This window comes from Chenopodium album, chromosome 23, assembly GCF_948465745.1.
Source record: "Chenopodium album chromosome 23, dcCheAlbu1.1, whole genome shotgun sequence".
Lineage (NCBI taxonomy): Eukaryota > Viridiplantae > Streptophyta > Magnoliopsida > Caryophyllales > Amaranthaceae > Chenopodium > Chenopodium album.
In genome coordinates this window covers 26,326,503-26,378,288 of record NC_137856.1, presented here as the reverse complement: position 1 = coordinate 26,378,288, position 51,786 = coordinate 26,326,503, and the positions used below count along the sequence as shown (strand labels likewise).

Genomic DNA, 51,786 nt, shown 5'->3' with positions numbered 1-51,786 from the left:
AGCTTTTTGCCAAAACATAACAGCCTAGCTTTCCATTTCCTCCCATTCCCCTGTACCTTCCTCCAAAAAAAAAAAATACACAGTTGTTACACTTTCATTAGCACTTCTAGTAGCCGCATCTGAGACTAAAAAGTTTCGAAAAGTTGTGGGGTATGTTCTTATAATAGCCACAAAAATCAGTATAAATAGCCGGGTTGTCATTGGCATTGTACTCTGATTATTTGTTCAGCCATTTTTGTCCATCTTCAAACTCACCCTCTACGTACAAAATAATCACTTATACTTATACTACTACTACGACACATAGTAAAATTCGATAGTATATATACATATTTGCAGGATTCTGATTAATCAGTGTCATCATGAGTCTGTCATACTCATTCTGCAAGCACGCACAAACCCTCTTCCCAGGAGGGCTTAACTCGAGTTCTATGAACTTCCACAATAATAATCACAAGGACAAAGTGGTGGTCGTAATGGGTGCAACAGGCACAGGGAAGTCGAAACTTTCGATTGACTTGGCAATTCAGCTTCAGGCCGAGATTATAAATTCTGATAAAATCCAAGTGTACAAAGGGCTGGATATTGTCACGAACAAAGTGACAGAAGAAGAGTGTAGGGGTGTACCCCATCATCTGTTAGGGATAGTCGATCCTGATGTTGAATATAATGCAAAGGATTTCCGGAATGATGCCTTGCTTGCGATTGAGTCAATCATCGAACAGGACAAGCTCCCGATTATAGCAGGTGGATCAAACTCGTTCATTGAGTCTTTAGTGAATGATCACCCTGACTTCACTTCAAAGTACGAGTGTTGCTTCCTTTGGGTTGATCTTTCTTTACCAATTCTCCAATGCTTTGTATCAGAGCGCGTTGATCAGATGGTAAAAGCAGGATTGGTGGATGAGGTAAGAGGAATATTCGACCCTGAAGCGGACTACACACAGGGAATACGACGAGCCATTGGTGTCCCTGAATTGGACAGTTTTCTTCGCGCAGAAGGGCAAAATGTGGAACCTGAAATGTTGGAGACTCTGCTCCAAGTAGCCATTGATGAAATCAAGGACAACACGTGTAAGCTAGCGTGTCGACAGCTGCAGAAAATCCATCGCTTAAGAGACTTCTGGGGGTGGAACCTGCATCATATTGATGCAACAGAAGTATTTCTAAAGCAAGGAAAAGACGCTCAAGAAGCATGGCAGAGACTCGTTGTTGGTCCGAGTGCTATGATCGTGAGGCAATTCCTGTACAGAAACACCAGTGTTCAAAGTATCGCGAAAACATCAGGAACTACTGTCATTCCGAGTGCAGTACCTATAGCAGCCATGGCGACGGCTTCTCACTAGACAACTCCGTTCGTTATTATAAGTATACAATCATACATTCAATACTACCACTAGTTTGCCGCCTTCACAGATTTGAAAAAACTGCCTCAAACAGAAACAAAAAAAAAAAAAAAAAATAGTTCAATTTTTTTTTTTTTAGGGGGGCAGTGGAAACGTTGCTATCAGGCTGTAAAGAGCCGTACCATGGGTATCAGTATAGAAAAACGGAAAGTCTGTGACGGCTAGAACGGCGCACGCGCACACGCACACGCGCGCACACACAAAAAAAAATCCGTACAGTTAAACTAAGTGGAGGTAGTAGGCCAACTCCATCCAAATAGCATAAGAGGAATCATCAAAATAAGAGGAGCCCATACCAAATGTGAGGCGTTTTGGCTTTTTAATATGCCCATTCCATTGCACTTTTTTGTCGTTTCATTTCTTTGTTTTTTCAAAAACTAGAAAGTTTGTCAGCTTGCCTTTTGTCTTGTTATTTCTTTATACTTAATAGGAATAGTTTGGGTTGAGCCGATGGTGTGCCCCCTTTCATCCATATGATTGAGTTATGATTTGTTTTTTTTTTATGTATGTATGAATGAAATATTGAGATTTGTCCAACATATACATCTTGCTCTCAATTCGATCATAACTATGCATGAGCATAATTTATTGTTCAATTCATTGTTTTAGATGGACACTTGAATAGAATTAGCTTTTCATCAATGAGTTTTGAACCTGGTAAATTAAGAAGGTTACCAAAGCTACTCAAAAAAGAAGCGAAATTTTTACCAAATGTTTCTGAAGTATACAATGATTTACACGAGATTCCCTTGTATTTTTTTAGTAAACCTCGAGTTTACCTACTTTAAAAAGTTTTAAAATATAATTAAACTCAATGAATCCCGACCTCAGAAAAAATATATATATATATACTATCATAGTGCCTGCCTAGTGAAATTACTAATTCCTTTCAACAAATTACACGTTATATAGAAATTAAGGGAACGTATCTTATGTATTCTTTAACTTTAGTTGCACCTGATGGGTAAAACTCTCCCCAAAAAAAATATGCACATTTCGTGAAGATCGACTTGCCTTCCATGCTGGAACATGTTCCACAATCTTACTTTTATTTTAATGCACTTTTTATTTCTTGTCCTTTCTATATATGATTGAAGGCAAGGTTGACATCAAACCAACTGTGTATGACATTCCTAAGATTTAATAATAGTTCCAAGACAGAATCTAAAATAGAAGTGGTCCTTAAGTCTCAACTTTATTTCCCTTTTGCAATGCATAGGACTTTTAAAGATGCAAAGAAATCACCTAGAATTTAATGTCTGTATTCCTTCTAGCCTTTAAAAAAACCAATTTTGACTCATCTTTGTCACTGCTCAATCCTCAATTGCTTATATTTGGTTCTTGATTTTCAGTATTTCATCATAAGTTTATAATTGATTGAATATAACAGCTTGATCAAATAATGGTTCAGACGAAGTCATAATGACATTGCAATAAAGTACTACTTGAACTCGATAGTCCATACTACATTGACATTGCAATAAAGTACGCATTGACTCATAATGACAATCCCAATTGGTCTACAAAAAAATTAAACATAAAATCAATTAGAATAAGAATAACGTACAAAATAATAATAATTGAAAGTTTCCTAGAGATAAGGTCAAAAATGATGTGTCCACCACTCTATTGGCCTACACAATCTCTCATAGATATCACATTCCAAAAATAAAATCTGATGTCAAATAATAGAAATGATGCATTTATTTTGGAAGTTAAGCAAATAAGCCAAGTTATATAATCATTTTTCAAATTAGAAACAGAATACGGAGTAAAGGTCTGTTCACTTCAACTTAATTTCAGTTCAATTCAGTTCAGTTTAGCTCCAATCAATTCAGTTCAGCTTCAATCAGCTCAGTTCAGTTTAGTTCAGTTCAGCTCCTAATTTCCCTCTCTCATAAAATATTCATTTCAGCTCAGTTCGGTTCATTCAGCTCCAATCAGTTCAGTTCAGTTCAATTCAGTTCAGTTTAGCTCCAATCAGTTCAGTTCAGTAATAGTGAACAGGTCCAAAGACATTAGACATCTTACCTTAGTGCTACAATCACACTAGCTTGACTCATAATCTCATATTCTAGGGGTGTCCACCATTCTATTGGCCTACACAATCTCTCAAAGATATCACATTCCAAAAATAAAATCTGATGTCACATAATAGAAATGATGCATTTATTTGGAGTAAAGCGAATAAGTCAAGTGATATGATCATTCTTCGAATTAGAAACAGAATACGGAGTAAGACAATAGACATCTCACCTTAGTGCTACAATCACACTAGCTTGACTCATATTGGGGTGTCTGTTTGATTTTCGGTTTGGATTTAGTCCAAATTCGATCCAATCCGAAATATAATTCGATTTTCAATTTTTCAATCCGATCCGATCCGATCCGAATTTCTCCCACAATCCAATCCGATCCAATAGCGCCTAATACGATTATAAAAATAAAGCTTTAATATTAATACAAGTCTTCAAAATCATGATTAAATTAAATAGTTCAACATCAAGTCATTAATTAATTAATACAAAGTCTCCCTAATTTATTTTATGTAGTAGTAGTGTTTGAGCTAAACTTCAAAAAAAACAAAGAAATTCATATTTATACAAGCTTAATTTTACAATTCGGTTTTCGGTTTGGATTGGATCCATTAGGGTCAATCTGATCCAATCCGAAAATCCGAATTTCCTAAAAATCTCAATCCGATCCGATCCGATTTAAAGTTCGGATCCGATCCGAATTGATGATTCAGTTTAGATTGAATTGAATTTCGATTTTAATCTGAATTATGACACCCCTGCATATTTATGTAGGCCGAAGCTAGTATATTGCAAGTGACAATACTTTTATAGAAACTTCACCCATTATACTTAGTATGACTGTTTAATTGCCATTCATTTCAAATTGTTGTTATCACATACCATTTTTTCATACAATTATTAGTTTTGAGGACAATAAATGAATAATTTACGAAAAACAGGATGATAAATTATTAACAAATATTAATCGATCCTATGAACTATCGAGTAGTTCCATCATGCACAATATTTTCCAACAGAATAAGTAAGACAGAAGAATGAAAATAACAGTTCTTCTAGCATGTAACAGTTTCAGGGTTCTAGAATTTCAGAAGAAGATGTTTAAGAGATTTGGGCGGCTAGAAAAGAAAGAAAAGAAAAATCATCATGCGGTCCGTAAAGCCATATGAATCCAAACTTTAAATGATATGTTCTTCATATCTTGCACCATTTCACTTCGTATCTAGAAGGGATTTTCATGGACCCGCAATATCCTGACATTTCTTTTGTTTTGAACCTTTGTCTAAAATAAAGGAAATACAAGTTCATCACCTTGATAATTAAATGACAAAACTGCAAATAAATCACCAATTTTTTATTAAATATGTGCTCCACACTTGTAGATAAAATTACGAAAACATCATGCTAATGACTAGACAATTTTGATCAACAAGAGTTGGCTCAAGTGGTAAGCAACTTGATGTCGCTTAAGGGAGATCTCGAGTTTGAGCCTCACCGAATGCAAAAAACTTTTGTTGGGAGACTCACCCACCATAAGTCAATGCAACCCATGTCGGATCCAGATGTTCTCGGAGCTAACATCGGTGAACCGGGTGAGGCAAACTCAAAAAAATAATAAAAAAAAATAAAAAAAGACTAGACATTTTTATTGGTTTATTTACAATTTTACCAGCACTTGATAAACGAATTTTGTTCATCATGGTGATAAATTGGGACTCCATCTTTAAACTAGTTAATCATTCTCTTCTTCACAAAAAAATAAAAATAAAAATAAAAATAAATAAATAAATAAAAGACAGAATACAAACCAACCCTAAGGAAGAGCGAAAATTCTACTATGGTCCCCTTTATTTGGACCACCACTATTCTTAATTATCATTGGTTGATTTTAAAAAAAAAAAATTTACCTTGGTCAAACCTTAAATTTGGTACTTTCCTTTTTTAATTCATTTTTTATTTTACAAAATTTAATTACTGAATTTACAAAAATATTTTAATTATAATTTCGAAATTTATTTATTAAAATCAGATTTTAATTAAATCAAAAAATAAGATTAAATCAAAAAAACGATTAAATTAAAAAAATCAAAATCAAAAAATTGTTCATCATGTTCTTCATAGTTCATCAATGTTCTTCAACTTTTTTCATCTACGGTTGAGATTAAAAATGAACACATGAACTATGTCTATTACCATTCACTCGTGCATCGAAAGCGATTTACAATATGGCTCGAATTAAAAAGCAAATGCAAAATTTTCATATTCAAAAAATTTGGGATCGTTGTGATTTTAGACAGCGATTGAAATCCCTAAATAATAGGTTTGGATTGTACAAGTTTGCCAAAACGATGATATTATGTAATCGAACTCACAATTTTTAAGTTTTACGGTAATCGGGGTTTGTCATGAACATCTGAAAAAGAAACCGCATCATTATTTTTTCAAAACCATGTTTAATCCAAAAAACGGAAATCAAAATTGAAATCTTGTTTGTGTAAAATGTTTTACCCAAGTAAAGGATAGGACATTACCTGTTATGAAAATTGTAATTATTAAAACATATGACATTAGGTTTGGACATTATCAATTACTATTTATAATTCATTAATATCTTGTTATCTTTATAATTTGTAGTATATATGAATGTGGTCTTCAGTTCTTCACTGGACAACCACGGTTCATGTTAGCTAGGTTTGGTATGAATGGTAACTAATACGAAGTGTATATTTACTGTATATTGTGGTGTATATTGTGGTTTGATTTATATATGCATATACTTCAATATTAGATTAAATACTTTTAGAGAAACTATTTTTGTATTTTCTTGTTTGATCCCACAAAACTTAGATTGAAATTTAAACCTTATTTATGAACAATGAATTTACCAAACATCCAATATATAGGGATTTGCCTGAGAAAACAAATTAATTAATTATTGGATATGGTCATAAAATGTTGTGGACACTACCAATTTTTAGATTATAATTTTTTAATATCTTGTTATTTTTGTTGTCTAAATAGTTTTGTATTTGGTCAAAAATGAGTGAAAAAAGGGTTGTTCAATCAATGTTTGTCTGTCGTGAATCGGAGGGGGGGGGGGGGCTATACCATTCTTTGTGAATTATTCTAGAGTGCGTCGGAGGTGGACTCGGTTTCATGACAACCCTAATGAATACAAAATCAAGAGGCCAAAGTCGTATTACTTTAGATTTATGACTTTGTGCCGTCTACGTCTAAAAAAATTAATGTACTAAGTAATTATTATGTATTAATAGTTTTTTTATCTTACTAAAAATATTTTTATTAAATGTAGTTGTGCTGAACAATTATTATGTAATGAGTAATGTCATGAATGGTAATTACTAATATTGTGTTTTGTTTTTTTTTTTTTTTGTATGTACCTCGAGTTTTTGTAGCTGTACTTTTGTTACTCCTTATTTTTTACTTTTTTTTTTTCTGAGAAATTTAATTTTTTTTTTGCTTTTTTATTTGTTTTTATTTGTTTGTCACTGACACAAATAAAAGGCAAAAAATTTATTCTTTTGTCAGATTATATAGTTTATTTTCATAAAAAAATATATTCTTTGATATCATGGTACGACATTAAAAAATTGTTAACAAAATAATGTGAACATGTTTCATTATTGATTTATAAATCTCACTTATTATTTTTGTCACACCATTTCATATTATGAAAATAGAAAAAAAAAATAGATACCATGATTTTACAATTTCTTAATAATGAGCTATAATTATGGTAAAAAATTATCCAATAATATCACATACATGGGAGAAGATTTGATTATTTGAATTGTTATCGTTATCTTTTGCAATCAAATAATGTGATTATTTGAATTTATATTGCTCTCTATTGTAACTGCATAATTTATCAATATCAGATTACAATTTCCATATTGGAAACCTAACATATATTATCATATCATTTTTTAAAATTTTAATCAATGATCTATAATTGTTACGTGTATTCATAAATTTCGCTTCATGATAGCTCCATATCCTAAATAATTCACACAAAGTGCCTAGAATTATGGTATAGCTGTAAACACCACTAGCACTTTGTTCATTAGTGGTTATCATTTCCCCTTTTTATTTTACCAAAAAGAAAAGAAATAAAAAAACTTCCTTTTTAAAATCGTGTGAACATGTATGAATATATTTGATTTAATGATTTTCGAATATTATCCATTTAACTCCAAATTATTTTCTTTATATTTTTTTTTTCAGTAAATAGATATAATATATATCTGATTATTATAAAAGGTTTGACTATAAGATATGACGAAATTTATTCTAACCTAAAAAAGATGCTGAAATTGATTTACCTATAACCCCTATCAATATGATTGAATTTAAGTTCATCAATGATGAGAAAGTTAATATGTAGTACAAAATGATAGTTTCGACATGCATGTATTATGCGACTATTAAGGTATTCATTATCATTTAGTTCGTGGCAAGTTTTAAAATTACATTTAATTTACTATAGTTAAGCTAATAGTTATATAAGTTTAGTTTTTTAGTTACTATAATTAAGCTAACAATTATGAGGAATATATATACAAGCTAAGTCAACTTATAGCCTAACTATAGCCTACAATCAAGGCAACGTATAAGGCAAAGATATACATAAAAATATATACTTAACTAATTTAAAGATATGTACAATAAACTTAATATAATATAATCATATCATATATTCTAACATATACTCTACGCTAATGGTAATATATGGCAAGTAAAAACAAATTCTAATATCAGTATCATATAAAATAATACAAGTTTTTGGATATATTTCGAATACTGAAAAGGAAATAATATAAAATCAAAACTCAATTCTATAAGAAATAGTACATATTAACACGATCTTAAAACTAAGTATGATTTATTTAAGTACATGTGTTACTGTTGGACAGACTTTAAAGAATAATTATACGCGTTTATTAGGGATAATTTATATGCTGGTAATTATTTTTTTAAAATTACATAAGTTAACAGAAAATTATATATGTAGGACAACATTGGTTGTAACTAAAGTTAAACATTTGGAAAGAAAATAAATTAGTAGTTAATCCAGCATTATATAATAGGTCAATACCTAGGATATATGTATTGAAAATACTCATAACAATTTTATTGAACATTAAAAAGTCTCAACATTAACAATAAATTGAAATAAAAACAACTTGATTTTATCTCTAATAGCTGACATTCGGATCCCATAATTTTTTTCAAAAAAATTTAATAATTAAATTAGATTCAGTTAAATTTTTGTACATGTTTAGCGAAAACAATTTTGCAATTGTCGTTCACTACTTTTAATTAATTGGTAACGTCCAACATAACGTATGGTCATAATCGTTTAATATTTAAGATGTAAATAATAGGTAATGTCTTATCCGCATGTAGGTAAATTCCTAAAACACATACATGATTAGTAATTTGGTCTCCGTTTTTTTGGATCAAACAACGTATCAAAGAAAATTATATGGATTCTTATCAGGTTTTCTTGAAGAACCTAGATTACCGAAATAATTCAAATTTTTTTGATCGAATACATATATTCGATGTTTTTGCATCTGTTGATTGATATCATACAAGTGAAATCTATTTTTCTATAATTAAAAACCTCCGCTAATATGCGTTACAACCCCCGATTTTGCAAATTTGATATTCAGGACTGTAGATCTTATTTCATTTTCTCCATCCACGCACGAATGTAGATCTTCTCTATCGGTTTCTTCATCGGTGCACGAAATCTTAGAGAAATCATCGATTGTTGAACAAATTTGAAGGACGTTGAAAAATGTCGATGAACAATGATGAAATATGAAGAACGTTGATATTTTTTTTTTGATTTTGTTTTTTTTTTAATATAATCTTATTTTTTTATTTAATCAAAAATTGAATTCAATAAATAAATTTTGAAAATTATAAAATGATTTTTGGAAATACAATAATTAAATTTTGGAAAATAAAAAAAGAATTAAAAAAGAAAAAATACTAAAATTAAGGTTTGACCAAAATAAAAAAAATAAAAAAAAAAACTAAAAATCGACCAATGATAATTAAGTATAGTGGTAATCCTAATAAAGTGGACCACAGTAAAATCATCCAAGGAAGAGACATTGATCTAGTCTCAAATTTGCATCCCTAAAGAAGTAAAGGCAAAAGTACTTGTATTAATTAACATTTTGACTCCTTTCATCAAGAAACATTATTAGTCACAAAAACTTTTGTCAAATCTACCAATTATATGCAGGACTAGGATACTCATTACAAAAGAATTCAATTACTTGAATTACAACATTTATTTGAAAGGCTCGAAATTAATATTGTATATATTCTACAATTTCAAGATGATAAAGTATTCAACTACTCCATAACTAAATGTACCAATTAGGGAATTGTGAGCAAGATAATCAACTAAAATCTGGGTAGTACAGATGACAGAGGTAAATTGCAAAAGGGGGTAAGTTGAACAAGGGGGTAACTTAGGCTAACAATAGGGATAACGTCGATTAACATTAGGTTCACTCCATCAAAAGGTAATTCCAAATTTACCCTCATGAGAAACGCTTCTTGTTTATCAAGAAGAGAAACTTGGAATTACTCGGAAATGAGGTACTAATAGAGTAATAGTTGCATGCTGATAACAAAAAATTAAGGAAATAAACCGAGTTAAGCATACAACAAGTGATCAAGTTTTTGTATTTTTCACCTTTTGGTGATCAAGTTATTTTTTTTCACCCTTTGGTGATTGAATCCAAAATTCAGGCAACTTAACTCACCTGAATTGCCTTTAACTCACCTTTAACCCAAGCAAAAACATAACACCCAACATAAACATAATCACCTTGTCAAAAATTTAATATTTAACTAAAAAAACTTAAACAAACAAATACTGAAATTTAATACTCCACTAGTGTGTAGCCCGGGCGTTGCCCCGAGTTGCTGCTATTGTAGACGTGCAATCGATAAAAATTTTTTAAAGGATTTTTAAAATTATAATTGTCACTGCCAAACTAAAATTGAGTTTTTTTTGTTAGTGTTTTTTTTTTTTTAAGGATTTCAATTTGTTATGAACCCAGAACAAATTTCGATTATAGAAGTTGTTGGTGGTATTGATATGTCTCTTGGAATTAAAATGGGTGTTTAAGGATGAAGAAAGTGGTCAAGGAGGTTAGGATAAAAATTTTGGTAAGGAAGAAGACAGGTGGTCATTCGTCATGTGGAAAGAGAAAAAAGCTGGAGCAGGTATTTTTTTTTTTTTTAGATCTAAATAATTAAAAGAATATTTTTTTTGCTATTTTCCTATTGGTTAACTACAAGTGACTAAGTTTTTAACCCAAGGTGGATTATGTTTATCTAATAAGTGATTAAGTTTTTGCTGTTTTATAATGTTTTTTAGCCGGATTTAACCCCCCCAATCACCAAACGGTGAGAAAAAAAAAACATAATCACCAAACGGTGAAAAACACTAAAACATAGAGAAGGTGAAATGTTTCGTTAGTTCGGAATGACAAATTGCGGATTTTTGATATCCTCAATAATTGGCGGGATGATATCCTTTATTGGCTTGATGATTTCCTCTACTAACTGGATGATATCCTTTATTGGATATATGATATCTTTTATTGGCTAGATGATATCATCCATATGATGAGTGTCATTTATGGCACTCATTTGATCTCTTTTAGGATGATTTTCACTTCGTTTTCTATCTCTTTTTCTCTAGTTTTCTTTAGTTTTATCCTTTATTCCGTTAGTTTGTGCTTTTCGTAGTTAGAATCTTTGTTTTGTGCATTTCTTTGGTTATCTGTTCTTTTTCCCTTTTATTTGTTTGTTTTTGTTTGTTTCTAGGTTATGATCGAGTTTCTAAGAGATTCCCGAGCCTTCCTCTTACATCTCTCATCAAGTTGGATGCCTTGTGTTAGCTTTTGGAGCTTCAAGTTGGAAGGAACTCAAGTAGCAAGTCTAGAGACCGGTGCACGTATGCGGTGGGGGCGTCACCTTTGCCTCAAACCCACCAAAATACTCATTTCAAGACTGCATACTTTGATGTTCATCAACATCACATAGACGAGCGCACGAGGATGAGCATGGACAAAGAAAGGGAAGGTTTCTCCAGCTAGGTGCGGGCACGCCCTGGGCAGGTGCGGCCGCGCACCTAGGTGGTGCGGGCGCATCCACCTGGGTCCCTGCCCCGTACCCTTTTTCCCGCGGCTTTTCTTCTCCCTTGTGCGGCCGCACCTTCGTGGGTCTCTTTTTAATTTGGACGATCTAACTAACTTCTCTCTAGTTAGTTTTACTATATATAGCTTTTCCTTCTATGTTTAGAGGGAGAAGAATTAGAATATATTAGAATTAGTTTTAGATTGAATTTTTGGGTAGAGAGAGAAACACTTGTTCTTAGATTTTTAGAGAGAGAAACTTTGGGTTTGATGATTTATGATTGAAGATTGCTACATTTGGTTTGATTTCTATCAAGTTTATAAGAATTCTTAACTCTTTAATTCAATATTTTGTTTGATTTCAATTGTTTTGTTGATTGATTAAGTTTGTTGATAGTTTGATTGATTTAGTTTGATTTCAATTGATGAATATGAATTTGTTGATCTGATTAGATTAGCTTTGATTTTGATGTTCTTAATATATTGTGAGTAGTTTGATTGTTAGGGTAGTGGTGAAGCATGTATTAGTAATAGATTTAAGTTAATTTGGGAAAATTGATTGAGTTGATGATGTGATTAAATTGGTTGATCAATTTTGTGCATGTGTGTGTTTGATTTAGGCTTGATCACCCTAGTTATTCGTACTAGATTGCATTGCAAGTTTGCATTGATACGGACAATTGATTTGTGCTTTCAATTACACGATTGAGGTGTCTTGTGATGTTTCCTAGCTAGAGTTTATCGTAGTTGACGCTAGTTAGACCTCTAGGAGAATAGCTTGACATGCTCTATTGGTTGCAATTTTGATTTTCCCTCACATTGCTTGACTTAATTGATTAACTTCCCAAATTGATTGATTTCATTATGAATGCATGTGGATCCCAAGCCCTAGCACCTTATACATTCAATTATTTCTTCTAGTTTAATAGTTGAGTTTACCCTAGTTTAGTATCAACAACCCTACCTATAGACTTCGGAATAGCTTGACTTTAGACGATAGACTTTGACTCACCATTCCTTTGAGTTCGACCCTTGACTTACCATATACTTGTATAGGGTTGGTTAAGTGTTATAAATTTTGTTTGACTGTTGGAGAGGGTAGACAACGACCTACCATTTCACCATCGATCACTATATGATATCCTTTATTAGCTGATGATATCCTTTATTAGCTGATGATATCCTCTATTAGCTGGTTAATATCCTCTATTGACTATATGATATCATTTATTGGCTGAATGATATTTTTACTAGCTAGATGATATCCTCTATTGGCTGGATGATATCATATAGCCAATAGAGAATATCATCCAGCCATGATATCATATAACCAATTATCCAGCCAATAAAGGATATCATAGACACAATCATAAATAATATCATATAGCAAATAGAGGATATCATCTAACCATGATATCATATAGCCAATAGAGGATATCATCCATCCAATAAAGGATATGTATAACTTGTTTGAGGATATGTATAATTTGTTTGATAATATGTATAACAATGGTGGAACCTCCATTGAAGATCTCGTACTAAGGTCATGGGTATAGCATAACTTGCTCATTTCTCAACCAAAATACATGCATATGTTATCAAAATGCTCACAATTTAGCATACAATCATATGGGACAATCAATTTTTACAATTATACATCATATAAAAAAGCCCCAATTCGATTTTTTGGGCATTTTTCGAAAAATCTGAAAATTAAACTTTCTTTCTCTTCTATCATGAAAGACCCCGCTTCTCTCCTTCGCCATTGATGTCATCATCGTCACCTATAGGGGGAGAAGGAAATTCAGCATTGTTGTCATCATCGTCATCGTTGTCTTTATCGTCATCGTCATCTTCTCCGCCGCACGAACTATTTGGCAGGCTTGACTGACCCAATAATTTGTGCTAAAACATAATCATATTATAGCTATTACACTTATTCTGGAAAAAAAAAAAAACAAAAAACAAAAAAAAAAGTAAGCATAAGATCACTATATTTAACATCCAAGTTGACGAGAAGACCGAGATAGGAAATTAACCACTTGACACACCCTAGTCTGATAAGAAATGCCGAAATGCATATGGTTGACTTGATTCTACAAAGATAGAACAAGTCAATATAGGTCTTAAATTATTGTCCACAAAACATTTATTTAAATTTTAAAGCTAATACCTTCTCTCAAAAAAAAAAAAAAAAAAAAAAAAAAAAATTTAAAGCTAATACCTCTGTTTCGTAATAATCACAACAGCTTGGTTTTTTCACTATTTATATGCCTACTTTGATTATACTCTTTATTAGTCTTTACTCATACATAACATGATTTTTTTACTCTTTTACAACATACGAAGTATTATTTATTAAGTTCTTACAACATTTTTACCTAGAATTTGTGAAAAATATCTAATAAAAAAAATGTTGTAAGAACTTAATAGGTAAAATATTGTAAAAGAAAAGACTATTTTTGGCCTGATTTCTACCGTTAACCTAATTTTCCGGTGTTGATCCACAACAAAACATCCCAACTAAGGATTAAACATGGGTTAAGGGGAAAAAATGACATTATAATTGGTCTAAAGTGGAGTTGGATAGTAATAACAAATTCTTAAAAAAAATTTAAGGTAATAATTTATAAGTTTTTAATTTACGATAGTAACTTTCAAAGACGCATTGGTACCAAGTGGCAAATTTTTCCTAATATTATCTATCTATTTGGAAAAGTAGTAGTTGTAGTTATACAAACATATCCATGAGACCATGAATCAGCACAGCACGTTACAACAGCATGACAACTTAGCAGTAACATGAATTTTGAGTTTTTCCCAATCATCAAATCTTTGCATTTCTCATTTCTCAAAAAAACCCACCAATTAAAGTTGGGGTTGGCATGAATAACTCTTCGCCATCCACCTCTTCCTCCGCAACAGCCACCACCTCCTCCTCCTCCGGCACCTCATGGTTTTCCGGCATCGTTCGCGGCCGCTCCGACAAAGCTTTGAACTCTAGAACCGCCCCTGCTTCCGTCTCCGTCGTCTCCGGCGCCGCCGACAATCCCTCTTCCTTAGGTCCTGTCATTAAGAAGAACATGTTTCGCGGTGTTCTCTTTCGATATGGTCCCAAGTCTATGCAGGTTAATTGATTACTTAAACTTCCTATTGTTTTGATTTGTTTGGAATTGGATCGGTTTAATTTTGCTATTTTGATTTTGATTTGGGTTTCTTGATTGTTTGACAAAATGTGTGTTACTTTGGTTTAATTGAATGAATTGGGAGAATGATTGGATGTGAAATTTGAATGTGAGGTGTTATTGGGCAAATGGGGGATTATGTTGGGGTATTATGAACTAAGGAGTAAGAAGTCGAAGATTTGAATTTCGTCTTTGTATTCATAGCATTTTAAATGTAATTAGCGTAGTAATTGTTATGTACTAGTAATTGATTTCAAATTTAGTGATTTTACGAAAGTTGGGGGGAAATGATATGTGATCATGTTGGTTTTGAGTAGTTCGGTATGGTTTTCGTCTTTTCGAAGATTGGGAAGGTATTTTGGTGATTTGACGGGGAACGTATAAGTTAAATCACCGAGCATGGCTCTGTTTATCAACCAAATGAATTGGTTTAAGAGGGCATTGATATTTCTAAGATGATTTCAGTTTGAGGTTTGAAGGAATTGGATTTTTTTTTAACCAGCAAGTCGCTGGTGTGTTATGTTATTCCGATTCTTCATGTAATTTAGGGGGCGTTTGGTATAAATTCCGTAAACGGAATGGAAAGGATTTATATAAGTATGGGAAAGGGTAATGATATACGTTACCTTTGATATACGTTTGGTATCTTGATGGAATGGAAACAAATTGAGGAGTTTATGATTGAGGAGGGAAACTCATTTTGTTTCCACTAAGTGGATAAGGGTAACAATTTGGGGGATTTTGTTACCTTTTGGAAACGGTATTTGTTACTTGTAACTCATACCAAACTAATAGAAAGGGAAAAACTTATTTGTTTACGTTTCCTACATTATAAAATTTCATACCAAACACCCCCTTAGTGTTATGGCTTTAGGGAATGCTTGACAGTCTAACATGCATATGAACATTTTATATATTCTTGGAATAAAAACATGTAAAGTTATCATACTGCAGTTGACAGTGGCATTAGCATTTAAGTCATAGTGACGTAGGTTATCAAAATCTATGTATGATGACCCAAAAGATGCGTTTCTTCTTGTTTAAAAGCGTACTTGTCTTGAACTGATTGTATTGGATAGAGAGGTTTATGGAGGAACTCATGTTAAAAACAATTTCATAGAAGAGAAAGGTGAAAAAGAACAAGTAGTCCAAGTAAGTAGTCAAAGTTTCCAACATTCTGCTCTGAATTAACATAGCATAGGCATCAACAATGCAGAAATTAGAGAAGAAAAAAATAAATTTTGATTAATGAACTGGAATCATGGCATAGCATTCATATAGAGGAGGGGAAGAGTTGAAGGGCAATATCTATATTAGAAGCTAGAGAAAGTTTTGAGTTTTCTTTGAGATTTACCTCAATCTAGGATGAGTAAGTCTTCTCCACCATCTTGGACTAAAAATGGGTGTACCACCAATGCACTAACTAATGTAGTATATTAATGTATTATCATACATCTGAAAGAGTCAGATGACAAAAACATTTATTATTATTACATGGAAATTTCAGCTATCAATTTAATTCCCAAATCTTTAAGCTCAATGGGAACTGGATATAGAACACTATTTTTTGCCTAAATATTGCTGGAATCTCCATATAGCTATAATTATTCTCAAATCTTGCAAGTAGCCTGGATACGTGATACTGGTATCTGTGAGAATGCTTGGATTGGAAGTAGTAATGGCATGTTTTTCTAAACCCTTGTCGTAAAATGTTCGGGGGTCAATCATAGCTTCAATCTCAACGGAGGATATTACAACGTTACAAGGTTCATGTATTGATAAGGTTTTCAACTCCTATTTTGTTTGGGGTAATCAAAAAATTGAAAGGGAGTCAAATGACTCCACTCCCTTTGCTTTTATTTTCTTCACTTTCACAACTTGCTTGATGATATTATCCTAAAACCCCTTATTCTTAATTTATGGTTTTCTACCTCCACAACTGTCGCTGTTTCCATCACGTGTTTATCTCCATTTTTTTTTTTAACACTGTCTATATTTCCCTCCATTGTTCCCACTTCCTTCCTACACTAGATTGGCCACAACCAATTCCAACACCATGTCTGTTAAATCAAGAGATTGATTGCAATTACCAACCTTTTTAGACATAAAAACCACCGTCCATGATGTTAATCGTGGTGCTAAACGCCAAAATAAGGATTATCACAAATAAGGTGATAGTTAATTTCTATCATAAGACATGATACTTGTGCTAATATGATGAGGGCATTTAATTATACTATGTAAGCTTTTCATTAGAGTCTTCAGATGAGCTGTAGAAAAGACCACACTTATTAAACAAGAGAAGTATTTACTTCAATTGACACTTGATCTTGCACTGACTTGACCCATATCGATATTGAATTATAGTAGGTAGCATAGATTTGAATCGAAAACAAATCTGATACCCTGATGTTGACCCAAGTAGATGTCTATTTGATTTGATACATTAATATGAACCATACCCAATCTGACCAAAAGGAGCATGAATCTGAAGTGAACCCAAACCTGAATATGCCCCAATTTAACCCAAACCAATCACACAGCTAACCCAATTCAGAACAGCCAGTTTTGATTTGATGTCATTCCTAACTCTAAACTGTTTCTTCTATTTATATATAAAAAATGTATATTACAATCCATGCTAAATTTATGCTGATATTCTGTCATTGATACTTGTGATTTTGTTGTACAGGTTGCATTTAAAACAGGTGATTATAAGCAACAAGTCGTGTTCATCGGTGGATTGACTGATGGGTTTATGGCCACTGAGTATGTTTGACTCTGATTCAATTTTTATCTTGTAAAGCTAAAATTTACCATGTATGAAGATAATATGCTTCTTGTCTATATGGTAACTGGGTGTTGTGACTTGGACATCATAGGCTAAATGTTACTTCATATCATTAAAACAATTGAACTTAAGATACTGCTTAGCAATAGATTAAAATGCTGAAAGCTTCCATGCAGTTACTAGGTAGAGGAGTTGAAGTTGATGCTGGATTTTAGATGTCGCTAAAACATTGTCATCTTAGTCAATTTTGAACATATATGTTAAAATTTTGATTCAGCATGGAAATGTAATTTTATGTGATGTAATTTTTCCTCTTGAAAAGGAAATGGGAAGGAGGAGAAACACTCAGGTCCAAGGAGAAGGATTATTGACTTGAAAGTTGAAACTCTAACTAGTCTTATAATCATGAAATTTCTGGGTGGGTTTTATCAATTGGGTCTAATCTAATTGCAATATGGAATTTTTTTAAACATTTTATAGGTGATTACTGGTGAATGTTTACAAGTGCAAACTTGTGCATAAACTTAGATTAATAATGTAAGTCTGTTTTAGTTGTTGCCTGTCTATGTTAACATTGAAAAACATGTACAGATTGTTGCTTGAAAGGGACCCAATAATTTGTCATCTCATCCAAGAGGAATTTATTTCTTTAGTTTTGAATGTTTATCCTAATCTATGCATTGTGAAGTCTGAAGCCTAAATTGCTGCTGGTGTAGGTTTAGCAAGTTTTGACTCTTTTACCTTTTGTGTATCTCACAACCATTTTTTCTTAATCATCTGATTTCCCAATTGTATGATGAACTGGTATGAACTATCCAGATGGTATATTTGACTGTCTGTGTACCAATTTGCACCAACTTAAGTTCACAGTAACCATAGATTGCAAATTGAAGAAAGTAAAAAATTACTTAGATAAAGAAATATAATGAAAGTCACATAATATTCAGCCTCTTAAATACTTTCATGCTCTAGATATAAGTAAAAGATCTTCCCAGGATAATTTCCTAAAGGAACACCGAAAAATGTAAGAGGGAAATTGTGTCACACCTTAGAAGAGAGACAAATACATCAAGGAATACAAGAATGAGACGCCTTTTAATGGTACTATGAAAACATTAATTAAGCAGGGGCTCAACAAGTAACTGCTAATGGGAGGGGTCAGTCAATTATGAGCTGTAACAAGCTTATATCTAAGAATCAGCTGCAGCAGAAGCCTGAATCTGAAAGGAAATGATCATAAGACCATATTTGTACAAGCACAGAACTGATAGAAAAAAAGTGCCAGGGTCAAAATGAACATTGGATGTTTCTGGATGGTTCCATTACTGAAAACTGGAATTAGACATATTATATACACTTAAAATCTCTGCCACAATGTTATTTACTTTCAATTTTTTTTAAGTGGAGAGTTGTATGAATAGCCTACTTGCCAACAGTACATTTCATGTGTAAGTGTAATCTCTTGGCTAGGATATCCTTGTTCTTTGATGTTCATTTTTGACCAAGAAGCTGGCTGTGCTCTTGGTTTTAAAAAGCGTGCCTCGGGCGCGCCTAGGTGCGCCTCGCTCCCAGGCTCTGGGAAATGGGCTTTAGCTAGGTGAGGCTCAGTCACCTACGAAAGGCGCGCGCCTCATGCGCCTCAAAGTGCCTTTGGTGGTGTGCCTTTGCGCCTCAAGGAAAATAACTAAAATTTAAGTTAAAAATTGAAAAATGGTGGACATTTTTTCAAAATCAAACTACCTTAGCTTTTTATAATTTATCAAATTTATTATGAATCTTTTTAATTGGTATTAAGTACAATCAAAGTAAAAATAATTTGAAATAAATATATAAATACATGCGCCTTGCATACAAAAGGCGCGCCTTCGCCTTGCGCCTCGCGCCTAGGCTGCAAGGACCATTTGCACCTTGGTGCGCCTTGCGCCTTTTAAAACTAAGGCTGTGCTTTACTTTGATTGAAACATTGTTTGAATCACTCTTGCTATACTAAAGGCAACTTGTTGGACATACATGAGTTCTTAAAATCTTGTTCCTTACTTTTCTTTGGGTAAAGGTTGTGGTAGGAAAAAGAATTGTGTTGTGACTGACGAGTAATCTCATGTGAACTTTGGGGTTCTGTTGGCCCTTCTGCATATAGTTTGTATAGTAGATAATGCAGTGGATGCTAAATCTGATGTAAAATTCACTGCCATTATGGTTTCAATATTATCCAGGTACTTGGAACCCTTAGCAATTGCTTTGGAGCATGAAAAATGGTCATTGGTTCAGATACTCCTTTCGTCTTCTTACACTGCGTATGGACTTTCAAGTCTTGAGCAAGTATGTGGCTATTGTTTTTGTTCATCTTTAGCTTCCCAAACTGTAGCTTGCTTTATAAAGGATGGATTCTGGGCTTGTTGGTTTTCCATTTAATATCAGAAAGTAGTTTGAAAAGCACAATGCTTGATTAATTGGGTGAAACAAGAAACATTTCTACTTACCTTTTGTGCACCCATGAATCTTAGTAGGTAAACTATCTGTATGATTTGTCCTGCTATCTTATGATGGGAATGACATTATAACTTCATGTTGCCTCTCCCTCTTTGCTGTGCTCCTTCCCTAATATAGAGCATTAATACTAGATGTTTTGAAAAAGGACTCATTTGAAAGGCTGCCCTGGGAATGGGGTTTTGAGTGATGGTAGTGATTAAAAAAATTCTCTTTTTATTTATGTAGTATTAAAATTTACAGGTTGGTGAAAATTTTTTATCAAGTATGTATAGAATTATATACATGTTATGCATGACCCTATTGTATACTTGTAGTCAGAATTGTAGAAGCTTATCTTTCCTCTCTTCTTTATCACATCCCTTCTTTTAAAAAGAGGATTAGAGTAGAAAAAGAATAATGGGGGGACTATGATAATTAACAGTAGCTAATCCACCTTGAGTTATTCTCTCATAATGTTGCTGCTGGCTGTCTCATCGTTAATCTGTCCTATGAGTTCAGGTTCTTATGACAATGAGTCTAGCTGTATCTATGATATGTTTGCTCATTTTATATTTCTTAATTTCGCTCTGAAGGATGCTATGGAGCTTGATCAATTAATCAGTTACTTAATCAACAAAGAAAATTCCGATGGCGTGGTGCTACTTGGTCACAGTACTGGATGTCAGGTAACTTGTGATTTTATCACCCTATTACATTCCCTATGCCCCAAAAAGCCTAAAATATTTGATGGTAGAAGAAGAAATGACTTAAAACTCTCTGTCTAGGCTATTCTTCTCTTTCTTTCTTGGAGTAGGTGTCATGTATTTCATTAAGTATGGCATCAGCTAAAGTTCTATCAGAATGTTTTTGTAGGACATTGTGCATTATATGCGCACAAATGCAGCATGTTCCAGAGCTGTCCGTTCCGCCATTTTGCAGGTATATCCAATTTTATGAGGCTATGTTATAACTAGTGAATAGTATTCTGCAGCCTAATTTTCCCTATTAATCATAAAGGGTAAAACATCTATGCAAATATGAGTGTGTACTTGTGTAACAAGAAAAGATCCTATACAGACTTTGATGAAAATATACAAAGGATGTGCCAATCACACTAAATATTACACATAAAGGCCCCTGACTTGTGAGACTAAAGAGAGCCCAAGAAAGCAACTGTATTTTGCCAAGTGACCTGGCAGGAATTCTTACTTGGAAAACCATGTTATTACTTTCCAATGACAATGACAAAAATTACCTATTCACCAATCCACAATATAAAAAGCTCGCTGCTGTATAACCTGATGCAATACAGACTACAGAGATTGTTCATACATGATATACCATAACAGTAATATATGGGCATATGGCCTCTTTGGTAACCTTTTGTGGATCACTCTAAACATTTATGAGTGCGCTAAATAATTACTAGTGAATATGTATTATTTTTTTGTCACTAAATTTAGTTTTAAAATATTGTATCATATGGTAGCTATTGGATTTGTAACATATTTTATATAAATTTTCATTCAAAGTTAATTTACTAATTAAACAGTGGCTGTCAATGCTTGAAAAAAAAAAAAGGTGGGATTGGACCATTGAATTAGTTTCAAGTTGAGAATTGGAGACGGGAATTATATTTATAAGTTATTGATGTGTGAAAATGTTAAGTAATCCTGTGATGTTCCAATGGTTTGGGGCATCCCAATTGAAATGATAAAGATTAGAATCTTATCCAACATCCTCCTTTTCTTTGAACTCAAATGATTGAAAATGTATCTGTACATTTGAAATTTAATCATTCTGAATATTATTCCCTTTGTCTCACATTAATTTTTACAGTTACCATGACACTTAGTTTTAATAGGTTTTTGGTTATCAATCGTTATTTTGTTGGAAAAGTAGATGTGAACAATATGAACACTATACACATTTGAATTGGCCAATGGCCTTTTGTATTCTGTTAAACACTCCATTAATCTTGTTGTTTTAAATGTCTTGGTTTTAGCATCTGACTATTACCATGGATCTGCTAATGGCCAGGATAAATTGTAATACGTTTCTTGATCCTGATACATGTTATTATTAATCAGGCTCCCGTTAGTGACCGTGAATACCGAGCAACGCTTCCTGAAACGGCAACCATGATTGACTTAGCTTCAAAAATGATTAGTGAAGGAAAAGGATCTGATCTTATGCCCAGGGAAGCAAATTCAGATGCTCCTATAACTGCCTATAGGTGAGTGATCTATGCCTCTGTGCATCTCATGTTTGCTAGTCATTTGTGTGTGTGTGTGTGTGTGTGTTTATAACGTTATTCTTGCATCCCTTTCATTGAAGTCCTATATTCTTTAATTTTTTATGTTGAAATTTGAAACCCACTGTGCCATTTAGGTATTAAGAGATTGACAGTATTCCCATTTCTTGTCCAAATCTTATCATTGTAATGTAACTTAATATAGTAAGAATATCTGAACTATTCAGGTCTTTTCTTTTCCCTTGTTTGATGAGAAGATTGAGGACACACACTATATTTCTGAAAATACGTAGATTGTAGAGTGTAGACATGTCTAAGATTTTGAGTTAATTACTTGGCTTCATAGTTATTGATTTGTCAAGAAATTTCTTTCTTGGGTTCTCTGCAGCATATTTTTTAAATACGAAGTATAAATTAATTTCAGAATTACAAGAAATTATGAAGTATTGAGTTGTACAGTGGTAAAGATGTATGACATCTGGAAATTGAATAAACTAACAGAAAAAATCATTATCTATTGAAATCTTCTGTGTGGTGTAATTGCTAACCCTTCGAAGAAAATAATTTTGGGCTTTTGAAATCGACAACTCATGCTGATTTTTCCTTTGTCATATGCTCCTAGGCAAGTGATTCTCTTGAGGCAATTCTTCAATTATTTCAGTGTAGCTAATTCAAAGAATTATATAACTGTCCTTTCCACTGATTACCACTTTCCTAGCTTACCAGTTTTTAGTAAATTGTTGACTCCACGAGTTACACTAAATCTTTATTACCAAGACAGGCACTCTGTTTTCCAGTAAAATAGTACTCATTTATTGGTTGTTCTCCATTGTCAATCAACTAACCACTTCTAAGTTGAAATTATGCATATTTGGAAATCCAACATAGTACCTTGGGTTATTGTATGTTTGCAGCGTGCCTCAAATCAGAGGGAAAATTTTGTCTGGACTTATGATTTGGATTAAGTACTAGTATTTAAAGAGGAACATGTATAAAAGATGGGTGTAGCATAAAGTGTGTTATGTGTATATTTAGACGGATGTTTAGGGTTACCTTGAGCGATAGAATTAAAAAAATTTGATATTCGGAGAAATGTTGTGGAGGTTGAGGATAATATTAGGGGAAATCGACTACATTGGTTTGGGCATGTGAGACGTTGGGTGGAAGGTACATTGGTAAAGAAGGTAGAGGAATAGGATATGGGGTTTTAAAAAAAAAAACGTAGTGTCATGGTTCGTCTCTTGCATCATCAGATGCAATGGTTGGGTCGCTGGGCAATGGGGCAGGAGCAACCTTCTCCCTATACTCCTATAGGGCTTTATTTTGGAAAAGAAAGCATTCCCAGTGAAAACCCTAGCTGCATTAACATAATAGTGAGTCATGGGGGCCTAAACAGGTTCGGATTGGTGGAAACTTGGGGGTCCATGATATTTCAGCCTAATGGAGATGGTGTTCTTGATGCATTTCTGAGATAAGGTCCTGAAAGTATACTTGGCGCAACAAGTAGTTTGGTGCTCTATGGAAGGTTCTAGAGTGCTTTGGAGGCATCTTGGAGGAGTGCTCCGGCATGTATGATTCTAAAATGCTCTATTGGCTTTTTAGGGTGTTCTAAACATGTACATATGCATTATGAAGCAAGTAAAATTTTCTAGGAGGTAAGTGTCTAGAACAAGATTACATGGTACATGATACAATTCATGTTACAATTTGGGAAACACTCAACGCTAATCATAGCGAATCGGGTACGCCTTGGAATGAACTGGAAAAAAAGAAGTAAAAAAAAGGAAATTCGGTTTCAATGCTTTCTCTCTCCCTTTTTCGCCTTTCCCCCTCTCTTCTAAGTAGCAATAAATCAAACAAAGTTTACAGACATCTCTACAACAAGCAAAAATTCTTCTATGGTTTGGGTCAAGACTTGTTTAGTTAGATCAGTCATAATTTATCACCATTCGGAACGTACAATTAAGCCATTACAGTTCATGAAACAGATCCGTACCACATTTCTTGTAATTCTGGTCTAGAACCCTCCACTTGAGGAAATTAGGGAATATTCTAGAATAGTTAAGTAGGATGGCGGCCTATAAATGGGCGCCTAAAATCATTTATACATTCCAGTTGAGAGTTCAATACAATTAAAGCATTTCTAAAACACGTGTTCTTTTCCAACTCAACCTTCCTTGAGTTCCTTCTTACACTTAGAGTGTGTAAGGAAACTAAAGCACAAGGCATGCTAAATTGCTAAGTGAGTGATTGGTTACACTAAGCATCCATGATTAAGCTTGGGTGTTCACTTGCCTTCATATAACAATAACCTTTGGGCTAGGCACTGAGGGAGCGTGCTTAGTTCATTTGAGGGGCGTTGCTTGGCACTTGGAGGCGTGCTAGCTAGTGCATGCAGAGGCATAAGGTTAAGTGAATAAGTGTCATTTGGAGAAGGCGTAACTCGCGTGTGATGCGTGACTAGGGTAAAGTAACCATCACATGACACAAGGGAGGCCAAAGATGACTGATGGAGTAAAAAATGACATGAAGAAATTGGGTTTGATGGGGCATGTAGACTAGCAATAGATAGAAGCGATGAAGCAAAGAGTCTTTATATGATCACATGAGATATCTGTTTCATGAAATCAACCTCATGCTTTTAGGAACAAAGGCTTTGATTTTGTTTTGCTGTTTGTTGCAAGCTTGCAACTATGTACTTTGCCCACTTCTTCCATTTTGTTGGGGTAGTTAAACTAGTGATCTCAAAATTCAGTCTGCTACATTTGTGGAGACTGGAGACCTATATGTTTCTTAAGTCAGAGTCCAAATACTTCGAACTGTTGGCAACTTGGGCTTCACAGGAGACTCTTTTTTAATTGCTAGTTTTTATCACGTTTGCTTGGGGAAAATGCAGTCAGATTCGTATGTTGGTTAACTGACTTTGTTCACTACTTGCGTAATTGCTCTCTAACTGGATTTGATCTTTGGCAGGTATCATTCCCTTTGTGCATATATGGGTGATGATGATATGTTCAGTTCTGACCTCAGTGAAGATCAATTAAAAATGAGACTGGGTCACATGTGCAATATACCTTGTCAGGTAGCTATCTCATTAACCGTATTATTTCTTGTTAACTATCTGCAATGGGCTTTCTTTTATCGAGGGTAATTTCTGAATTCATCTTTTCAAAGGGCCATCAGGTCAATGCTCTCTACAGGATTGCAATCAGGCCTTCCATGGTGCATTTTTAGCGCACATATTTTTACGTATAGATATTCTGTTGCATTTTACAATCGTAAGAATGTTTGAAGTGTTTGTTGACTTGTTGAGCATTGAAAGCAGTATATTGCATGGGTTATTACTTATTAGTAGTTGCATTCAGAAGATCTTAGTGTCTTTAATTGTTCTGATTAGACAACCCATACTTGCAGGTCATCTACTCTATGGGTGATGAATATGTGCCTGATTACGTGGACAAGAAAGCACTTGTAGAAAGGTAATGTAGAAGGGTGACCATTGGTTTTCAGCTTATATCTACTATAAAACTTGTTCAATAATTGCATGTCTAGAAAGGTTTCTCTGAGAATCAAAGCTGAAATTCTCAATATTTCTGTGTCCAGATTATGTAGAGCGCTTGGTGGGGCAGAGAAGGCTGAAATTGACCTTGGTAACCACTCCTTGTCCAACAGGGTGGAAGAAGCTGTCCAGGCCATTATAGACTTCATTAAAAGAGAAATACCAAAAGGTTGGGATGATCCTTGGAATTGAGTTTGTAATGCCCTCATAGCTATTTATCTTAACCCCTCCATTCTTTTCTTTCCTCCATTTATTTCTCTTATATGGAGGAAATTACATGACATTTTTTTCGTGTTTGGTTGGTTGCTTGGTTCCTTCCACAATCCACAATGATGACATTAAGAGCGTTTTTGTAAAAATAGTCTCAAAGTATAGGAATTAGCTTGTACTTTAGGTTTTTTTTCTCCTGCAGTCTTTCAAGAAGAAGATCTTTGATCATATTGTAAAGAGGTGAACATGCTAGGGGATTTTCATACCAGTTGTATTTGTATTTTCGTTTCTCTGTGGCTCCATTCGAGATAAGATAGGCCTGGGATGGGCTGAACTAGCTCAGGGCTAGAGCTGATAGTTAGGGAATGCTGGTTTGAAGGTGCTCTTGGTTGCACAGATTTTAAAACATGCAAAAAAAAAAATCGACCCAGCTTGCCCATACCGAGTATGCTTCATCAATACTTCAGTCTACTTCAGTCTACTTCAGTCCATTCTGTTTCTCCTTTTCTCTCCTCCCTTCTCCTAAGAAGATTGATAAAGATTATACTCATATAATACATTGAATCAACAACTTTGGTCATTTACATGACGAGCATAAGATTTACTCAAACTCTCATCAACAAACATAATAACAACCCTTGACTCGCAACTCCCGCGTGTTTCTAAGGTTATTATGCTCCTCAACCTACACTGAAGTCAACTTGTGCAACAATTGCCTTCAGTCTTCAACTCTTCATCCAAGATTCATTTCACCAAACGAGTTAAAGATCAAAGGTCTTATATTCTTGTATAGAGTAATTAACAGGGCTCAGGTAGCTGAACGAGTTGAACCTATCAAGTCTTTTAATCACTTTAATATTTTTAAAAGGTATTTTAAATATGCTGCCTTTACAGTATTATTCCCTTAGCCCTACAAATTAAACATTGCACTTTTGTAACGCTACTCCTTCCTGTTTTTTTTTTTTTCAACTGTCCTAGTTTAACCTTTTGCATTATTTACATAATTGACTTTGACCAATATTGGTTATATATACATAAGAAAAAATATAATCATACAAGTATTTGATGGAATTGATTCAATTTATAGTTTTCGAATATCAACATTTATAATTTATACATTTTGATAAGTTAAGATATTATTAGTCAAAAATTCTACATTGATATATGTGTCCAGTTTGACCAGACCATGACACTTATGTCTTGTTCACTTCACCTTTAAAAACTAATATTTAGTAAAAATAATTTGAGTTCAATATAAATAATTTTTGTTCAGTAAAAATAAGTTCATTTCACTAAAAATATAATTTTAGTTCAATATAATTTTATAACTTTAAAGAAAAAAAAAAGTCCAAAGAAAATAAGGTGAAATGAATAAGGGCTTAAATAAAAGCATATGGAGTATATATTATTTATCTTGCATTCACCTAATACCTTTTATTACTTCCATTTCTAATTAATTGTGGCAATAGACTTTTGCACTATTCATAGACTTTGACTACTTTATATTTTATATCAGTATATTAAAATTAAAAAGAAATGTTGTTGATTTAAATGTTTTAGGACTAATTCTTATGTGTATTTTCATTCTAGTCGTTTAATGAGTAACATCTGAAAATGGAGGAAATGTGTATTATTTTCACAAGTTTTTGTAAGCAGCCTGCTGTACCGTGCGACAAGGGTTACTTGAGTTTCCAAGGTTACTCAAGTTACTCGGTCAGGGGTTACTTGAGTTACTCCTGACCGGGTAAACCCTAACCAAGTAACCCCTCGAGTAATTCATGACCAAATCCCTCGAATAACTCCTCAAGTAAACCCTGACTGAGTAACCCCTGACTGAACTCTTTATGTAACCCCTGATCGAATTACTCGAGCAACCTTTGACCGAACTCCTTAAATAACCCTAACCGAGTAACTCGAGTAACCCTTGACCGTGTTTTTTAGAGCTGCTCTGCTCTGCTCTCCTGCTCTACTCTGCTCTGCTCTATTCAGCCCTGCTCTGCTCTGCTCTATTCTGCCCTGCTTTGCTCTCCTGCTCTGCTCTGCTCTATACTGCCCTGCTCTCTACTCTGCTCTATTCTGCCCTGCCCTGGTTTGTCCTGCCCTGCCCTGCTCTGCTCTGCTCTGCTTCGCAATGTGTGGAAGCTTATCCCTGTTCTACTCTGCTGAAATCTGCTCTGCTCTGTTTTGTCCTGCTCTACTCTGCCCATAAGCTCAAAAGAACAGGGCCTAACTTGAGTAACCCATGACCGGGTAACCCCTAATCGAGTAACTCGAGTAACCCCTGACTGAGTAACTCGAGTATCCCCTGGCTGAGTGATTCCTCAAGTAACCCTTAATCGAGTGAATCCTTCGAGTAACTCCTGTTCGAACCCCTCAAGTAACCCTTGACCGAGTAACTCGAGTAACTTTTGACTGAATAACTCAGATAATCCTAATAAAATAATCCTTGCCACACGGTGTGTCCTGCTGCACCAAAAAGTTGATGTATATTGTTTACATGTCTAAATTTATCTTACACTCACTAACATGCTCGTGTCAAATTTGTGCACAGGCAAACCTCTCGTGACTCACTGACATAGTGACATGCTTAGTTGAGGCAGAACCTAGCCTTAAGTGGCCAAAAGGCTGGCCCGACCCATGGCCACATTATTCAGCTGCAGCCTATAAAATTTCATGCAACTCTGACCGTTGAAGACTTGGAGTTTTGTGTATTGACTAGTCATATTCTAAAAGTACTCAAGCCTGTAAAAAATTTGTAGGAAAGAGACTCCTTTTTCACCCCTTTTTTATCGAGCAAACATTACGGTGGTAAAAACTATGACATGAGGGCATGATCCGCTTGTTATTAGGGGTGAGCAAATCGGGTACCCGGTCAAAATTGTAGGACCCGGAATTGGAATTGGTTGGAACCGGGTCCTAAAATTCGGAACCGGAATTGAAATTGGTTTAATCGGGTCCTAAAATTTAGGAATTGGACTTGGAACCACCGGGTACCAGTTCCGGTTCCGGGTACCCACTAATATATGTAAGTGTTAAAATATAATACAAATTATAAGTCTTATTTTAGTTTAGTTCATTTTTAGCGTTTAATACTTATATTTATATATGCATTAAGCTATAGGTATTTAACTATTTATGTTAAGTATTACTAATGCTTTTTTATTTTACAAATCAGATACATTCAACATATTTTAGTTATTTAGAATTTATTTAGTCTAGCATATATTGGGTAACCGGGTACCCAACCGGTTCCGGTTCCAAAATATTGAGAATTGGAATTGGAATTGGTTATAACCGGGTCCTTAATTTACTATTCGGAATTGGAACCACCGGGTCCAATTCCGATTCCGAACCTGCCGGTTCCTAACCGGTTCCGGTTCCAATTCCGGGTACCCGGAATTTTTGCTCACACTTGTCATGACTCAATGTACAATTTTATTTTTTTCACAGTAATTAGTACTCCGTATTTATTACTTCGTCCGTATCTTACTTGTTCTACTTTTTTTTTTACGTCCGTATATTACTAGACCATCTCCAATGGTGAGGCTCAATTTTGAGTATTAAAATACAAAATGAGTTGTTTTTTACCTCCAATGGTGATATCATACCCACTTCTCAATTTAGCAACTCATATTAAGTCTAATTTTCCAGACTCTCTAAAATATACAAATGTCACTTTCAATTTATGGCCCATCAATTATTGTAAGATTAAAAAATACTCCCTCCGTCCCCAAATGATAGCCCCTTATCGGCAAAAATCACGGGAATTAAGAAACTTAAATAAAAGTAGTAAAATTACATTGAAAAGATAAAATTTACATTGTGTATGTAAAATAGTAGAGAGAGAAAGTCATAAAAGTACATTGAAAAACGAATTTTACTTGGAAATGTTAAATTTGCACAAATATTATTGCAATTGGAGGGAATTTTGATAAAAAATTAATATTAATGGTACTTGAAGAAAGCAAATGAGACTATTAATTTGGGACTAAAAATAGGCCATTAGGCACTATCATTTGGGGACGGAGGGAGTAATAAAAATATATATATATATATATATATATATATTAGAATATTGACAAGGCCCAAACTTTTTGTCAAAGGAGACTCAAAATTGAGTATCTAAACTTAACAACTTACTTTTGGAGTTGCTAAGTTTATATACCAACTTTTTGGTATACATTGCAAAAAATACTCTCTCTCTCTCTCCTAAAAATACTCACTTAAGTTTCACCATTGGAGAGGGTCTTAGAGCCAGTTCTCATTGACTGAACTCGGCTAAACTGAACTGAACTGAAATTAATATTTTATGAGAGAAGGGAATTAGGAGCTGAACTGAACTAAACTGAGCTGAACTGAACTGAACTGAATTTCAACGTATGAGAACAGACCCTTCACTCCCGCGTTTTTATTTATTGTTTTAGGTTGACTTTGACATTACTGACATACACCGCTTTGACCAATGTTTATGTTTCATACGTAAGATAAAAATATAATCAATGAATACTTGTTACTTGTTAGAATTGTCTCAAAATATAGTTTCAAAAAATCAAATTTTTACAGTAAAATTTATACTTATTGATAATTAAAGGCATCATAGTCAAATTGTGGCACTTAAATAAAAACAGATAGATTAGGGTCCGTTTGGCATCGCTGTGGTTTTTTGTTTTTTGGTTTTTTACATATGTTACATAATGGATCAAAAAATATTTAGACTTATTAAAATCATGATAATTTTGAAAACTGGCAACAAAAAAGTGAAAACACCTTTTTCTTGTTTCATGTTTGGTTTTTAGTTTTCAAAAAAACAAGAAACTGAAAACCAAAAATGATGTCAAACAAGCCCTTACTTGCTCCATTTCATTTTTGAAAACTTATAATAAAATTTTACTATTTTTTTCCTCGCTAGTAATTTAAATCATATTTTAATTTTCTCTTTCCTCCCCTCTTATACTCACTTTTGCTTTTTTTTTTATTCTTTTTTTTTATTTTATTTTTTTTAAACATTTTTTTATTCTTCAACCCAACCCCACTTCTATCATATTTCTCCTAAAACTCCGCACATGGAGAAATGAAGCAAGTAATAAAATACAAAGAGAATACTCTATAGTAAAATTATATGTAAAAGATTAATTGTTTTAAATTTACTTGTTCAGTTTTTTTCTAAGTGGCTCACTAGATCACATGATCCCCACTCAAACCATACGCCCTCCGTATTTTTTTTAAGTGGTTCACCTCCTTTCACATCCCTTACTTTGACATAAATTATCTACCCAGTGTCATTTTTAAAAAAAAAAAAAAAAAAAATCCACAACAAATTCCAATCACATATAGAGTAATATTTTAACAAATTTCAATCAATTGTATAAAATTTGGTGTCAATCTAAGTATTGCAATTGAAAAAAAAAGAAGGGAGTATTTCATATTTTTGTTATTTATATTTGCCCCCTATTTAATTTTTCACAATTTACAAATAAAAAAAATATTTTTTTTAGGTTTTTTTTTTTAAAAAAAAATATATGTAACTTTGCACATGCAAGAATCATAAAAATGTGATATCCTAAACGAATTAGTGATGATTTGTGATTAGAGTTTTTAAATTTCACTCGTGCATCATGAAAATATATAGAGTAACAAGCAAACATAAAGAAACACCAGAAGTAATATAGAGCCCTGTTCTTTTAAGCTTGTAGGCAAAGTTGAGCAGATTTCAGTAGAGCAAGTATTAGCTGAACGGAATCAAATAATTTTACTTAGCGGAGCACAGTAGAGCAAGCTCAGGCGCTCAGCAGAATAGATTTCACTAGAACACAGCAACTCGAAAGAACAGGGCCATGATAAAGTGAGAAAAAGGATGAAATAACAGACAACAGCTGCTACTGACTACTGGACAAAACTTTTTGTGACGCAGTAAAATTTACCAGTATATTATACTCTTATGCAGCTGTAAACTCAACTGGGAAAACACAAACAAAATACAGATCACATCTCCCCAAGTTTAGCAGCAGTTTCACCATTTCCTGCTTCCATGACCTCACTATAGTAGAATGAATTATTCACTCTACTAAACCAATTTGTCCGCCATTTCTGTAACCTCCACAATGCTTCTCTCTTACCACATTTTCTTCCTTCTTTCTCTTTTTCTCTTTCTCTCTCCTCCTCTGTCTTCCGCCACCACCAACCTCGTTCTCCCCCATCAACACCCTGACCCTGAAGCTGTTGCTCAAGATGTTCACAGGTATTTTTTTTTTTTTTTTCTTCATTTTAATCGAAAATTTCATCTGGGTTTGGTTTAGAAGCTCAAACATTGATCTGGGTTGTGATTTATTTGCATTAATACATGCATTTGTAAACACTTTTCTCACTTGAGCATTTCATCGAATATCTAGTGTGCGTTTAATTACCAGCATTTTCCTTTCTGTTTTAGCTTTTTAAAATGGGGAACTTGTATATTTTATGAAAAAACTGAGTACATTTTCCAATTTAAGTAAAATGTTCTCAATTGGGGTCAACCCCGGTTCGAATCCTGATTAGTCGGAGTCTAGTAGGCTCTATATTACCGATTAGTCCGAGTCTAATAAGTGTTACTGACAACCTGACATTGTTACATCCAGATTAGTCGAAGTCTAGTAGGCTCTGAATTACCGATTAGTTAGATTCTAGTAAAAGTATGACTGACATTGTTATATTCAATTACAGAATGGTGAATGCCTCACTTGTGAGGAGACAAATGCTTGAAGATTCCAAGCACACACCTACATCCTCTTGCTTAACTGGCAACCCAATAGACGACTGCTGGCGGTGCGACCCACATTGGGCGTCGAACCGCCAGAAGTTAGCCGATTGCGGCATTGGCTTCGGCCAATCCGCACTAGGAGGAAAAGGGGGTCAGATCTATGTAGTCACTGACTCATCCGACTCTGACCCAGTAAACCCGAAACCGGGTACTCTTAGGTATGGTGTGCTCCAGGATGAACCCTTGTGGATTGTCTTTTCTAGTGACATGACAATCAAGCTCAAGTATGAGCTAATTGTTAGTAGCTATAAAACCATTGATGGTCGAGGAGCGAATGTCCACATTACAGGTGGTGGGTGCATCACACTACAGTATGTATCGAATATTATCATACATAACATCCATGTGCATAATTGTGTTCCTGCCGGGAATGCGCTCGTAAGGTCGAGTCCTACTCATGTAGGGTACCGTTCGAAATCGGACGGTGATGGGATGACAATTTTTGGGTCAAGTAATATTTGGATTGATCATTGCTCTTTATCTTCTTGTACTGATGGGCTTATTGATGCTACTGTGGGGACCACAGCTCTCACCATTTCTAACAGTCATTTTACTCACCATAACGATGTTATGTTGCTTGGTAATAGTGATGGCCATGTGTTGGATGAGGGAATGCAGGTATAACTTCTTATTCAATGTATGTTCGTATTTTACCGTTTACAATTTCACTTTGGTGTCCAGTGTTTTCCGTATTATTTGTGAGACACAAAATATTCCTTTGTTGCAACTAAAAATCACAATGAGTTGAGATGGTAAAAACAGTTTCACTTTAGTGACCCAACTCTAACATGTTCGTTACATTTTGTTGACTGTGTAAATAACAGGTGACATTGGCTTTTAATGTATTTGGAGAAGGAGTAGTGCAAAGGATGCCTAGGTGTAGAAGAGGATATGTGCATGTAGTTAACAATGATTTCAGGTATTGGGAGATTTATGTAATTGGAGGGAGTGATAACCCCACAATCAATAGCCAAGGTAACCGGTATACAGCCCCGGCCAACCCGTATATTAAGGAGGTTAGACAATTTGTACTTTTTGTATTACCGCATTTGCTTTGGCTTCTCTGCTATGAATTGTTTAATGCCTTTTGTTATGATTTCAAAATATTGTTAATTTGTTTTTCCGCCATTCTTGTCGGCGGATTTAAGTTTAATACTTCTTCTAAATCCATTGTTATTAAAATAATGCGCGTTTACGAATTGAAAAGTTAGTTAGGTGGTAAGATATTACTTTATGGAAAGGAATAGCTAGATAGTGAAGATATTTCAAGAGGGCTCAAACAGTTTTTTGAACTATTTTACTTGAAGCAATTTACTCCGTATATCTTTTCCCTTAAATGCTTGCTAAATGCAGAGTATGGAGTATTATAGCTTTTCAAAGGAAACAAAGAACTTGTTTATTTTGTTCAGTTTTCTTGAGTTTGTTTGTAGTAATTGTTTATGGATCGGCTAAGAAGGGACCCACAAAAATATATGATAGACAAAATTTTGGACTTTTGAGACCAAGGACAACTGGTTTAACCAATTGAGGCTTTAAATAAAGACCTTTAAAAATTGGAATCTCATGTCAGTTCTCACTTCTCAGATATGTAGTCATACTGTCTTAGTCTACCCAGTGGATGTGGGCCTGTCTGAAGGTGCTTGACAGCATATATTGAGAATCTTTGCCACCTTTTTCACCATGGATTTATTATCATTATTATTAATTATAGTATTTCTTAATATTCAGACTTCTAATTGTTGAACAGAATGTTATTGAGTTAATTATTTTTTAAATTTGTATTGGAAAAATGCATGTTTGAATTAATTAATGAGTATTGTCAGGTTGTTCCAACAGATCAAGAAGACTATCACAATTAAAGAGTTACAATTTGTATTCTAATATGTCAACTTTTCCCCCAATCTATTAGTTGTAATTAGTGGGTTGTAAGGGGAAATACGTCTACCTTTAAATTTCCAAAATTATCAATCTTGATAACTAATATATTATCTGCTCAAGATAGTTGTGCCGTTTGCCTTTTCATGGTCTCCAATGAACTACATTGGAAACCTATATAACACAATCCAACAATATTAAGCCACAATCTTACCTATTATCCTATGCAGACCTAATAGCCCTACTGCCTCAAATCTAGTGTATCCACTTGGATGGCATTGCCTTGACTGTTTGTGATCTACCCGTCAATTTCCTCATTGATGCTTCATCTTTGGCGTGATTCGCAGCTATGACTGTGAATCATGTTATTTATGCACTAGACACGGAGCTTGCTGTACAACGAAAATTTCATCTCTGAATGGGGCATGGTAACTTTATGAAGAATAAAATTTGCTTGAGAATAACATGATTTGTATATAAATGGAACTAAATTCTGATTTACTTAAGCTGAACACAGTACCCTGTTTTATTTACAAGTTTTAAGTCACCCTGGATGATATTTGACTGTAAGATAGCAATTTAAAATGACATTAACTTATGAGTTAAAATGTTTAATTTGTAGACATGACATCTCCTTACTTTGAGGCTTGGAGTTTGTTCTTACTATTTCTCACTTTAGGGTTGAAAAATGTCAATGAATTTAGAATTCCAACTTTTATATTTAAGTATTATGTGAGATTTGGTTTCCTCTTCCTTTCTCTTTAGAACTAGAATAATTCTGTGAATTTGTTAATTAATGGACAGAAAAAATAAGTCTTTAATTGTAATGTTGGAATGTCATCAGGTGACAAGGCGTGTGGAATCAGGGGATAAGAATTGGCAAAGTTGGAACTGGAGGAGTGAAGGGGACATAATGTTAAATGGAGCCTTCTTTGTGCCTTCTGGAAATGGTTTAACTTCACAATATACCAAAGCCTCTAGTATTGCACCCAAATCTGCAGCAGCTATTGACCAGATTACCATGTATGCTGGTGCTTTTGGAGACCCCAGGTAACTGCTAAACTGATCCAAGCTCTTGATTTGTTTCATATGATTATTACTTTTATTCTTAAAGTTATACAAGATTATAATCTTGTTAGTTGTTACTGCTTCAAACAAAGATGAGAATTGTGTAAAGTGAATGAGGAAAAGTAAAGAAACCATAGAAATTTTTTATTTGACAGTATATAATTCTGCTCGGAGAGAAAACTGTGGAAAGAACTCTTTTTTTTTTCTCTTTAAGAATCATATCCATAGCCTACTTTTGGGGTTTTTATCCCCATCGTACCTAACTATACCCTTCTCGTCCCCTATGGTACTTGATATCCCTTGTTTTAAGAGACATTGCCACATCACTCTCTAGCGTCCCTCACATGAACCAGGGATATTTTGAAGACAGAGAGCGTGACTACTGATTTCTGTGTGCATCATTGCTTTATACTTGTTATTGGTTCTTATGTCCCTTGCTTCTAGTTATATTAATTGTGTGTCTAGAATGTCAAATATGGCTGTGTCAATTACATTCCATTAAATGTGTACCTCTTTTCTTTTCCTGTTCAAAGCATACTTGACTATTAGTGTCTTTCTTACAAATATCAAAACTTGTACTTTCTAACCAATAGATATTTGCACTTTACTTTTAGAGATACATAGATGTATAAACTACTAACTTTGCTTTATTGACATCATCAAAAACATGAAACTCATAAAATGTAAATAATCATTAAATAGGGTAGTAAACAATTGTTCAGGGGTAAAAAACAACTCTGCATTTTAGGATTTTGGCTTAGCTTCATAGCACAACACTAATGTAATCACACAAACCCCTGAAAACTACTTGTTCATTTTAATTTTTATCTATTTCACTTTTTGTAAAGCTCCTCAAAAAGCCAATGCACAAAGTTAAAAGGTAAAGATTTTCTCTCCTTTGCCACTGGTTGTGTTATCAGAATTGGCCCATCATCCATGTGCTGATAAGGCCTTTCTTCCTGATAATGACAGTTGCTGACTTTTAGCTCATCCTTGGTCCACACATCTTAGCTCATATCCACATTTTAGGTTGTTTCTGATCAATTATTCTAATTTTTCTAATATTAAGCACATTTATAGAAGCATTATTTCTATGGAAATATGAAAGAGTCTTTCATTTGTGGTTCATCAAACATATTATAGAAAGTATGTGAAAATACGGTTAATTTGCTGAGTCAATAAATTTCTTTATTTCTAAGTGGTAGAAATATATTATAACTAAAGAGCAACTTACCTAGCCTCTATATAATAGCTCCATAAAAGTATCCATCCAAACATAACAAATTCCCTTTTCCATGCAATATAGAGGCTCCTATTCTTACTTAGCCTTACTAAACAGGAATTTCACGAGTAACAGGTTAGTCCTCCCTGTGATATTTTTGTCACATGCAGAAAGAGGAAAAAGATTTACAATACAAATTATCTGGTCATATATTGGCCACATTCTTATTGTTTATGAAAGTCCAAATAGTAATTATTGGCCTTTTATTTCTAATCTTTCCATACATGAAAGGTTTATTTAAAGATATAGATAATGCTTCCAAGGGCTTCAATGTTAAAACTAGCGATTGTAGTCTGATAAGATATTCTACTAGCAATCAGCCATTTTTCGACCTGTTAGTGATTAACTGCAACCAGAGTAGTTAGTTATAACTCTTATTAGTGGTTTTTGTCCAGAACTCAGGGTAGGGGTACAATATAGAAATAAAAACTAATTGTATTATCTTTTATTTGTTTCGAAATTTCCAAAATTAGAAAGGTAAGTACTTTCACATCCACCATTAGACTTTTGATACTTGGCATTTAAACATTAGTGGACATCTTGAAGCTTGAACTATTATAATTTCTCCTAGATATGAGGTGAAAATGTGAAACCTATTCTAACCTTGTTGAAGTGTGTTTGTCTTGAGTATTAATAGACTGATAAGGTGAAAGCTACTTTATTGTATTGATGCATTGAGCTTTTGATCTACATTACATAAGGAATTAGGGACTGCAAACTGCTAGATTTTAAGATTCAAACTTTGCAGTCTGAAAGAAGTCTGACTATTAAAGAATTTCCTTCAATCTGCGTCTTAATGCTCCAAATGTTTACATTCTGCTCACAAATTTGCCAACAATGGCAGCTAGGAATGTTCATTCTACATTTGTATCCTTGTTCTGCTTCATCTGGCTTATAACATTCAGTCCCTCTAGCTGAAGCCTAAGACGAAATTGATCCAAGTTTGGGAAAAATAGTGTAGTTAGCAGTAGGGAATCAAATCTTAGAGAGCTGTAGGTTTCTCACATTAATCGAGCACTCTAGCTTCAGCATGGCTTGACTTTCAAGCTTTATAATGAGATATATTTAAAAATTTCCATTAGGGCCATTTTACATGTAAGGGCTGTAACCCCCATGAGGCCTGATACGGATCTTTATGCCTGCTGCATGAAGTTTGCTGTCATCTTGAAGCAGAGTGTTTACTTCCATGTCACTTGACCCTAGACCCAATCCAAGCCCCGAGCCACTCACCTAATTCATCTCTACCAATAAGTTTGGTAATTTGGAGAAAAGCCATCTTATTTCCAGATTTCCATGATTAAATTGTGCCCAAATCTGTTGTCCTGGCTTCAAGTATATTTTGGGGCAGCCAGTCCAGATTTTGGGCGGTTGCCCACTTTTAGTTTGCCATTGATAATTTTGGCACTCGGCTAGGTTGATGACCAAATGAAGCATTCTCTATGTGTTGACATTTACCTATGGTATGGCTGGGTCCTGGTTTTTGGCCTTACTCCAGATCTGTTTTTGGCCTGGCCCATGAGCTGCTCTAAGCTCACCACAATCATTTCACCTAATATTCCTTTCATCTTGAGTATTATGGCTATCTTTGAATGATCGACAAATAAGATTAAAATTTTTTGATTTGACTCAACAAAATCCATCATTAGAATTTGCTTATTCTTTCTTTAACGTGGATGCCATGATTATTACCACTGTGTCCTTTAATGTTATTTTTCTGCACTGTTAATACTACTGTGAAAATAAGGAGATACTGCAATATTTATGAACTTTCATAGAAGGAAATGTTGCAAAATTTATGGATTGAAAGAAAAAGTAGAAAGAATCTACTAGTCAAGTTGTGGAAGGTTACGCGATTTAATTAAACTAGGAACAGTTTGTGTAGTTATAATTACAGAGATTGTTACGTCAAAGATGTAAACTATGCATTTTCTGTGATAAGGTGGTCGGTGGAAAAGTTTCCCAGCTTTTTTTTATCGTAAAGTTGGGTTTGTAATAAAACAGTTTAATAGAGATGATAGATATGAGACAGCTGGTATGAGCCTGCATTCCAAATCATGTCTCCATAGTTATGTGAGTTTAACAAAGGATCTAGTAGTAGATATGAGCCTGCATTGCAAATCATGGCATAGTTATAGGCCAATGGAGGGCCAAACCTTGTTGAATTGCAGCTTTGATATATTCTCCAAATCATTGAGTTGGGATTTTTTGCTTAAATTAAAGCATCAGTTTAAGATATTATATAGACCATGTAACTCATGAACTACTTGATTTTAACTTTGTATACATGTAGGGATGACACAAACATGCCACAAGGCGGTGGAACAAGCACGAGTAGCAGCAGTCAGGCTAAATCTGGCTATGGATCCAGCTCTGGATCTAGCTCTGGTTCTGGATCTGATGGTGATACAGACTACTTTGGCATGATGTTTGGGAGTGGCGGACCACCATCCTTATCTAAGGCCTCCATTTTCTTGGCTATTGTTGTCGTTTCAATAATTTGCACGATTACTAATTACGATAACTTGATGTCCTTAACATTATTATGTCTATAGTTGTTAATCAAAACAATCAAACAAAATCCCGGAAAAAAAAAAATTACCAATTTTCAGTAATGTCCTGCGGCTTTGTAACTTAATCTGCTACCATGGGGGAAGTTATTAAACACAAGAACAACCCCAAAGTAGTATGGGCTGAGCTGAACTGTATATTTTGGAATCTTGAGAAATGCCTAATCTAATCACTAATTAATTATTCCTGAATTTTTAATGTGCTCATGAATCTTGTCTCCATTTCAACCTTTACCATCTAACGTTCACTAATTCATGTGAGGCCCATAAGGATAGATAGTGGATTTCATTAAATTGGATTAGACAAAATGGATTTGGTTACGCCAAAATTGGGCTAAGTGGGAAAGTCATTCAGCCTCCCAACATAAGCAATTAAGCATATACTTCTTTTGTGCTTTTTAGTTGACACATTGTGAATTTTGACACTATTTGTAAATTTGTTCTCTTCAGCTTATTTTCAGTTTAGTTCAGTTCCTAATTTCCTCATCTCATAAAATATTCAGTTCAGTAAATCAGAACAGGCCCTTTGAGTAGCTTTTGTGATTTATAGCAATTATAAATTATAATCTTGTTGAACCGTTTCAGTGTGAATTTTATTAATATCAACTTTCTATAATTTTTACACGGTGAGGATCAGTCTTTGATTAAAAAAAAAATTATAAAAAATAAAAAAATAATAATAAAATAAATATGTCTAAGGTGTAATCTCTAGCCATGTTGAAAATCAAAAATATTTATGGTTAGAGGTGTACGTTGGCAAACGTGATAAAATAAGTCTTCTTCCTCTTCCTATGAACTTTTTCTTACGGTCTTACCGTGATTCTATATTTCTATGTTGGTCTACCTTTGAGTTAAGCGCTTGAGCCTAATTCTAGAAAGTATATCAATTAAAAATTTACTCCGTATTGTATTTCTATATTGCTCTTGCTTTTAAAAATTGATTATGTTTCCATCCCATTTATTTTTAATTTTTAATTATTGGTCAATTATCTATATATGTTGGTAAATGGTGATTTTAGTCTTTTAGATTCACTTAACTCTTTTGGTTTTAGCTTGATATATGACAAGTTCCTCACATGAGTACAATCATATAGGGCCAACCTTAATTTAGGGTTTTAAATACATTTCTAGAATACAATAATGTTTTATGAGATCTTTTGTTATTACAACTCTAGTATTGAATTTAGATTGGATTAGATTGAATCGGACAAATTTAGACATGTCAAGTCGTATTAAGTAGATTAACAACAATGTACAACAAATAGTATATATGGAACAATATTTTCACATGAATTGTTTACAATAGTATCTTTATTTTCTTTTTCTAATAGAAGTTGCCAACTTCATTTTAATTTTTATGGGAGTTAGTAAAGTTTCATTTAAAGATGCTTTACAAATAAGTATTAGTAGCTTCATTAAAAGATGGTTTACAACTAATTTTCCCTTAAATATGGGTTAGGGTAATTAAAGTGCACAAATATTTGGATGAAATTAATCAACAATTGAGTTTAGTACTGTAGTTCCGACCCAAAATAAACGGGTTCCAGTGGGTCCGGAGCCTTGAAGGATGAGCATGTGAGACCAGGTATGTTCCCATATTTTGCGTCAAAAGATGCGTTTCACTTTTATACCAGTATTTTTTTGTTGGACTTAGCCCACTAAAGTCACTAACTACCAGGTACCAGCTCCTATTAGTCCTATACCACCGCTTAAGTTAGGGCTATGGCCTAGGGGTAACGGGTAATGTATTTAAATTAAACTAAATAAAAGTGGCATGTGTTAACCAATAATGTTTCATATTTTGCATATTTTGTAAATACAAACTAATACTATATTAGTAAACCTGGCAAATGGGTCATTTGGGTCAGGTATAGGTATGGTTAGCTAACATTCGATGGGTATGTATCGAACTGGGTCAATTCGAGTATCAGATCGAGTTAAATTAGGGGGTCAATTTTGAGTCGAGCAAGTTCAGGTCAGGTCAAAATCAGGTCGGATTATGTTAGGGTCATCATTTTGTGTCAATGCTATGGATCAAGCTCAAATCAATAATTTTATGCGGTTTGTGAGTTTATTTACAGTTGGAGATGAAACTGTTTGAGTTATTTATGGCACAAGGTATGTTTAAGCTCGGTTATTAGATAGTTATAGATCAGGACATTTCGGATATCACGTGTATTCTAGTCAAGCAATTCGAGTTAAAATAAGATCTGGTCAGTTTCGGATCGGGTGATTTCGGGTATCAATTCAACTTCAGGTTGGGTACAATAAGATCAGGTCATTTTAGGTATAAGGTCAACTCCACCTTCATTTCGAGTTTTTGATCGTTGTTACCGGGTCAAGTTTTGGGTCACGGGTCGGATCATTTGGGTCGCCAAGTCTAGTAATAGCAGACATGTGGCTAAATCCGACATTTTAGGTTAATAATGACGGGTATTTTGGACTATTTTTGAATCAATTCAAAATTATAGGCTAACCAAAACCCAAAAAATTATGAAATCTGACCAAGCAAACTTAGGCCTCGTTTTTTAGAGCCGCCCTGCTCTGCAGTGCTTTTCTCAGCTCTACTTCAATCTGCTGTGCTCTGCTTTAAGCAACAGTAGTAGTAGCAGCAGTAGTGTAGCAGTAGTAGTAGCAGCAGCAGTAGCAGCGTCAATAGTAGTAATAGAAGTAGCAGTAGTAGTAGTAGGAGGAGGAGTAGCGGTAGTAGGAGGAGGAGTAGTAGTAGGAGTAATAGCAGCAATAGCAGTAGTAGCAGCAGCAGCAGGAGCAATAGGAGCAGCAGCAGTAGCATTAGCAGCAGCAGCAGCAGCAGTAGCAGTAGCAGTAGCAATAGCAGTAGTAATAGTAGTAGTAATAATAATAATGCAATCTTCTCTGCTCGGCTCTGCTCCACTCTCCTTCAATCTGCTCTACTCTGCTGAAATCTGCTCTACTCTGCCCAGAAGCTCAAAAGAACAGGGCCTTAGGCTTGGACTTCTCGCTTAAATTATAGGCTGTCCAAAGCCCAAAACCAAGTCTTGTATAGGTTTTAAATATTAACAATGTTAGCTAATTCATTCAATTTAATGACGTTTTACGGAGTACAAATTTAGAGTTCCTCAGGAAGTAGTGCAAAAGTTAGAGTTGCATAAAAAAATCGCATGAAACAAAAGGTTACATAATATAATTTCTCAATTATTTTTACTGAATTGAAATTATTTTAATTTGACTGAACTTAAACTATTTTTACCGAATTAAAACTATTTTCACTAAACTTAAATTTATATATTGTAATTATTTTTATTGAAATGAAATTATTTACTAAATTTATTTTCAGTGGTATATCCCTAAAAACAGAGGGCGTATAATTGGAGATTTTATAACCACTAGAACTAGATTTAAAGTAGTAGTCGCCTAGTCGGTGATGCAAGTGAGGCTTTGAGGGTGGGAAAATAGATAGAAAAATCGAAAAAGGCCATATTCAATGAAACGTTATTATTGTTAATTTAATGGAGATCAATCAACCTCGCTAATTAAAGAAACAAAAGCAGAAAAATGATTTGTCTGTCGTCTCGTGGCATGTGCTTTTGTCATTTGGTAAACGAAGTATGGTGAGTATTAATTGTTCACACCTGTAACGTATGTCAAATTGCCAATCAATCTCACATTCATTGACAGTCTGGAACCTTTTTGGAGTAGTGGATTCACTGTTCCAATTACTTGTATAGTTAACATCTTCTACTACTTGTATATTACATGAAATTGTTCTTTTTTTGGGTGCAAAATCGCAATGAAATTACTCCTTTATTGGTTGCAAAATGAGGCTGCCCACATTAACCTGGCTGATATATATAGGCCTTGTTTGGCAAATGATAGTTGGCAGTTGTTGGTTGGCTGAATCACTTGGCTTGTTTGACCAGTTGGAAAGTTTGCATGTTTGTTTAAGTTGGCTATTAATATAGTGTTTAGTAAATTTAATTGTTGACTGTTTATTAGATAATTTATGGGCCAACAAGCTAAAAGCCAACAAAAAATGCTACTCATAGCAGCTATTTCATTTTGGCTTAAAAGCCAACTTTTTCACTGAATGAAAAGCCAATTAGCAAACACTTTTTTTGGTTGTTTGACCATATAAATAAGCCAAAAACCAAAAGCTAACCTAAAAGCCATTTACCAAACATGACCATTAACGAAGTAGTGCACTTCCTCCGTTTTTTTTATTTTTGCACCATACAAGTTGGACACAATAACTTTGGTAGTGAGAAAAAGGAAGAGAGAAAGGTAAAAATACAAAAGTGTCCATGATCATATACATAAATTAAAGAATAAGTTTGAAAAAATAAGGGTATGTTTGGTATTTTTAGAGTGAATAGAGATATTTGTTGTCTTAAAATAAATTTGGAGCAATATTTGTGAAACTTACTTAAAAGGCAAGTAGTATAATATTAAAAGAACACAAGAAGTATAAGGGTGTGTTCGGCGCTAGATTTTGAGTAGATTTTTAAATAGTTTTTAGTGTTTTGGCTTGGTCAAACCACTACTTAATAAAAAATGTGAGTGTGGGGCAAAGTAGTGGTTGTTAGGGTAGTTTTTAGTGTTTTGACTTGGTTAGGAAGTTACCACTAGGCAAAAATGTGAATTGGCCACCGGTTCAAAACCCCCTAATGCCACCGGTAACGACTGATGGTGGGTGAACTTGTAGGGTTTGGGGTATTTAAAGGGTTGGTTTTGTCTTCCAAAAAAAAAAAAAAAGGGCCGGTTTTTTTTATATTAGTAAGCCACCGGTTTTGAACCGGTGGGAATAATATTTTTGCCACCGGTTCGGTTTGAACCGGTGGCAATAATATCCCCGCCCATTTTTCCCCTGTTTTTTGCCACCGGTTCTTAAAAACCAGTGGCAATTGAGCGGTGCCTTTTTACTTTTTTCTACTGGTGTACGCGTGTCATTCCTGGTGTCTGTTTTAGTATTATGTTATTATTATTGATTACAAATAATATAAACACTTTATACCTAAAAAAATCATTTCTATGCTTCCTCGAAAAAAAATCATTTCTATAGAAATAAATACTACTTTGATCATTTAGGCAAAGAATAATCAATAAGTGGGCAACACTAATCTATATTATTACATTTTCTATTTATGGATTGATGCTTTACATATAAAATTACGTAATTTACCCAAAAAAAAAAAAAAAGATATTTTAACTTTACCTAGAATTAGACATATGATATAATTGTCAAACACAACATTATAGACTTATAGTCATACTATATTGTTGAAATCCTTAATTTGTGATAATATATCCGTAGTAGTAAAATTTCAGAAACAAAATTGTAAGTAATTTGAATATATAGAAATATTGAAATTGAAATAATTAAATAATGTTTTAAAGTAATTTCTATAAGATCTTTTATACTAATCAATATATTATTACTTTTTTGGCAAATTAAAATCTAATAACACCCCATTTAAATGATAATTAAAAAGAAATTGAAATAACTATTTAAGTAAGTATTATGAACACCAAGTAAAAAGGAATATATTTGTTATAACGCTATTTTTTTGAATGGAATAAGGAGAGGTGATTTCATTAAATAATAATAGTCATTCGGCACTTACAATCATCCCTTAAGAGATCTAAATTCTCAATACAGGAATTAAATACCCCTAAACTAATGGCATCGCTTCTGAACTGCTCCTGGATAATTTTAGATGTCTTTGCATTATTCTTGACGGAGCTCCATTGATGTATAGTCGCAAAAGAGATATAACTTGATTGATCATCAAGATGTGCAAATTTGTCAGACGAATCTTCTAAATCTGCACCCCTATACCAACAGACGAGCAATTCCATAAATTTACAAGACGAATCTTCTAAATTTGTATCCCTGCACACACTTAAACCAAACAAACAATAATAAACCTTACATGGAGGGACTGACTATAATCACCATACTGATGGTGATCTTTATTGGCCAAAAACATTAAATTAAAGAAGAATTTGTGGCTTACCATCGATAAAAATCAATGGAAGCCCGTAAGTTTTAATATGGTGGCTAGGTTTGAAGAGAGAGAACAGAGAAAACTTTAGGGTTTTAGAAGAGAGAGAAAAAAACTTATATTAGATTGTTATAAAGATAATATATAAGAGAAATTATTTTATTATAGAATCAAATATTAAGAAACAAAAAAAAAGTTAAAAGGAGAAGGGGAGTTTTGGAGGGAAAAAACAGCACCAAGATGTGACACGTGTCGCTCCTGGTGTCTGTTTTAGTATTAATTAAGTTATTAAGTTATTGATTGATTGTATCAAACTATCAATGATAGCTACAATTATGGTATGCTTTATTTTGAAGCTGAATATGTACAATTGTACAACTAGGTTTAATTGTTTTAGTAACAATGTAATGATATCATAAATGGTTGTAGTGATACTAAAATGAGTACAATTATACACCCGGCCTATTTAAAAATTGAAGTGATGTAATGTAATTCCATCACCTGTTGTTCTTCTATAAAATTATCAATATGTCATTAAATTAGTATGCAACACTGTTATTCATTTGGGACGCCTAGTCAACATGCATAAGAGTGATTTACATAACGATTGACCATGTAGATGAGAGAAGAGGTTAAATACTCCCCTCTATTTAAGTTATATTTAAGTTATAAGTAGTTTTTTTCACTATTTATGTCTCTCTATTGACTGTATTATATAATTATTAACAATTTCATGTAATTTATATTAATTAGATGTGATCAAAGGGGGTTGTGGCTGAGTTCAGGTCAAGCTGGAAGATAAAAAATCAGCCACTAAGGACATGTTCCAATTTACTGAAAATAACTAAATGAACTAAACTGAACTGATTGGGGCTGAATTGAACTAAACTAAACAGAGCTGAAATGAATTGTTTATGAGAGAAGAAAATTAGGAACTAAACTGAACTTATTTGAACTGAACTGATTGAAATTGAACTGAACTGAATTGAAATTAAGTTGAATAGAACGGATCCTAAGTTGGCCGGGCTAAGGTTTGATCCAAAATTTTTTGCCCAAAAGCCTTATATATAGACCAGACTTAATAGGATTTTCGAGTCGGGCAAATTATATTGACTAAAAAAATGCTTAAAATGCATGTCAATAGCCTGCCCAAAAAAATAACTAATTTTAGGTCGAGTCGAGCTCAAGTTCGAGCCGACTTTTAATGTCCAAGGCATGCCAAAATTCAGGTTGGGTCGGATTCATCTTGTTCACCTCTAATATCAATGTATATATATTCGATTGTCAACTTTTCAAGATATTTATGTATATACCATTAGAGACTCTAATGGGTGAATTGTGCATCAATAAGAGTGTCGGTCAACATGTTATACTTGACTCAAAACGAAAGGAATATTAGATGTTCCGTAGTAGCTAGTTTGATTAGCAACTTGCATTTGTTGTTATGTAAAAGGCTTGAAAATTAGTTTTTATTTAAAGCTACTTCATTGTACAAAATGATTAATAAGAAAATATGCATAATTTATTGCTTCGCATTAGTTTGTTAATAATTGATAATGAATCAAATTTGATCAAATTTAAGGTAGAACAATCATTTATCCACAACTACTATATACAAACTTTTCACATATAAACGCCTCAATTGCTAGGTTTTTCAAAACTAGCTTTGTAAACTCAAAATTCTATCTAAATCATCTCTAATAATATTGTAAAGGTGGCCTGGTTGTGGTTACGCCAAGAGTCGTGGAGGTGGTTGGTGGTTTTGAAGACACTTGTGATGGTGGTTTTAACGGTGGAGGTGGTGGCGCTTTAGGTTAGGCGCCCGATGTTAATAGTATAGTGGGAATAGTCACATATATCAAAGATCTAAAAGTTAATTTGCAATAGTTATTGAAGTATTGATTTTAGATTTTAAAGTGCTATTATAAGATATTGAAGTGTTGATGTCAAATACTAAAATGTCGATATAAGCCTTAAAAAATTGTTTATATAAGTTATTAAATTGTCAATTTAACCTACAAATTAAAGTTGTTGATGATAAGCAATTGAACCGCCATCGATATAAGTTTAAGCTATAAATTTGCTAATATAAGCAATTGCACTGTTAAAGTCATTAAATTGTCAATTAAGTTACGAAATTGTTGATACAAATAATAGTATATAAGCTATTAAACTACTGATATAAGCTATCGAATTATTGAGACAAGTTATTAAACTCTCAATCATAAAAGCTATTAATTTGCTCCTATTTTAGTCTTACACAATGCCTTCTTATTATGTTGCTTCATTAGCTTCAGCTCTTATCTTTTCAAGTGCAATACATAAATTGATCTATTTTCTTTAGCAATTCTCTTGGTTAAAGTTTCATGTGATATGACATTTAGTATCCAAGACAAATTATCTAAAATTTAATACTCATCTTACGGGTCTAATCTTAGGTTAATTAATATGCTTACTCAATGATAAACAATTTATAATAAGCACTCCTTATGATTAATAATTAATAAAGTCATGTGAAAACATCAAACAAATCTAACAACAAATTCTGAATCAATCTGCCAACACATAGACAGAAGTAAATTAAACAATAATTAAGAACCAAAAAGGAAATTTCATAATCAAACTATAGATTAACAATTTAACATTCATTATCACTACAAAACCAATTCATAATAAAACAAGTCTATTCTAGTTTATACCCTTTTCTCTTTTACAACTCTCTTTCATTCCTTATTTCTAGGATTCCTAAGTCCACCACCCCACCATCTCTTCTTATCATTACTTCTTTCTCTCTCCTCATAAAATTTCCAGTAAAAAACACATTACTTTTTTTTTTTTTTTTCCTTTTAATTTCCCCAAAATTTCCTTTTCCACTATTTTATACTCTGCCTTTAGAATCTATTTTTTGTTACTTACAAATTTATTTATTTTGCATTGTTACATATGTATGAATAATCAGTAATACTGTAAATTTCTGCAAATCTCCATTGTTGTAGTATGCAAGTAAGTTTAAGCTTTTTTATTTTTATTTTTGTACAAAAATTATGTTAGGTTGAATGATTTAAAATTTCGAGAAAAACCCATGTTCTAAGGAAAAAAATAGCATTAAATAATTTCTGGGTATTAATTAATAATTACAACCAAAGATTTCTGGGTAAAAAAAATATGCTTTGATTGGCACACTACTTTGGTTTTCTGCTGTCTGTTTGTTGGCTCAGTCTTTGATACTGTGTTGTTGTTTATCTTATTTTGCAGTTATTTAGAAGATGATGATGCCGGAGAAGTTGGTTAACTCGGTAACTCAGTGGCCGATTCTCAGGCTAACTCGCCGAGTTGGGGTTCTTGTTTCTGTAGCATTGTTAGCATTGTTGCTAGTTTGGAGCATTGATCAATCTGTTGTGTTTGATTTTTTGAGGTATCCAAGAGAAACTCTTTCTCAAAAACTACTTGATAATAGTACAAAATCTGCAAATTCTAAAACTTCTCAAAATTCTACTACATTATATGATGAATTTAATGCTACCCATGCCAGTTTTTTCAATGATAGTGATGTTTTATTGCCTAGAATAGAAAACCCAGATGAGGTTTTGGTTGATTCAAGTCAAAGTTATGTCAATGTTTCATCTGGGTTAGACTATGGTAATGGGGGTGATAGTGATAGTGATAGTGTTGGGGTTGGGGTTGGTGTGCCTAAGGGGCAATTAGAGGGGGATTTGGATCGATTTTCGGGTGAATTTGATCCGAAAGGCGAAACAAGGAACTTGAGTCATGGTTTAGATTGGGTATCAGTTGAGTTTGAGCAGAATTATAGCTCAAATCTGTTGTCGAGGTGGTTGGCACCAGGGGGCGAGGCTTGTAAAGATTCGAAAACGGTTGATATTAGGTTTGTTGGGTTTGATGATGGGAAGGAAATTGTGTTGTCAACTGGGAATGCTCATGAGGTTGTTTTTCAGGCATTGGATGAGTTGGGAAATCTTCGTTGTGTTGGAGATGATTATTTTGAGATTGATTTGTCTGGTGAATTGTGGAAATCGCGGCCACCCATTAAGGATTGGGGCAATGGGACTTACTCATTTACTCTTCAAGTTCATCCTGATTTTCCTGGAACTTATAATCTCACCGTTATCTTACTATTCCGGCACTTTGAAGGGCTAAAGTTCTCAACTGCTCGATTTGGATATGATCAGCAGCTTCGAAATATTCCTGTTACGTTTACTAAATCTGAAGCTATCTTGCCAGAATTGCATTTGTGTAGGAAGTCTGATTTCAATAGAGATGTTTGGACGGGGAGATGGACAAGGCATGGTAAAAATGATGCTTGTGAAATAAGCAATGATGGGCGGTATAGGTGTTTGGAATCCGACTATCCTTGCACTAACCCATGGTGCAATGGCTCGTTGGGGATGCTAGAGAGTAATGGTTGGGTTTATTCTGCCCATTGTTCCTTTAGATTACTTTCTGCTGATGATGCTTGGAATTGCTTAGACAATCGGTGGCTTTTCTTTTGGGGCGATTCAAATCATGTGGATACCATTCGCAACATTTTGTTCTTCTTTCTTCGTGTTCCATATCAGGAACTAGATGCAGTCTCTAGGCGTTTTGACAAGATTTTTACAAACCCAAAAAATGAGTCACAGTCTGTTAGAATTACAAACATCTTCAATGGTCATTGGAACATGACCAAGAACTATGAAGGCCTAAATTCACTAGCAAATGAAGGATACCGAGATTTGGTGAAGAGCTTCTTCAATGGGTCTGCTGTACCTGACACTATCATATTGAATTCAGGTTTACATGACGGAATTCATTGGCATAATGTTAGGAGATTTATTCATGGGGCAGAATACGCAGCTTTATTCTGGAAAGAGATTATGGAAGGAGTGAAGCAGAAGGGCTTAGCAGTGTCGAATTTTATCTTCAGGTCAACAATCACCACAGGAGGATATGCTCGAACTCTTTCATTCAATCCCAGTAAAATGGAGGTGTTTAATGGCATCCTCCTGGACAAACTGAAGGCAGCCGGTTTGGTTACTGGGGTTGTAGATGATTTCGACATGACTTGGGCATGGCATTTCGACAATAGGTGCAATGACGGTGTACATTATGGAAGATTTCCAGCAAAAATGAAATGGAGAGATGGACAAATCGGTCACCAATATTTTGTTGATTTGATGCTTGGCCAAGTTCTGCTGAATGCTATCTGTGCAAGATGACAGTTTTTGTACCATAAATTCATTTTCGATCCAAACTTCTACCCTGGTGGGTAGAAAGATCCGGTAGATACGAGTACATTCAGCTAGAGGAAATTCAATTCATTACAAGGTCAATAGAGCATCTGTATAATGTGTCAATTTTTTCGTTACCCAATTGTTTGGTTGAGCTACATATAGGCTATATATGTTAATATTCACAGGGTACTCCCTCCGATACAGACTAATAGTCACGTTGATAGTGCCATTGAACTATTAACGTGACAATCAAGTTTGGACGTAGGTTGTACATTACACGTATCAAATCATTTGTATGACTCCGTATTTGGAGAGACAACCATGTTTATGTCAATTCCAATGTGCTAAACAATAGTTTGCACTTCATTATTATTGATGATTTTTATAATATTATACAGTACTCCATTTTATGAGCCAATTGTAAGACCGTGTTTGGCTAATCTTGTTGATTAAATTAACACCAGAATAAAATAATTTTGGAAGCATAAAATTATTAAAGATAAAGGGCACTAAATCATAAATGCGGTATGTGTTAGAGGAGTGAATAATAAATGCTCGAATAGCTTACAGAGGGATTCACATGATTGGTTGAGTGTGTTTCATTGCAATGGAGTAAAGTTGTGAAGCCAACAACCTTTTGTAGGAAATTTCTAGCTTCCTAACCATCTTTGTTTGACCTAAGTGTAGTTAGAATTTTTTTAGTTGCCCGTACTTGTTGTACGAGTATTTTCTAAGGTTGGGAATAAGTTTACGTGTTTAAGATATAAAACATGTTTTACAATTGGATAATGATATGGTTACATGTAAGCACTAATACATTTTATAAATGGTATGTCCTCAGTTTCAAATGAGTTATTACGTTTTAACTTTTGATAGTATTCATA

General features: G+C 33.8%; 3 protein-coding genes and 1 pseudogene across 3 annotated transcripts; all 4 read left to right on the top strand.

The window, feature by feature from the left end:
- The window catches only part of LOC145608191 (adenylate isopentenyltransferase 5, chloroplastic pseudogene), a 2,000-nt pseudogene extending 55 nt beyond the window's left edge, over positions 1-1,945 (top strand).
- A 12,433-nt stretch (positions 1,946-14,378) lies between these two features.
- On the top strand, positions 14,379-26,376 carry LOC145608741 (UPF0613 protein PB24D3.06c-like). The gene is made up of 9 exons (XM_081664348.1): positions 14,379-14,762; positions 17,512-17,588; positions 19,824-19,929; positions 20,673-20,765; positions 20,953-21,018; positions 22,170-22,315; positions 25,307-25,415; positions 25,748-25,812; positions 25,937-26,376. The coding sequence occupies exons 1-9, from the start codon at positions 14,520-14,522 to the stop codon at positions 26,082-26,084; spliced, it is 1,053 nt and encodes a 350-aa protein (XP_081520474.1). The 5' UTR covers positions 14,379-14,519; the 3' UTR covers positions 26,085-26,376.
- A 5,668-nt stretch (positions 26,377-32,044) lies between these two features.
- On the top strand, positions 32,045-39,735 carry LOC145609399 (putative pectate lyase 18). The gene is made up of 5 exons (XM_081664893.1): positions 32,045-32,340; positions 32,802-33,516; positions 33,723-33,914; positions 35,618-35,823; positions 39,414-39,735. Exons 1-5 carry the CDS (start codon positions 32,204-32,206, stop codon positions 39,673-39,675), a joined length of 1,512 nt encoding a protein of 503 aa, XP_081521019.1. The 5' UTR covers positions 32,045-32,203; the 3' UTR covers positions 39,676-39,735.
- An 8,661-nt stretch (positions 39,736-48,396) lies between these two features.
- LOC145608434 (uncharacterized) lies at positions 48,397-51,274 on the top strand. The gene is made up of 2 exons (XM_081664050.1): positions 48,397-48,677; positions 48,930-51,274. Exon 2 carries the CDS (start codon positions 48,941-48,943, stop codon positions 50,885-50,887), a length of 1,947 nt encoding a protein of 648 aa, XP_081520176.1. The 5' UTR covers positions 48,397-48,677; positions 48,930-48,940; the 3' UTR covers positions 50,888-51,274.
- Positions 51,275-51,786: the final 512 nt, after the last annotated feature.

Bases quoted from the DNA above. Each gene is read 5' to 3' on its own strand.
- LOC145608741 (XM_081664348.1), top strand. From the start codon at position 14,520: ATGAATAACTCTTCGCCATCCACCTCTTCCTCCGCAACAGCCACCACC. The intron at 17,589-19,823 runs GTATGTTTGACT...AATATTATCCAG, and splicing joins GATGGGTTTATGGCCACTGA to GTACTTGGAACCCTTAGCAA. The intron at 19,930-20,672 runs GTATGTGGCTAT...TTCGCTCTGAAG, and splicing joins GACTTTCAAGTCTTGAGCAA to GATGCTATGGAGCTTGATCA.
- LOC145609399 (XM_081664893.1), top strand. From the start codon at position 32,204: ATGCTTCTCTCTTACCACATTTTCTTCCTTCTTTCTCTTTTTCTCTTT. The intron at 32,341-32,801 runs GTATTTTTTTTT...ATTCAATTACAG, and splicing joins GTTGCTCAAGATGTTCACAG to AATGGTGAATGCCTCACTTG. The intron at 33,517-33,722 runs GTATAACTTCTT...TGTAAATAACAG, and splicing joins TGTTGGATGAGGGAATGCAG to GTGACATTGGCTTTTAATGT.
- LOC145608434 (XM_081664050.1), top strand. From the start codon at position 48,941: ATGATGATGCCGGAGAAGTTGGTTAACTCGGTAACTCAGTGGCCGATT.